This window comes from Hetaerina americana, unplaced genomic scaffold, assembly GCF_022747635.1.
Source record: "Hetaerina americana unplaced genomic scaffold, ioHetAmer1.1.p SCAF_16, whole genome shotgun sequence".
Taxonomy (NCBI): domain Eukaryota; kingdom Metazoa; phylum Arthropoda; class Insecta; order Odonata; family Calopterygidae; genus Hetaerina; species Hetaerina americana.
In genome coordinates, this window is record NW_027286719.1 from 4,861,221 (window position 1) to 4,933,309 (window position 72,089).

Below are 72,089 nucleotides of genomic sequence, written 5' to 3' on the forward strand. Positions count from 1 at the left end.
ATATGTACATGTCATTTATCCTCATAGGGTGTGAGGGGAGATACAGAAGAGGAAGGGAGTGTTTGGGCAAGGTCAATGGCATTCAGTCTCTGTCGCTAACCACCAATTAACGCGCTATGAATACCTCATTCATATTTCATTCTATTTTCCCAGCATATGAATTATAGAAGTCCTATGAATTTACTGTCAAACAAAGTGTTGTTTGACAAGTGAATATCGGATGCCTTTCTTCGTAATTAGATCCCGCCAAAGTGCACGGGGAACGTAGAAATCGACGTCGGACATCATCATCATGAAGAACGCTATCACCAATAACCAACTGGATACAAACTAAATTTTGCTTTTTAGTGAAAGCATGCGTATATTAAAAACAGTTTTTCATTCAATGCATGACACTGCCAAAAACCTTATGCCCTAACCTTATGGTTTATTTTATCCTGCACTCCTGGCATATTCGTGATATCGAAAATGATATATTCCCCTTTTAGTTTCCTTGAAATTAATGGATAAAATCATCCAATTTTGACGTGGATTAGATAGTAAAGAGACATTTAATTACCCCGACCTGGAAATTTAAGCCATTAAATTTAAATGTACACATATTATATGTTTAGTAAAATTTACTACCTAAAGATTATTTGCCATATATTGTCACCGGATGAAGCAGTTTGCAAAAAAGTGGTGGCGAAAAACTTTAATATTAGGATAAAGTAATTTTTTATTATCACATATTCATGGATATGGCCAATTTCTTCTTAATTGGCACGGCTACGTTGAAAGTTCGCGGGTGGTAAGAGGTGCGAAACGACCATCGTTTTCGAGGCACCCTCAAATTCAAATACCTACCTACTTGTGGATGTAGATTCGGATCATATCATACCGATGATAAAGCAAAAATTCAAGAGAGAAAAACACCCAGGAAGGAAGTTAAGCTGTCGAAATATAGAAAGGTAATGAATCCAAACTTTGCAACAAAAAATGAATGCCAGAATTCATCTGATTGAATTCTGAGTGAAAGCAATGTTATCGGGACTATGGATGAAAAATAAGAGTATATTCAGCATATTTCTGTTTGATTCGTGGAGTTGGAAGAATTCACTTGACTGAATAAAGTAGGCCAAATCAATGACTTTATTGCAGAAGATAGGAGTGGACTTGAATGGGCTGCTTCTTTGAAACCTGTATTCGCCTTGGAGTTCAAACTCTGGGATATTGAACGTAAAACCAGGATCGGAAGTGAAAGCTAAGGAAGATTCCGATATTCAATCGTAGAGGAAGGAGTATAAGATTAGGGTGGAGGATTTTTGAGATGTGGCTGTTGAGAAGGATAGGCAAAATATTAAGGACAAAAAAGAAAATGAAGTCCTTTTGGGTATCAGAAAAATATAGCCTGAAGTAAAAAGTATAGAAAGTAAAAACTAAATGTAGAGACGACCGATTAAAATTTCATTCATCCCACGAACGATTAGGTATCAGATGAACCGTCATCGTGTTAACTAAGAGAACAATTTTTTATTGCAAACTAGTCAAGAGTGAGTTGCTATTTTTTTCTTGCTTTTTTGTTTCCATTGCTAACAGAACGTAGCACATGTTGTACGCAGAACTGACCTAAATTAAGATACCGTGGTGCAAATAGGCGGCTGGGAAACGTGTGCTCGGCATTGGAATTATTTATCTTCTCCCGTAGTGACTAACACTTTTAAGTCTATTTGGTTTTAATCTTCACGCTTGGAGTGGAGTATCCCTCTGCCACTCGACACATGGGAAACTAGCAGGGGCACACGTGTGTATAGGTACGAATAAATTCTAGTCATGCTAATGGAGGTGGGAATGTTGGTGGGAATAATCTTAGTTTACAAGGAATGTACGAGATAATTAGAGGCAAAATAATGTTGAAGAATAAGAGAATGGCGAGAACATTAGGTGCACGGTTTGCAGGAAGAAACAGAGAGACGACACTTTGAACTGTTTGGATGGAGACAGGAAGCATGTGGGACTGAAAGGACTTTTATTGTAAGGTGGGATATTATTCTGTTTTGGATAGTCTTAGGCGGGGTTTAGAATTGTGGAAATTCTTAATTCCAGGCTTCACCAAAACTCTAGAGTTAACCGGTCAGCTGGGAATCTGCAGCCAGTCTATGGCTAAACTTAGAATGCATTATAATTAATCAATTTGCCAATACCTTTGTATAATTTACTTTTGCACTCTCATTCATATCCTTAATGCTTTTATAATCATTTTTAACGAAGCTATTAATCAATCATTAATTAATAAATTCGGCTTGTTTCCCCCAAGTGCTTCATGCAATGATGCATATCGAGCGTCAATAGTTCAATGATAAAAAATCATGAAAATCCATTCATGTAAATAAAAACGACCTTACTTAAGAATCTAATTTTATATTAGTTCGTAGATGTAATTTTTTTACGGATTTGGGTGGGTCCGAATAATTTGCCCTGAATTGCACTACCGATGTACAACGAATCATTTTAAAATATTTATTTTATCCCATAGAGTGTTAAAAAGAGCCCATATAATATATAAGGCATTCATGAAATAATTTATAGTGGTGCTACCTTTCTAAGAGTTTCAACTTTTTATTCATTCTGGAGGGCCAAACTCTTTCGATAGACAGCAAAGTTAGTAAATGCATGCATGGGTTTATGGATTACCTAATTGGTGCTAATATTTTTTCCTGCCCGGACATTAAAGCGCTATTTCTATTTGACTGATTAAGTTTTATTATCAAATTTTATATTGAGCTCATTACATTTAATTATGGACATTAAGTCTGTTTACGTTAAACTATATCAAAGGCGTTGAGAGTTTTCAGTGAGACAAAATGTTACGCATAACACTTTCACATCTTTTATTTTTATGCATATTCCTTTGACTTCCCGGGGAGAGTCTCATTTATTATTTCTCGTACTACGGGGGTATATTTGCCTAAAACTCAAATGCATAGCAAGGGGCTCATTTATGTTATAATAATTGTCACCGTCTAACAAAAAGTGGACACCCATTTCATGCGGAAAATTGTGGCAAATTATTCGCCCGATTCGTCAAATCTGAGAAAGTGGTCTCAAGTTAAAATATTCTAATGAAAAATAAATTAGTATATCACTTTTAATAGGAGAGTAGCACAGCACTGAACATTAATTAATTTCAGCGTAAAATGTATCATTAATAACTGCTATGGAATCGTTCCAACAGTTCTGAGAAATGGGCCATTTATTATTTTTTCACGTGAATTCAGAAGCAATGTTGGAACCGGAAGAAATACTCTTTGCTGAATAATGAGGGAATAATAGGTTTTTGATAATCGCTTAAGTTCATTGTCACATAATGATTGAACTGAAAAAAGTGCAAATCGGTCATGAACTGCAGGTGGGGCTCATTACTATCAAGAGCTTTACCATCACTTGTCTTTATTATGGGGCAGGGTCTCGTGGTATTGTCGTAGACTCCACTGAACGTCCATAGACGCGTAATATCATTTTTGATTCTCATGAGCGGCTCCGTATTCTTCTTGGCAGGGCAGATCACTTGGCTGCTGAGTTGAGGATACCGTTTTCATGCCTCTAATGGCGGAAAACAAAACTCAGAGCCAATTTGAGCAATACTTCGTGGTGTAAAAAGTTTGGGAAACGAAAGGTGGGGCAATCAAAAGAACCTGGCTCCTCTAGCCTGCTCGTTTGAATTTCTAGTTTCGTAGGGTAGGCATGAGGTTCTCTCAGCTCTCGTCAGCTATCCCAACCAATGCTTTGACGCCATGGTTTTTGATCGTTGTTTTTGGGCTCCAACTCATAAGAAATTGAATTTTGTTCGGCAAATGAGTGTTTACAAAGAAGCAGGTGTTGAAGGCAGGCGCCTTAGGTAAAGATGCAAAGAAAAGACTTGTGAAAAATGTAATCGGTTTTAACTTTAATTTTAAATAATTAGATACAATTTTACTGAAAATATGGTTTTCACTTTATTTTAGAGAGAATTAGCATTTGAGCGAAAAATTAACTCAAATAGAATTCAATCCTAAGTAAAAAATGCTTACGTGGTTATTGGTTATTTTACTGAAATCCTTCGCCTTGAAGCAGATTCAAGACATTCTAAAAGTGACCATGGAGGGTCTAACTTACAAAGTATGTGGGTAATATTCAGGTACATAATATACATACCTGTATGTATTTTATTCCAGGTGGTAGAGCGATGAGATACTTACTTTGAGGGTTCGGGTTTGATTCCCGGCGATGCCTTTACGAACCTTCAGTTTCACCAAAGCTTTGTGATCTTTTGGGTACCAGATCTTTCTCGAAAACCATTCGCGCCACAGGGAAAGGATCTGGCTTCCCTACCATGATGTGTGAATTTCACCCTCCTTTGGGCGTGTTGAAACCTGTTCTTGGCTATGGAACCAATCTTTTGTTGGCCGATTCATCTACATCTACATCTACTTAATACCCCGCAAGCCGCCGCAAGGGCGTGTGGCGGGGGGTGCTAGGACACCACCCATAATTTAGAAAAGAAAAAGAAAAAAAAAACCTCATGCAAATAACGACAAAATCATATATATAAAAAAAAAACATGGCATACATTCATGCATGAACACTTACACCCCACACACATGCAAACACTCAAACTAATTTGGATTGGATAATCCAAAGAGTTTCATGATCTTGCTCTGGTTTCCAGGTAAATATACGAAGTAAATGTGTGCTCTGTACGGATGTTCAATTATTGGCTAGGAGAATGTAATTACTCTTTGGTAAAAGATATTTTAATTGGAAAATATTTCATCTAACTTAGGTTAGAAATCACTTTTTTTTAATTCATTAATTTCCTATGGTGAGAGTACTATAACGGTCCTAAATTATAAATAGTTGATTGACCCCTTGTGTATCCAATTTTAAATTAATCCTACAGGTCAAAATGAAATGAAATTCTCGACATATATGTCAAAGCTGCAAACTCTTTCAAAACTTTCTTATATGCCAACATTTTTAAATTTCCAAATTTAGAGTTATCTTACTGATCAAAATGCCGCGGAGGCATGTTGATGTGGTTGCTCGGTCACGGCCAATGTTAATTAGAGGAAATCTTGATTTTTGGACTCGGGAACAATTTACTATCGGGGAGTCTTGAATTTCCGTGCGTAATGTTCTCTGGTGTATTTGATATACGAAATGAGCGATGGGAAAATGGGAATTGGGACGCCTTACGGTAGTCTGTTTACGAAATAATTTCCCTCAAATATTCGCAGTCAAAATCTAATCTTAAAATATCCTAGCCTGACAATGTATCTCTCATTGCTATGCAAGATGTTGCGTGAAGTAGGATAAGTGTATATTATTTTCTAGACTATTTTATCGTTACTTAGCTAAATTACAAATGTCATTCAACGAGTCCTCTGAGAATCTAAGGGGTGGTGCTTTTAGTACCGGAAAATATTGTTTTTTATCCAGCCTCTCCATGCACTGCTGTGGAATTTTCAGCAAGATCCATCACGAGGTTTTATTTTCATAGTCGATCGAAACAAAAAACTTGTGTTTATTCAGAAAAAATGGGATAAATTGTTGCATTGAAATGCACATTAGCGTATGACTCCGTTAAAAGTTACTGTTGCGGCATCTCCCGCAGTTTCTTTGGAATAAATTGAGTTTTGCGCGGTGATTAAACACTTAATTCAAAATTCAAATTAATTTTCTAACTTTAAATTATAAAATTCAAACTTAATTAATTCAAAAGGCTTATCACCGAAAGAGATCAAACCCGAGTTAAATGAAATTCATTGGCAAACGAGTTCAAAAGTGGCCGTATATCCACAAATGATGAACATCCTTCGGAATGTCCAGTGACTTCCTCCGAAATGATTGACAAAATCCGAGGTGCAATTTTGAGTGATAGACAAATCAAAGTTGGCGACATAATGGAGGCAACAGGTGTATCACGTAGTCGGTACAGTGTTTTCAATTTTGCACAACAAATTGGGCGTGAAAAAGATCTTGGCAAGATGGGTGCTGGTTTGCTCTCAGTGGAGAATTAGCGCAATTTTGTGGTCGAACTGGAGGCAGGTTTTACGCTTTTCCGTCGCAATTCTGATAGGTTTATAGGTTAATACGTAACTATGAACGATTCATGGATACACTAATATACTTCGGAGACATTCGAAACAGTGGGCTTCCTAAGAAGATCCGGCTTCGACGAATGTGAAGACGGTGAATTCGGCTGACAAGGAGATAGCCACGATTTTTAGAGATGCACGTGGTATCAACTTGCAAAGGAGACAAAATATAAATAGCATTATGAGTCGTAATGAAGGGGAGAGAAAAAAGTCCTCTTTCATCTAGACAATGCACGGGTTTACACGTGCGCAGTTTCCATGACGACAATTACGGAATTGAATTTGAAAGAATTACAACATCTACGTATTTACCAGATTTGGACACCAGTCACTTTACTCAAATTGAAAAAATGGCACGGTGGAATCTCTTCACGTCGAGTGCATCGCCAACACAGATGCCTATTTTGAGGACCTTCCAAAAGCCAACTTTTTGGAGAAACGCTGGGAAAGTGTATCGAACTGAAAGGAGATAATGTTGAAACAAAAATTAATCCAACCGAAATAGTTTATTTTTTCCTACGGACTTATTGGACGACCCGAGAATTTTTGTGCTCAGATGTAATCGTATTTCATACTTAATGTTAATTTAACATTCGAATGGTAAGTAAAAACTAGTGCCGAGTCCTTGTAGATGATTGTTAGAGTACGGTTTTTAAAAACATTACAAATCAAATACCAAATGATGTAAATTCGTGATTTTAAATCAAAAATACCATTAGTTAAATTGTCACACTGTATTTAATCCTCAAAGGCCATTGTTTCGAAACCTTTTGCCATTATCAAATCGATGATGATGACACAATTTGTCGAAACCATCGTTGGTGAACTCAAATATGGTCTGAACATTTACTTTGTGGAGTCTGTTCTATGGTCAAATATTTGTTTATCTTAATGCGGCCTTCGTACCTCACCATGCCTTTTAGTGATACTGAAAATTTCCTAACAAGTGAATCAGAGTGATAATATTTCAATATACTAGCACAACCGAAGTGAGATACGTATGCGTTCGACAGAGATTACCTTACTTTCCGCAGATTCCCATTGAACTGCCGGCCATTAAAGAAATAAGATGGCACTTTTCAAATAGGCACAATATTTGAAATCTAGGCATAATGATGTGTGGTTAAGAAATTCACAGAGGAGCCATCTCAAAGAATAAAGGAGATAGCTTCAGGCGTCACTTTGTGGAAACGATACATATTGCAAAGGAAACACTTGGTTTTTCCACATAAAATATTTATTCACGACCTAGGTTTCGACGCTCAGCGTCATCTTCAGGTGAAATACAGGCCAAAATCTTTCTTTATATAACAGAAGGAATGGGGAGGTGGGGGGGGGGTGTGTATGGATGTAAGAAAGGAAGAGGAGATGGTGGGGGAGGGAAAGGAGCGGGATTGGGGTATTACTGAGAAGGAGGAGTCAAGGTTAGTCTCCGGGGGGGGGGGAGGGGGGGGGAGGTTAAGGAAGCATGGTAGGGAAAGGGTTGCCTGGCGGGGGTCCGCCTTGGGGTTAGTGGAGATAGGACAAAGAGTTTGGGAGTTTAAGGTTGAGGAGGGGTGACCGGGAGTTACATAGCACGTCGTTCACTATATTACAGGAAGAATTTGCTCTTTCCAATATCTCCATATTTTCCAAAATGTCCAACCGGGGGCCTTTTCTTTCGAAATGGAGAAACTCCACGCTGAAATCACTCTTATGGCTCTGGTCAATCAAATGCTTGGCAAATTGAGATTTTCCATTACCGTTCTTCAGGCAGGCCTGGTGCTCCTTCACACGTTCTCGGAACTTCCTTCCCGTCTGGCCTACGTAGACGGCGGAGCATTCACAGGTTAGCTTGTACACTCCGCTCCTTTCCGATTTTGGGATTTCGTCTTTGTTATTTGCGAGGATGTTTCGCAAGTTGCGTCTATTGTAAAAGGCTGGCTTTATCCGTTTTTTTGGTAACACTTTAGCGACCGAGAGAGACAACTGTCCTAGGAAGGGAAGCCTGCGCCACTTGGCTTCTGAAAAAACATTATGATTGAAACCATATATTAACAGCGTGCTTAGTTTTTTTCTTTTACACTGGTATAAACGGTCAATTAATTGGGGCGTGTAACCATTGCTGTGCGCTATCTGTTTAATAATAGACAGTTCTTTCGCAATATTGCGCGAAGACATGGGCACGTTAATTACTCTATTAATCATTGCATGAAAAGAAGACAGTTTTTGAGAAAAGTGGTGCCTGGATGTGGCATGGATTACTTGATCTGTGTAAGATTTTTTTCTGTAGATTGCAAATTCCAATTTCTGATTGACTCTAGTTACTACTAAGTCTAGAAAATTAAGAGAGCCATTGCTCTCCTTTTCTAAAGTGAATTTAATGGATTTGTTGATTGAGTTAATGAACATTAAAAAATTGTCAAGTTGTCTCTCCGATCCTGACCATATACAAAAAACGTCGTCGACATAACGGAACCAGCGATAGACGTTATTCACTAAGGAGTTGTGGTGAGCAAAAATGTCTCTTTCCACCTGACACATAAAGATATCGGCTAATAATGGAGATAGGGGTGACCCCATCGCCAGCCCTTTCTTACATCCATACACACCCCCCCCCCCACCTCCCCATTCCTTCTGTTATATAAAGAAAGATTTTGGCCTGTATTTCACCTGAAGATGACGCTGAGCGTCGAAACCTAGGTCGTGAATAAATATTTTATGTGGAAAAACCAAGTGTTTCCTTTGCAATATGTATCGTTTCCACAAAGTGACGCCTGAAGCTATCTCCTTTATCAAGTGCGCTTGTAACGCGAAAAAGGCATTTCTCTACAGGAAATTATCGATCAAATACAGAATAGCATCGTTGAATATATTCTTCAATAGCCAGTGTATCGTCCTCGGTGTCCTCCCGAAGTACATCAGCCTGAAAGGGAAGGAGAGTTGGTCTTCCGCTGGAAGCTACGCGGTGGGAGTTGGAAGACGGGCCTGGCTTAAAAGGGAACTCCACGAGTGGTATGTAAAAAGGGACGCCATATCACATTATCTACTCCTGCTATACCTTGAATTAACCCATGAGCTGGAATGGACCGAATGGCTCTGCTTTGACGACATGGTCAGGCAAAAAGCCAGTGAAATCGCCCATAAAAAAAGAGGTAATATCTCTCAGAAACTCAAATCCTTGGTGCAAAATAAGAAGTCGGCCTTTAACAGTAAATATAGTACCTTACCAATTCTTGGTAATCACCAATTCGGGGAGAGATTAGTGAACTTATCAGAGCACCAATTTAAACCAGACGAAACAGCCATGTTGGAGAAAGGGTTGAAATACGTCCCCAACCTCCCTATTACGGTCAACGAGGTGAAGAGCCTTGCAGTGGACTGTGAAGTAGCTCTCAGTAAAGAAAACCTGGGTGAGAAACAACTGGTGGCGCGTGAAATAGAAAAATGTTTGCAAAAATCCCGGTCTAGGAAAGGAAAAAATTTCCCTTCCGATTTATCGGCACTAAAATCAATCAGACGTAGTTTAGCTACGAATAATCTGATTGTCCAAAAAGCGGATAAGGGCAACGCAGTAGTGGTGATGGAGCAGAATAGCTACAACAGGAAGTGCGAAGAGTTCATCAAGGAAAATAATATCATAGAATTACCTAAGGATCACACTACCCAATTCCAAAGGTATTGTAGGGACACCATCAAATCCTGCCAGCTTTTGTTTAAACCGAGTGATGTATATAAATTAGTGCAAATGAATCCCTCTGTTCCCCGGTTCTTCGGACTACCTAAAGTGCATAAACCTGATGTGCCCATAAGGCCAGTAGTTTCAAACGTTACAGCCCCGAACCATCTCCTAGCTAGGAAACTCAATGACATCTTTAGGCAGCACTCCAAATTCTCCCCCAAACATGGGGTAGTCAACTCCTCAGATTTAGCCAACCGTTTATCCTCAGTGGTCCTCCCTCCTAAATGCATCCTGGTTTCCTTTGACGTGGTGAATCTGTTTCCCAGTGTTCCTGTGAAAGAAGCCGTTCAGCTCGCCGAAGACCTCCTCATACAGAAGGCGGTTCCGTTCCCCATTATAAGTGAAGTGTGCTCAGGTCTAAAAACATGCGTTGCGCAAAATTATTTTAAATTCAATGGGAGAATATATGAACAACCAAAAGGGCTGGCGATGGGGTCACCCCTATCTCCATTATTAGCCGATATCTTTATGTGTCAGGTGGAAAGAGACATTTTTGCTCACCACAACTCCTTAGTGAATAACGTCTATCGCTGGTTCCGTTATGTCGACGACGTTTTTTGTATATGGTCAGGATCGGAGAGACAACTTGACAATTTTTTAATGTTCATTAACTCAATCAACAAATCCATTAAATTCACTTTAGAAAAGGAGAGCAATGGCTCTCTTAATTTTCTAGACTTAGTAGTAACTAGAGTCAATCAGAAATTGGAATTTGCAATCTACAGAAAAAAATCTTACACAGATCAAGTAATCCATGCCACATCCAGGCACCACTTTTCTCAAAAACTGTCTTCTTTTCATGCAATGATTAATAGAGTAATTAACGTGCCCATGTCTTCGCGCAATATTGCGAAAGAACTGTCTATTATTAAACAGATAGCGCACAGCAATGGTTACACGCCCCAATTAATTGACCGTTTATACCAGTGTAAAAGAAAAAAACTAAGCACGCTGTTAATATATGGTTTCAATCATAATGTTTTTTCAGAAGCCAAGTGGCGCAGGCTTCCCTTCCTAGGACAGTTGTCTCTCTCGGTCGCTAAAGTGTTACCAAAAAAACGGATAAAGCCAGCCTTTTACAATAGACGCAACTTGCGAAACATCCTCGCAAATAACAAAGACGAAATCCCAAAATCGGAAAGGAGCGGAGTGTACAAGCTAACCTGTGAATGCTCCGCCGTCTACGTAGGCCAGACGGGAAGGAAGTTCCGAGAACGTGTGAAGGAGCACCAGGCCTGCCTGAAGAACGGTAATGGAAAATCTCAATTTGCCAAGCATTTGATTGACCAGAGCCATAAGAGTGATTTCAGCGTGGAGTTTCTCCATTTCGAAAGAAAAGGCCCCCGGTTGGACATTTTGGAAAATATGGAGATATTGGAAAGAGCAAATTCTTCCTGTAATATAGTGAACGACGTGCTATGTAACTCCCGGTCACCCCTCCTCAACCTTAAACTCCCAAACTCTTTGTCCTATCTCCACTAACCCCAAGGCGGACCCCCGCCAGGCAACCCTTTCCCTACCATGCTTCCTTAACCTCCCCCCCCCTCCCCCCCCCCCGGAGACTAACCTTGACTCCTCCTTCTCAGTAATACCCCAATCCCGCTCCTTTCCCTCCCCCACCATCTCCTCTTCCTTTCTTACATCCATACACACCCCCCCCCACCTCCCCATTCCTTCTGTTATATAAAGAAAGATTTTGGCCTGTATTTCACCTGAAGATGACGCTGAGCGTCGAAACCTAGGTCGTGAATAAATATTTTATGTGGAAAAACCAAGTGTTTCCTTTGCAACATCTCAAAGAATGCCCGAGCAACCTCTCCACTGTTATCTCTCGTAAACTGGTATTCATATGTTTTCACATGAAGTCACCAAACTTATTTTGAGGATAGAGAAATGATACACCGTAATAAACATACAGGTGATTTGTGACAACCTAATGAGGCTATGGTGAGCTTTTTTATTATTTTTCAATGATTTCTATGACAAGGTGACAATATTTTAGCCCTAAGTATTGTCTCCATGCGCTGGTGTAGAATGAGAGATCCGTTCATACAGAGACCCTCTCGCCATTTACTTCGTTGAGTCTTCAATTGATTGTGCAGACCACTCCATTGTTTTCAAAGAACTGCCAATCAGCATGCATTCTATTCTATTCCAAATATGTATAGGTAATCTTATTCCTACCCACCACTACATCTCTATGCATCAGGCTTCGAATCATCCTAGCGGTTCATGATTACGTAGAGGGGCTCAGGTAGAGTGGCTACACCCCATTATTATAATGATCAAAAGGGGTTAATGCCATTACACATATCTTCCAAAAAATCAACTATATTATTGACTGATCTAAATATGAAAACTCAGGTCAAGGTGTGTGCTTACGAGAATGTAGCAACCAGAATTTTTAACCTTAAGAGTTTGATGAAAAAATTGCATCATAATAAAGAAATGATTCTCCATCTTGGTCAAACGAATAATCAACCTTTAAATCCCTTGCTTCTGAGCACTAACCAATAGGACCATTGAAGTATCAGTGATGATTGCATGGCCCACATATATTGCAATTAGGATATTTTAACTCATTTAAGGTGGTTATTTATATTTCGGGGTCGCAATATCTAATAAGTTTCACATCGCTAATAAAATAGCAGAGTTACTAGGTAATCATTAAAAAATTTGAAGTGCGCATTAAATCATGTATTTGATATCGCCGAAAACAGCAATCAGGACTGTTCAATTCAAAATTCCACGAATCCTGAATGCATAGAGATCTCTCAACGGATATTTCCCAAAACATTGGCCTCAATATCAATCAGCTGGGACATAAATAAGAGCTCTCCTACAAACTGGTGGGAGGATTACACCTCGGCGGTGACGAAATACTGATCCTCGCAATGGTCCGCCATTAAGTTGGGGTCAAATTCCTCCACACAGCTGGCGGTGGCGTTGCACGACGCGGCGAGCTCCTCGAAAAGACTTCCGTTGCAAGCATCTTTCTCGATAGCCGTGGGAACGGCAAAAACCAATAGTCCCTATATTTTATCACTTTTTTCAAACTGTATTCGCAGTTCAATTCATTTATTTAATTCCAGAGGAAATGGACAAATCCTTAGAACAACGTTTAAGAGTTGTATGCATTATAGAAATATTCCGGACATCCTAAAAGATTCGAAGGATGTAAGGTCTTCATCTCTGATGCAGCCATCAGTACCATTCGAACCATAAAAATCTTGAGTGGGAAGTCGTTTAATAGACAGAGGTTTAAATTTTCATTTTTATTTAATTCACTCTATATGTGAGCAAGAAACTTTTAATAAATCTTTGTTACAAAACAAATTACGCAATTATAAGTGTCATATAAAGTAATTAAAAAATAAAGTCAGTGCATATTCCAAATGTGGTAACATTTTAATTACCTCTTATCACATACGTTCAAAATGAGAACGTTACATTTTTAAAGGTTACATATTAAATTCCAGGGTCCACTCTACACACAGTTTTGCCATTTAGGCAATCATTATTCCTGAGTTTTCATCAAATTTGAAATGGAAGTACTACACAAATTTAAAAGAGCTTGATATTTAGTTACACGATAGATCAGGGATCGACTAGTTGCAGGATCCATAATTGGCATGACATCTACTGGAAATTCAGAGAACAAAAACTATTAAACGAACATGAAATCATGGGGAGAAAAGAAATTATGCGAAGTATTCAACTTCACTAACATAAGCGTAAAAAATCACTGTGGGTTGTATCCACAGGGAACAAATCATGGCACCTGAATGATATAAAAAGCGGTGTTGATAACATTAAAAATACATCATTATTTGAATCCCGTCCCTCTACCAGGTGAAGTTTCGTCAAAGCCTGCTCAGAAGTGCTCAACCCGTACGCAAATACACCAAAATACTATGGCACAAGTACGGGGCATTTAAGTTATTACTATCATTTAAGTAAAGCATGTTTAATTATCACAGAAAAAGCAAGTTTAACTTTGAGCATTCAAATTGGCAAAATCTAGCAGTATGTCATTATTTTGTAAAAAAAATCCTTAATCAAACCACGTACAAAATTTCCTTTTAACTGTGGTCTATTGCTCCTCGCGGTAGAGGGATGGTGGAAATTATAAGAAAACACGTTAAAACTATTCAGCAAGAGCGTTTCACGACGCAAAACTCTCACTGCTGAAACCCGTAAAAACACATAATACAATTATTACAAAATAACTAGTTGAATAAAAATATACAAATACATCAGTGCTATATCTTTGGCATGAGATCACTTTTCTTACTGCAGTAATATAAAATCTGCGAAAAGCTTTCATGATGGCAAACTGACAGCCGTGATTTTGCAAAGAACAAGCCACATGTTTACAGAAATTAAAAGCTTGTGCGTGTCTTCGCTGTAGGAAATTTGCTTGACCTTCTTTATCAAAGCAAAAAAATCAAATTATTTAACACAGACAATTGTATTGGTTCATCGCGGTTACCACGAGGTCCAATGAAGAATACTATTTTAGACATCATCCCCAGGGGATGGTGACAACACGAGTGGGAAGAGGACGCGCACAGCTACAAACAAATTCGCTTCCTCGTGGAGCCACGCCGTGGTAGGTGGCAGCAGCTGGTAGGAGCGCCTTTAATGTTCCGAGCATGAAGCCAGGTGATTAGGAACAAGCGCACTCCAGCACCTCCATGTCCTCCCAGTGTGAGACCTTGAGGCGAGTTGGATCGTCCTCGTCCAAGTGGAGAATCTCGAGCGACTTCAGCTTGTTGGGTGCGCAGCAAGGCTTGGGGGCGAGTTTCCGATTCTGCTTCCAAATGAGTGACTGGATGAGGGCGTGGTGGTGGGCCGGGTTGAACCTGGGTGGGCACCTGCCTTTGCAGAAGCCCGCGTCAAACTTTTTAGGTTGCAAGATGAACTCGAAACCCTTGAGCTCGTGAAACACCACCTCCATCTGGTGGCGGCAGCACTTCTCCCCGCCGCGGCGACAGTCCGTGCGCCCGTGCTTCCTAGGGGTCATCAGGTCATAGGAGCGCTTGGAGCGGGCGTGGTTCTGCCCTCGCACGTTCACCACGACGTCCAGCAGAGGCTTGGACGCATCCGGGCCGTCCTCGGGGGCCTCGCCTTGGAAGCGGCAGCCCTGACACTCTGCGAGGAGGCCTCTGTTCGAGTCGGGGTCCCGCAACCAAGCCCGTATTGCGCTGGTCACGTCCAGTTCCACCCAGCGGTTGACGGACGTTCTCCGCCCTGCGAGGGTCACCATGCGCTCCGAGATGAGCTTGGCGATTCGTCCGGGATGGGCAGGTGGCTTGAACAAGCGAACCCAGAGCCCCTCTGGTGGGATTCTGCGGGCCGGCTTGATGGTGATGAGCATCCGTATTGTGGCTCGGCGCAGCGTGGCGTCCCTGTGGCGCCATTTTGTCTTCGGGATTTCAATGGGAACGCTGATGGCAGTCATGGGACGGGTTGCGTTGGGACCTAGGCTCCGGCGACTCCTCACCATCATCTCGCCTGCAATTGAAGAAGGAATTGATCACTTGGTGTACTTAACTCGTCTATTGAACTCAATGTGCCTTTGTGTTATTTTTTAGCCTTTGTCTATCTCCAAGAGGAAATATTTAAACATCATTTATGAAGCTAACCAACACATATCCATACCCCTTATATAGGTGAATAATAATTTCATAGGAAGATCTGGTGCTTTCCCGGCGTATTTTCTGCATGACGTTTTCTCGGGTCTTCCACCGGGTCAGGGGTCCATATTGATATGGAACCCCTGACCCGGTGGAAGACCCGAGAAAACTTCATGAAAAAAAATAATTTCACAATTACAAACTACTTTCAAAATATCTCTGTATCATAAATGCTAATCATGAAAATTGTTATTTACGTAATTTTATTTCTGTATGATAAGCTATTTTTTCCCGAAGTAAATTTATCTCTGTGTTCCAAAGTGCAGCAGCAATATTTCCCTATGGTAATCAAAACCGATTGAATGAATCAATTCAGGAAAAATTAGCCTAGAACCTAAATAGCACAATTACAAATCTAGATTGAAAACTCCGCATGATTGAAATGACATTAAAAGAGCTAGCTAAAATAGCTTACCCGAAGAATTAATATCTAAAATTAATTCCCACAATTCAGCATTCAGTAAAATAGTCTTACAGCAGGAATACTATATGTTTGCATTAAAAAAACGTATAATTAAAGAAAGAAGTCAAAAGAAACACGATTTGAAGTGTCTCGCTTTAAAAGCTTTAGCATTTTAAATTTCTAAGGTTGCGTGTTAATTATTTCTTCACTTAGATTAATATTATCACACGGTTTCCGATAATTAGAGGAAGATACTGGTGAATGATTTGCAACTCAATTATGACTATGAGCAAAGATTAACATAATAAATGATAAATTGAGGGAAGAGAGACCAAATATTCACATAAATGCATGAGTCAGGATGGAGATAATTTAAGGAACTCTTTCTAATGTTTCATTCGGGGATTTGAATTTCGCTACTCACTGGAAAGTTAATGAGATATTTGTTTTAGGTGGGAATAAAGATATCAGAGTTATATAACTATGATAGATTGCAACGGTAAATAAAATAAAGTAACTTAAGTACCACGACATATATAATTCATTGTTCCTCCGAACGATTCCGAAATGAAGAATTCTCTCCAATAAATGATGTATTATAGGTAAAGAGTACATTTTTAATCTTGGGTCATAGTAATCTTCTAGTTTTTTCCGCAGCTAATATATATATATATATATATATATAATGTATAACACTTAGCACTAGTGGACACAGACAAAAACACAGAAACACACAAAAAAGAGACTCACTATTTTTCGAATTTTCGGTGTCCCTCTCTTCCTTGATAAAGGTGGCAACGACCACCGAAAATTCGAAAAATAGCGAGTCTCTTTTTTGTGTCTTTCTGTGTTTTTGTCTGTGTCCACTAGTGCTAAGTGTTATACATTATTATTCACGTCCGTGAGACTTTCAAAAAAAGTGTTTATATATATATATATATATATATATATATATATATATATATATATATATATATATATATATATATATATATATATATATATATCTATATATATATAAAATATGCATATACATATATATATATATATACAATTATATATATATTATATTTATAGATAGTAACAAAAATCTAATAAATTTACCAATCTTATTCATTACAAAAACCCTATCTCTCTCTGAATTCGACCCTTCCTTCAATGGCTTCTGCTCCACCTTCCACTCTTATTTAAAAGTGTTTACGGTTCAGTACTTGTGCTGTTAGCATAAGCTCTAACGAACAGGAAGAGGCCAATGCAAGGCTGCTGCTTTCAGGCAGATCACTTACACGAGTGTAGTTTGAAAAGTCCATGCACAATAAGAGAGAAGGCACAACCTTTGTCTATCGAACGTTCATTTATTTATGAACCATTATTTAATGAAAGACAAATCGCTCCTGGAGACTAATGAGTACCTTGATAATTCATGCGCTGAATATTTGTTTTTGACTAGAATGATTTATGGGTAATTTCTAAAATTTTTGAGAGAGACAACATAAGCAGAAGTGACGCTGAACATTCAGGACGCCCTGCAGATGTCACTACTACGGAAATCATTCATAAAATCCATGCTATGGAGATGGATGATGGAAGAGAGAAGATTTGCGAAGTCATTTCTTCTCTACTCATCTCGAATGAACGGGTGCGTAATATTTCTCAACAATTTGTGGACATGAGAAAGCAATCTTCAAGATAGGCGCCGCGATTTCTCACAGTCGACCAAAAACGAAAAAGTGACATTTTTCAACTTCAGTTTTTCAGTTTTTTCCGTGAAATGAATTGAATAGGACTTTAGGCATCGTTTCATCACTGTGAAATAAAATGAATATTTTGATATTCCTGAGACTAAGGTACAATAGGTAGCCTAAGACTCCCAGCGCTCAAGCAATAGATTGCTGGCGGGCAGTCCGCATCCAAGAGGGAGTAGGCCATTCCTTCAACTGGGAAGGCAATGGCTCCTGATTTTTGGGATGCGTAAGGAAATTCTAAATTTCAAGATTAAAAAAGGGTTAATTTATGGCAGTACAGACTTTAGTGCATGCATTGTTATCAGACCTCAGTTCTTTTGAATACAATCTTCAAGAACCAAGTTCACGATTGGAAGAATGTCCTTTCCCATCACGACAGCGGACTCATGCAGTCATGGCCACAATATCGATAGAGTTCTGATTTCAACTCTTTTCCCATCCTCCCTATGCTCCAGATTTTAAGTTCCCTTAAACCACACTGCCTGTTCTCCATTGCGAAGAAATAGTTGACGAGCAATGGAGTAGTTATTGGGGGATGCGACCGACTGAAGAGATCATTGGCGCCTCGTAGGTGGTTAATTCGGCAGGGGTAGGATACTCAGGGAATGGAGGAAGGGTGGAGAGAAACCCGAGGTGGGCGTCAGCCTGCTCTAAACAGAAAGACGCCCCAGGGCTCCACAGTTTAACGTCTCATCCGACGGACGGCGAGCTCACTTAAAGTGCTCTCCGCAAAGCACCTCAAGTAGGGATCGGGATGCCAAATGGCTGACGGGGAGAGTTTATTCCGATGACGAACAATCGCATTACTAGGAAGAATATAACAAACTGGAGCAGCGTTGGATAAACTCATGAGCCAGAGCAGGGAGTATGTAGAAGAATTAAAGCCTTTTGTTCCGAGAAACTCTATACTCATAAGTTTCATTTTTGCACGGAATTTCGAGACCACCCTTGTATTTTCCTTTAATATTAGCAACATTTTTTTCCAGGATAGCCATGCAAAATGGCAGCTGATCACTAATATTTCAACGTTAAATTTAAAAAAATAGTCGTATAAACAATGAGTAATATATACACGCAAATCTACAAAGCCAAGATCCTCATAAAAAAAACCCAGGGGCAGTATTTTTTGGCAGGATTATGCTCTGTTCGAAATTGGAAATATTTGAACACCAATTTCCTTATTAAACTAAACAATAGCTCTGCTAATTCACTTGCATTTGTTTCCGTGCCCTTACTGAATAAACACTTCTCGATGCATTTGAAAAAATGTCGACGGAGTGCCCGTATGTTCTCATGGTTGTGGAAACGCCAGTGGGCAGGTAACGCAGTCAGGTGACGCCATAAAACAAATTCAAACCTGTAACGGAGTTTGAAGAAAAAATCAGGTAACTTAATCAATGTACGCATAATTAGTTGAATTAGCTCATTAAGTTGAAAAAATGTGGTCTTGGTGGCGAGTGATAACGGTGCCGAAGTTCCCCTCTTTGCCTAAATATTCCATTTATTGTGATACACACGTATTATTACGTATTGCCGTATGGAAACACCGATTAATCACGAGACACGATTTCAATCCGCACTTCGATTCCGTGCATAAATGAAATCCCACAAGTACGAGGGGGAATTCATAATTATACGAGTACGTTATTAGCATTCTCATGGTTAAATATGCCTGGAAGAAAGTTAGCAGAGATGTCACGTCACAACTGACTTTCCACGGCAATGAATTCCAGCACCGACTATGGAGAACCTAGGAGTTGTTTGTGGGCCCGCATAGTACATGGCGGCTTCTCCGTTTTATGACAATGCTCCTTTCCTCTCGCCGCATAAACTTCGATTCCCACGACCACTCCCCTCTCGCCATCCCTCCCCCCCCACTCTCCTCACCCCCCGCGCAGCCGGTGGGCGCGGCGCGCGAAGTCGGCGGCTTCGTCCTGTGAAGCCGCCGACAAATGAGGCCAATGTGAGCTCCAACCAGCCGGCCGCGAGGATGCATTTTATGGCCTCGAGGCGGTGGTGGTCCATTGATCACGCCCCCCCCCCCAAAGGGGTCAAATACAAAGCCTCCCTCTGGGGCACGTGTCGCTGTGTCGCTTGAGTCGACGGACGAGCATGGCTAAGGATGCGTGATAAACTGAACTGGTCGGCACAACCCCCCAGTCAAGCCTAACCCGCCTTCAATGCCGGTCCACGCACCAACCACCGCGTCTTCGGCTGTTCGAAACCCGCCTCGGGCAATCCTTGGTTCATTATGAATACCACCAGAAGGGATCATCCGACTTGGCATTGACCAACAATAAAGTTACTTAAAGTTGCCACACTCGCGAAACTTTTACCGAATACCAGAGGACTTGCTGAATATACTACCCAGTCCAATAAATACGCGAACTGAGGCCATAAAAACTTGATTTGGCAAAAATTAGTCTGCACCAATGTTGTCCCCTTCGAAGTACTCTCGGAGGATCGAGATGGTGAGGCGGCTTTCGTACTGGCTTCCCACCCAGAGGGTTCGAGTTCAAATCCCAGCGGTGTTGAATATTTTTCAGAGGTATCTCGTCTCGTCTCCCTACTTTAGGTACTTTGCACGCCTCCGTTGAGTGAGTACACCGTTCGTCGGAAGGGACGTTACACTGCGGACCCCTTGGCGCTTTTCGTAAAGAGTAGGCTAATGCCGACGCCGGGTTTCTCTCCACCCTTCATCCTTTCCTGTCCATCCCCTAAGGTGAAAATGACCTTAGCTGTCGGTCGCCTCCCCTCAAAACTACTACTCGGAGCACTCTCCATTCGTAGCTATGCACTTACTCCACCTTCTATTCCACCGTTTAGAGCACCCTTGGAAGTCCTCGGCATTTAGGCTTTTTCGTTTTCTCGTCGTTTCTTGCTTTATTGCGTCCACATCTTCTCCTCGTCATACTTTTGCATTTTATAACATAAATCGTACATCGCACGTCAATCGAATTTTTGTCTTACGCCAGCAGCCTCAGGCCACGCAAATGTTTTTCAGCAATAGGTACGGGCTTAGTGGGTGCTCGATAGACCCTCGGACTGCATTTTACTCTAGTCGTAATTATTAGCTAACGTGGCAAAAATATCCCCTGACTCTACACTACGTACTACAATAATTCTTCCTTTTATCCTGAGTTATTCCTACCCCTATTACTTCCACACAGAACGACTATTCCTTTCCTCCCTCCCCCTTGCCTTTTCCTACATTCTAGGCCAACGTCTACAGTAGCCCTTGGCCTCTCATTATCTCCAGCATCCACTTGTGCTGCCTACTTAGAACTTCACCTAGCAACCTACTCTCTTCCCCTGCCACATCAACAACTTCATCATTTGTTTTACCGTTCGTCCCTTTTATTTCCTCCGTACTCCTTCGCACCCTTATCTCAAGGGCCTCCGACCTACACTCATCCTCCTGACTCAGCGACCAAGTTTCTGAAGCATATAAAACTACGCTCTTTACAAAATTTTCCACAATATTTCCTTTAAATCTGTCCTTAAGACCCTTGACATCGATTCCCACCCCTTTTGTAAACTAACTCACTTTTTCCTTTTAATGTTCCCACCAATCAGGTCACCATTATCCAAGCAATTTCCAAAGACGCGAAGTTTTATCCGTCAAATATTGTCCCCCGATTTTAATGTTTATCTTAGCCTTACAATTAATTGAGCATCTCGCCATCCTCATTTTCTTATAATTCTCACCCAAAACCTATCAAAATAATTTTTAATGCACGCAGTAATGAATTTTACCATTTGGCTGACTCACTCAAGAACGCTTGAGCATCCACAAATCTAAATGATTGGAAGAGTTTCCCACCCAATTCCAATGGAGACCTTCACATGGCTCCCTTACTACCCCCACTCCTTGAATATCGACCAGAACAGTCGGTAATGGCCACCCGCTCATACTCCGGCGCATGCAACTGCCATACTCTCCATCCAATGCCCACACCAGTGCAAACTGAGGCTTGATCGCAACGTTCCGTAGGGGTCGTCTACATTTCCACTCCGCTCTTTCTTTTGAAATATTTCCATTGCTCTTGTGCTTAGTTGACTCAGTCGACACTTTGTCAAACTCCAAGAAACAAATACATCCAATTTTATAGCATACCTTCTTTTCTACCAGTGACTTATTTTTTTCTATGGGATTACGCCTACCCGTTCCCATTCATTTCAAAACTGATATTCTCCCAAGGATTCCTTTTCTCTTTCCTTTTCCATTCTTTTGTTGATGATCCTCAGTAATACCTTTGCCGGGAGTGAAATCAAACCCGTGATCAGTTGTCCTCACATGTCGCTGCTTTTCCCTCTTTGACGCTTGGTACAAATACTCGTAATGCTCTAAAAATTGTCTAGGCCGATACTTTTCCTCATTAAAGCCACGGTTGAGCCCATAAAAACTCTTCCTTCTCGGTTTCCTTTAATTCTTGAGCTGAGGTCTGCAGGGGTTTAATCCACGACCACGGCTTTCTTCGGCTGCATTTCTTCTGCTGATTTCTTCACAGCGTGGTCAAGTATTCCGGGTCCGAAGCCATGATGATGATCAACGTCATATTCCCTCAATGCACCCAAATACGTGTCTTATGAGAGTAGGACACGTATTTTGGGTGTAATTTTTATACAAAATTCGCCTATTCTTGTCAAATTTTTAGATTAACATTTCAACAGTCCTATCTCTGATAGAGTTATTGGAATTTCCTTTCTGGAATCCAACTTCTTGCAGCTCACCTTCTGGCATCCTTCACCTCGCCCTCTCTCTGTATACTCTCCATGTCCTTCTAACTGCTCTCGTTACCATAATCTCTCCGCCCTATTATTTTATTATTTATTATTTTAAAGTTACGTTGCAAGTAGGAGATTTTCCTGGTGGCAACGGTCAAGTTTGGTCAATGATCACTCTTACAATAAACATTACATACACACACGCACTAGAAAAACAGGGAGGAGACAAAATATTCTTACATACAATGACACTTTCACATCACATACAAAATGCCGTCCACATCACATACAGACAATATTTTAATAACTACAATGAAGTTTGTTACCCAGTGGCTTCTTTACATTTATACTTAAAACTTCTAAAATTGGATGGAAAGGGCTCAAACAAACCTCCAGGCAGCTGGTTCCAATCAATTATAGTTCTATTTAAAAAAGAGTATTTTTTCTTATTTGTTTTTTGAGTCCTTGATTTTATTTTGTGGCTATGGTCGTTTTTTCCCTTAAAGTTAGGCTTTTCTATCCCTTGCCATAAATCTCCCCACGCTTCATCCTTTTTAACATTTCTATACATCGCGCCTAACCTACTCCTTTTTCTTCTATTTTTCAAACTCTCCCATTTCAGTACATCTAACATTTCCGTGACCCTATTTGTTCTTTTGTACCTTCCGAGTGCATATCTTGCTGCCTTTCTTTGAACTTTTTCTATCTTTTAAATATGTCCCACCTCATATGGATCCCATACTAGAAGAGTATTCTAGGATAGGGATAACCAGTACCTTATATGCTTTTTCTTTTGTGGCTACGCTACTTCCTTTAAAATTTCTCATCACCCAATGCAATACTTTAAATCCTTCCGTGTCAAATTATCTACTTGGACTCCCCACCCAAGATCCCTAGTTAAATCAATGCCTAAATATTTGCATTGACTGGTACATTAGTTTCTCCCCTCAGAGTATTGTCTTGTTATTTGCGCTCTCTCCTCATTAACTCGATGTTCACGCTCTTCCGTTTACTGCTCTCATCCATCTCCGTAGCCGTTTCTTTTTTAAACAATGACTTCCTAAACATTTTTATTTACCTCTTCCGTTGTTTCGCGCGTCGCTTTCTTTATTTCTTGTTTGACATATTCCCATTGTTCTTCCACTGCACCCGTCTCCTAATTATCCCTCAGTATTTTATCTGCCTCTTGGTACTCCTTCCATTTCACCGCACTTATATCTCGCACACCAAGTTTCTTACATTCCTTCCCTTTCTCGTCTCTTAAATTTATAAACACACAACATTAGCATCAAATTGAGATCTAGATCCGCATTTTCGCCCGGTAAAACATGACTTGATCACCCTATTCCGACACCTTTCCGAGTACCTAATCTTATAATTAAACTCTTCACCTTGAAGACGAATAATTTTTACATTGTTTAATTTCTTTTCATTTCTGTCCTCGTATATCCTTGTATCATGACAATTTCATGCATACCTACGTCAATGTGGTGTTAAAGCCAGGCGTTTGTTATAATGAAGCTATTTCTTCCGCAAAATTCTATGGTTTTCTCCCCGTGGTCATTCGCCTAAACCGTGTATCCCCTATCTCACTCCCGTCTCTGCTTTCGCCAACCACCGCATTCTAATCCCTCATCACTATCTGGTACTTTTTCCGGCAGATACGCACGCATTTCATCTCACTGGATGCATCCTATCGTTTGCACCATCTTTTTCCTCCCTATGACTGCTTTCCGTCATGAACACCTGCATTTCCGCTATTTTCAACGGTTCTGCTCTCATTTCCCCTATTAAAATTTTGTCGCTCACCTGTTCCACGGGAATTAATTTTCTTTCCAGGGTCCACTTTATAGCAATGGCTACCCCACGTTGACTTTCCGCCTCTCCGCTATACATATGCATTGCTATCGCCAAAATAATCCCTACCGTTTTTTCATCGCACCTCGCATAGACCTGACTGAAATATATTCTCTCTCCATCTTTCCCTCGAAGTTTTCCAACTTCTCTGTCCTCGGCTTCGTCCTAACATTCCAAGTTCCTATTTTCAAGGTGATGGAGCGCTTCTGTCCCTTCTTTTCTGATGCCATTCGCTCGATTGGTCAAGGATTTCGTGTGAGGAACACCGAGGCTGCCTTGCCTCCTCCACTTCCCGGGCACTTGAGGTGGTCTCTCGTTGGCTGCCTAAATTGTGTTTTTAAAGTGACACCATAACTGAAATGGCGTCTCCATTGGAGGCAGACGCCAATGCAGCCATCTCACTGAGGAACAGATGCCGCGCGGACAACTTTCCTGTCTCGTACCCTTCGACCTATCTGCCGTTGGTGACCCCGCCAGGGAGAATCATCATTGTTCCCACCAGCAAGATTCTATGGGTTAAAGAAACACGCCAACGCATTCCCCACATCAAATGTGTAGTCAATGGGTAGGGTCAATACTGATGAAACGTTAAATTCCTCGAAAAAATTAGTCATGAAGAGATTAGGAGAAAGTTGAAAGATAAAAGATTTCATCAACATAATCCATTCCAATTGCGATGTGAGATTTGCTTTAACTCCGGTCGCCACACTGTATTGTGTTCACACTGTGTTCAATGCGTAAAACAAATCACCATAAACAGGTTAGAATTATCATTCAGGGCATCTCGCCAAACTTAGCTTATGGTCGCATGCAAATTTTGCTGCATTTATTTATTTACCATTATTTTATGTTCGGTTCGTTTTTTGTTCATAAGATAATGAAATCCTCCATTAATCATTATCATCAGTCCACATTATCCAGCCTCAGCGCTTCCTTAATTCCAATTCTCACTCCCACTCAACCGCTAATGTCATCACGTGTCGGCATAATTGCTGGAAAATATGGCTGTCATTCATGCTCGCTCATTTCCCAATCTATGTGCTTAAAATTAAAAATAACTTAAATTAACAGGAATTTAACTTCGTATCAAATACTTGAACGATTAAACAAGCCTCCCGAAGCCATTGGCTCTCGCGTACTCGAGGCTTCCAACCACCATCCGTTGAACGTGCAAAGCTATCTACCTTAAACATTTTTCGGCGACAGATACAATGCGGATGTGAAATAATTTAGAGAAAAAGTGAATTGAGAAGTGAAGTGAGAAAACGAATCAATGTCGCCGGCACGATCAACTACGTTCACCCGAGAGCATTTCATGCCCGTCTCTCTCTCTCTCTCTATGACCACAGCCATTTTAGCCTCATTCACCATCGACACGGCATACTCAACATTAAGATAGAATTATAAGGACATCGTACAATGCCGGCAGAACACATCATTTGAATTAATAGAGTGGAATAGGCAATAGCACTGACATACGTATTTAGATACACTTTTCCGTCCTGTAAATTCTCCTTCAGACACAAAAGCACGGTCATGTATTCGAGACATCGTAATCGGAAAACCACATAGGCATTTCCTACGTGAAAATCTCACGTCCACCCGAAAACACCGAAATTCCGACTTCACGTCACACCTCGTGGCTTGCAAGGTATGACGTTGCCGCTTATTCATAGAGAGAGAAAACTTCCCGGGAAGTGATTAGTACTCTCCTGGATTCTTCTTAAATTATAGTGGATACACGGAAAGCGTTAGGAATTCTTGAAAATATTGTCAGCATTGAAGCACAACGGAGTATTCTGGGATAAGTCAGGCATCCTTTTGAGCATCGGCATGTGAGAGGCAGATGAATGTTCCAATGTCCTGATGGAATGAAAATACATGCCGGAAGAATGGACATTAAAACCTGGATCTGGTGATACTAGGTCAGATGCATCTGGAGACGGAGCCCTTGAGATTGCTGAGAAGTTCGTGGGCAATCACCGGGCCAAAGTTCAACTCTAATGAAGACACGAGGTGCAGGCGCGCGGTGGAAATGCACGGCGTGCCACCGCGTGGCATCGAATCCCGTTGGATTGATTGCACGTGCCGAGGGTGAATTTTCATTGCTCACAAATGAAATGCACCAATAAGTTTGTTAAGAAAGACTTATGGGACCAAGGGTAAACAGACATTACGTGAGTGGAATACGGGAGGGTACTCGTTCTTTTACAACAACTAGAAATTAGAGTTTTCCGACCATAAAATTGCATTTGGGCGATACACACATTTTTATCAAGGCTCTCGAGTTTTTTCACTCCACATCCCAATTAAATTTGAGAATAAATCCAATTTTTGAACGAACCATTTCATCAGCTATGGAAAAACTAAATAAAAAGGTAATTCGTAAGCGTTTAAATGCAGATATAAATAAATTTGTCCAACAGTTACATAAAAGTTTAAAGGAAAGATCTGAATGAATCAATGTAAAAGAACCTTATTTGTTTTGTCAATCCAGGTTCTGAACCGGAAATTTCTTCGATGTAAGCACGACCCAAGATGAAATTATGAAGAATATTCTAAATTCCAAGTACGTAAAATTTTAAGAATACGAAGAAAATAAAGCCCGCGTCTACATCGCAGGATTTTTCATATAATAAAACCTGCCACAAGAGCATTTGAAATTAGCAGTGGGAAGCGGATCGGCTCGTAGAACTCATTGAAGTGACCGGAACAGCCCCCTTTCATTCCCCAGAGTCGCTCATTAACACCCATCACGGCGGCGAACACCCGAGGCCGTCCGACCGCCGTCCCGACCCGCCCGCCGAAGGAATCCGCAGACATCGGCGATCGAATTCCTCGCGAGCGAGACCGGAAGGACCACCCCCTCCCTCACTCTCTCTCTCCCCCTTTGCCTCCTCCCACTCCCCCCCCCCCTAGGACTGGAGAGGCGTGCATGCCCTGCCAACGCCGCCTCGCCTCCCCCTTGCCCCTCGATCGCGCCAAACGGACCGGTCGGGATGCTTTCATTTCCGGGAGAGCCGGAGAGAGGAGACGGACGACTCCGTCGAATCCCCCCCTCCCCCCGGCTTCGGTCTCGCCTTCCCGGAATCCTCGCTACTCCCCGTTCACGCAAACCGCGAAATCCACGGCCTTGATTGCCATCGGACGACATTCGCCGATCGGTCACGGGGAAATGAGCATTAACATCAGAACGCCTGCACCTTACGCCGTAAGCCTCGAAGGATGAAATAGTGGGGCGTCATTAACCGTCGGAATAATTGGCCCTTAGAATAGGATTGCCATCCCCCGATTTCATTGTATTTCTTCATGCTGTGGTCACGGCATTAGGGAAGGTTTCAGCAAAGCACGCAGGAAAAAGCTTCTTCATCCAAAGTTGTATCCGTCACCCGCATACACCCACAGATTTAATATACCACACGTTATTTACAAGTTATTCCAACGGTATGTTCCATTTTCTGAAATCTGATGGATGATTCCATTTCGTGGAAGATTTCATTGCATTTTGGATTACATTTCAAATTTTACCCTGGATCGCAGACGCTAGCCAACCGTGAGAGTACACTTAAAAGATTACGGACCGCTCCCATTGTTCCTGAGCGTGAACGAACACCAGTTCGATTGGGTCGAGTGCCGCAGCGCCAGAGTGGCCGATGTGACACTTGATATTCGAATCTGAGAATTCCGGCTCGTCCTGGCTCCACTTGAAGCATACAAAGTTGCTTTAATGCCATTACAAAACACCCAAAACAACAAATTATTTTTCAATGTCGTGATAAGACGCAACATTTATATTTTGAAATGACTGTGATGACTTATTTTTAAGCAGCTTCGATGATGTCACTGCGCGTAAGGCTAGAGATTGGCGCGAATGACTCACGTGCATCCGCGACATCCCACGGAATTGTGGAAAAAAAAGCACTCGGAACTTTCATCAGCGGGCGAAGCACACGAAATATTACACCGATTGCAGCCGTTAAAACATTATTTCCTGAGATTAAAATTGGATCCATAATATTATATTAATACATGTTAGATACACTGGCCGTTCAATAACTACTTAGAAAACCAAAGAGATGGCACTCGCAGTATCGAAAAAGTTTTGCTTTCAGTAAGCCTCTCCGTACACTGCTGTTAATGTTTCAGTTATATCTATGACGTGGTATATTTTCATAGTCCCTTGAAACAACAAAATTTTGTTTATTTAGGAAAATGGAAAAATGAGTTCCGTTTGGTAATTAAACCCTTTTATTTAAATGGCTAAACACCGAAAGAGATCAAAGCTGAGTTAGATGAAGTTCACGGCACATCTGCTCCTGTATTTGCGACTGTTTACAATTTGCTAAATATGTTTGAACGTGGCAGCGAAATCCGTAAATATTGAACATGGTTTGGGACGTCCAGTGGAAGTAACTTCCTCAGAAATGATTGACAAAATCCAAGTTATGGTTTTGACTCATTGACGATCAAAGTCCGCGAAGTAGTTGATGCCCCAGGCATATCACAAGACACCCAGAGTGTTTTTAATTTGGCACGAAAGAGTGGATGTGAAAAATTTGCTGCAAAATTTTTGCCGCGTTTTCTCTCAGGGGAGGAGACGCGCAAACGTGTGGTCGATTAGAATGTGGTTTGACACTTTTCCGTCAAAATACTGACGTGTTTCTTCCTCAATGCATAACTGTAGACGAAGCTCACGAATAAGTAGACGAATTCACTAATACACTCCAGCGACAAAGGAACAGTCAAAACAGTGGGTTGCCACAGGCGAATCGGCTGCGAAGGAGTCGAAGACGGTGAAATCGGCCGACAAGGTGATAGGCATGGTTTTGCGGGGTGAATGCAGTATATCACCACTTGCAAGAAGGACAAACGATGGGAAGTATTATCGCACCGGTTGAGCGAGGAAATCATGAAAAAACGTCCTCATTTGGCAAAGAAAAAATTAGGATAGTTATGGAATTAAGGTTCGAATTATCTCTTAGAATATCCACCGTATTCATAAGTTTTTTCTCCCGGTGAAGGTTTTTATTTCCAAACTTGAAAAGAAATTCGAAAAACGATTCACGCGGAACGAGAAGGTCATCGCCCACACAGATGCCTATTTGAGATCCAAAATCTCCCTTTTTGGACCGCTTAAAAAGTGGGGGAAACGCTGTGGAAAGTGTATCGAGTTGAAAGGAGATTATATTGAAATATAAAAAAATGTCTGCCCAAAATAAATTGTTTTTCTATTTATTCTAAAAACGCATTGAACGTCCCACGTGCTATGCGGCATTCCGGGTACAAGAGATAGGTTGAAAATTAGAATGGTACAGTTTACAATTGTAAATATGAATGTAACAATTGATAACTATCCCAGTTTCTTCACAAATATCAAAATTTATTTCCAATTATTAATATACGTAGTCGTAGTTGTGCTACGTGATACTCGTAGTTGTGCTACGTTTTTCTAAGAACACCGTCTCCTTGTAGAGATTTATCAGTAACTGAAACAATTTGCAGGACTACACCATATATTTTCCTCTAAATCAGGTAAATAAATTACTATCTTAGCCATGTGTTCTCCAGCGCTTCAAATGTTCTTCAGCCGCTAAGCCATGATGCGTAGTTGGAAAACTACCCAGTTGTTCTACATCAGCAACTCATTCACTCACACGATAAGGCGTCATTACAAGATGAGCAATGATTGTTACACGCATGTGTCACAACACTCACATTGTTTAAATAATTAACTAAACCGCATTATTGTTTTTCTTTATTAATGCCGCATTATAGTATAAAAATAAATATTTATCACGCATAATAAACAAAAAACCGACGAGGAGCGACTACTAGAGAAAAAAATAATAACCAGGCACAGACGTGAATGTTGCAATTTTAAGAATAATTTCTCTGTTGCCAAATTAGGATAAATTTTCATTTCATCACACGTGTTTGATACAATCACATGAACCCAAAACGGTCCAAAGCACCGTAATACTGGGAGACGTTCCCAACAGAAGGAATTGATTACTGCCCCCTGCGACTACGCATAATGATTTTCATCCGACAGATTCGCATGGTTACAAGCATCGAGTGAAAGAATGTCTCCGGGTCCAGCAAGTTTTTTACAATGATGGAGGCCACATAGCTCACGCTAAACCGTTGTGGTCGGTTATTATAATGTACAGCACTCTAGCTGAGAACTATCCGCGGTCGGGCGACAGGATACAATGTTTAACAACCGCGGAAACGGAACACGGACGGATAGCTTTAGCATTTAGATCAAGAGCTTGCCAACTGTACATACTTATATTGGCCTCCACTGAGTTGTCATTTCTAACTAAGAACCGTGCTTCGTTTCATTTCAGTTTTTTTAAAATAAGATATCAGCCTTTCCTGTCAAAGAAAGTGAACATTTTCGGAACCAGTTACCACGAAAATAAAGGCTTTTAAAAATGATGGTTTCAATCTACCTGTAGCCCTTAATATATGATGCAACTGCAGTCACCCTTTGTTGGAAAATTTACCTACAAGCAAATTTGTTAAATTGTAGGTCGTAATATAACAATAGAAATAATTAAAGCTTAGATAAATTAAAAAAATTCAGGGCCAATCAAAAGATAATCGAAAAGAGAAGGATTCCCCAAAATTTTACCTCGCTTGACGAAGGTCAGCCGATTTTGGTCAAATAACAATCCACCAACCACCAGAAATCCACCCGACCACCTCGAAAAGGGCAATGCAAGACGACAGCGACCGCCTTCCCATTTCACCCCGCACCATGGTCCTCCCGTGGACGGTGACCAAACGCGCGTGCTAGCGGCCGGCCCACAGCCGAACGCATAACGCCTCCGTTAGCAGACGCATTCGCTGCCCGGTTGGCGGCGCGGGAAGGTTCGCAATGGTCCGCTCCCGCACCAACGGAGACGAAGGGAATCGTTTGACGCCAAGCACCCGAGGGGGACGGCGCTACCGGTGCAGTAGGTGGGCCAACCGCCCCCCCCTCCCCCCCGCTGGCTTCACGTTCATCTCCGACGGGCGTCGCCGGGGGAAGGCTTGAGGGGCGGCGCTGCAGAGGGGGGGTGAATAACAAGCACCCCATCGGCCAGCGTGGCCTGCTGAGAGCGGCGGCGTGGTCTCGAGGGGGACCACGTGCGCCGAGCTCTCCCACCCACGCGGCCCGGGTTTTTGGGGGGTTGGGGCCTGGGAGGGGAAGGAGGGGCGTGGGGGTGGCGGCTATATATAGGTGAGGGAGGGGTGGGCTCGTCGCCCCCCCTCCCCCCGGATCAATTTGCTGTGATGTCGTTGTTTGCGCCCCAGTGTGGCAAACGGCCGCGTGTCGTAACGCGCGTTCCAAACCCACCCGTTAATATTCCACTCCGCCCACTCGCCTCCTCCCATTCCATTCACGCGGGATCGCGCGTCAGAGAGCACGCGTGCCATCATCGCCCCCCTCCCTCCACCAACCCACCCCTCGACGCCTCTTTGGAATGCCGCGCCGCGTCCAAGAGAGAAGCGCAAATGCAACCGTCCCTAATACAATAATAATCTGACTAACGGCTACATACATATACATACACACACACTCTCAAATATATATGTATGTATGTACACATATTATTATTATTAAGTAATCTACCGGTTAAGGTAGGTTCTTGGATTGACGTAATTACTAATGAAATAATTTGTGGCCCCTAGCAAAACACAACATCCTACTCTACATCAGGTCCCTCTTCAGCTCCGAGTACTTTCTTCCTCCCTTCATCCCGTCCAACATCCCTATCCTGTTCCTTCTCTTTCCTCATTTGCCTAACATTCTCCCCTCTACCATAGTCTTCAACATCCCACTGCCGGTCAATAGTACCCCCTTCATCCACTTTTCCTGCCTCCATTGGATTTCTCCCAACAAACCCCTCTCTTCGCCCACCATACCAAGTAATTCGTCATTTGTTTTCTTCTCTGTCCATTTCACCTACCCCATTCTTCTCCACACCCACATTTCAAAAGCCTCCAGTCTACGTCTATCCTCCTGCTTCAACGACCACGTTTCCGCGCCGTACATAACTAAGCTCCATATCAAAGTTTTTACGAGTCTTTTCTTAACATCACTACTCAACGTCCGTCATCAACTCCCTCCTCCTAGTGAAAGCCTCTTTGCCTAGCACGATTCTTCTCCTTACGCCCATACTAATTTGACCGTTTTGGTCCAAAACACTTCCGAGAGACGTAAACTGTTCTACCTGCTCTAGATTTTGCCCTCCTATTTTAATGTTTAGCTTAGCCTTTTTCTTTCTTGAAAATCGCATAACCTTAGTTTTATTAATATTGAATTTCATCCCATACCTGTCGCACTGAATTTCGAATTCGCTCAGCAATGCCTGCAACCCTTTGGCTGACTGACAAACTAAAGCTTGGCCATCAGGAAACCTAACTGATTTTACGCATTCCCCGCCCACTTTCATTCGTACCTCCAATTCTTTCCATGCCTCTTTAATCATTTCCTCTGCATACAGGTTGAACAGCAACGGTGATAATGGGCAACCCTGCCTTACACCTCTTCCTAACACTGCCCAACCGGACTCCCCGTTCCCCACTCGTACCTGTGCAGTCTGAGACATGTACAGGTTGCGGATTAGCCTCCTTTCCCTCCAATCTATTCCTCTTTTCTGCAATATACTCAGTTTTTCCAAATTCACTCTATCAAACGCTTTTTCTAAATCTACGAAACAGGCAAATACCTCCTGGTTGTATTCTATATTCCTCTCGATTAATAATCTCATTACTGCAATGGCATCACGCGTACCTCCCCCCTTCCTGAAATATATGTATGTAAATATATATATATATATATATATATATATATATATATATATATATATATATATATATATATATATACATATATATACATATATATATATACACATATACATATATATACATATATATATATACACATATATATATATACATATATATATATACTTATATATATATATATATATATATATATATTGCATGCAGTAATATTGAGTAGGATATTAAGAAAAGACTCGTAAAAACTTTGTAATGGAGCGTAGTTATGTACGGCGCGGAAACGTGGTCATTGAAGCAGGAGGATAAACGTAGATTGGAGGCTTTTGAAATGTGGGTACGGAGAAGAATGGAGGAGGTGAAATGGACAGAGAAGAAAACAAATGAGGAAGTACTTGGTATGGTGGGCGAAGAGAGGGGTTTGTTGGGAGCAATCCTATGGAGGCAGGAAAAGTGGCAGAAGGGGGTATTGACCGGCAGCGGGATGTTGAAGACTGTGATAGAGGGGAGAATGTTAGGCAAACGAAGAAAGAGAAGGAACAGGATAGGGATGTTGGACAGGATGAAGGGAGGAAAAAAGTACTCAGAGCTGAAGAGGGACCTGATGTAGAGTAGGATGTTGTGTTTTGCTAGGGGCCACAAATTATTTCATTAGTAATTATGTCCATCCAAAAACCTACCTTAACCGGTAGATTACCTAATAATAATAATAAATATATATAATAGAGAGTACGTAAAAGGACACACATATTTTACGCCTTCTTCAGGCCAGACTCCTTTAATGTGTAACATATGTATTTTCTAAATGCCTGTGGTTGTTTGTAAATATGTGTAATGAATATGTATTGACATTTTTTTATTTATTTATTTATTATCGCATGTACTCACACAGACCTTTTTCATCGCGAACAATCCAGGGAGAGTCCGAGTATCCAAAATGGAATCCCTTTTTCCGTGAATTGATCGTATGGTTGTGCTGAGGTCATCTGGGTGACCGAGAGACTAAAGATCTCTCGGAAATCGTCCTCCCGTCAAAGTCACGAAGACAGGTTGACTCGTAGCGTTGCCTTTCAATTCAGCGACTTCCAAGACGCTGCTAACAATTTAAACGTTTCGTCGATTGGAGTGGTGGCGTTCGGGAGGCTTCTGGGATGGGGGGCTCCTGGCTACGGAAAAGAGTGACTCTGTCTTGACGAGCCTGATGACAATTACCGCGAACACATGAGTGATAGAATGAATGACTTCGGGCGAAGATGAGGGACGGAGTAGAGGGGAGGAGCGTTCTGACCTCATGCAAAAGTGGGAGTGGACTGACATAACCGAAACGAAACTAGATGAGAAACACGAATGGCCATTACATGTGCTTGGGTTGTTCTCCCTAAATAAACTTTGGTAGTTGAAAATGAGTTCACAGTAAGTAATTCCTGGTTAACTCTTTTTTTAAAGTAGCGTTCGCACTAGAGTTGTGTAAATTAACTATCCATGTTTTTTAATTAACACCATTACGAATTCAGCAAATATTTTGGCAAATGACTTTACCTTATATTTTAATTTCCTTAAACGGATATGAGCAGCTGCATAAGTATCATAGCATATGGTCATTGCATCACATTTGAACCTATACACATAGAATGGAGGTAATGCTTCGATAATGACCATATTCATTGTATCGAGTAATATATTAGAACTAAGTTTTAATCCGCTCTCAGTCGCATGGGTAAGATGTCAAACACGCGCGTAGTCTATACATTTGTATATGGTCCTGTATTTTTCATCAACTTCATGCGTCCAACCAAATAATTTTTTCAAGTGACAATAAAAGCCAATAAATTGACAGTAAGATTGGTAAGGTATAGAATGACATAAAAAAGGTATGCATATATGTTTAATTCGTTATTCCTTTGAAAGTAAAATGTATTTAACAAATAAAAAGTTTACATTTTGACAGTATGATTGGTAATGGATATATTTGACCTAGAAAGGCATAAATATATATTTTAAATCTCTTTAATCTTTGGAAGTTGATTGTAGTTATAATTCGCATAATGATGTGAGATTACTGACCCTGCTTGTCACATCGTCAAAATTCATCTATGCCACTGCTGGAAAATGGGAATGCCAGAAGAAATAGATAGCACGTGACAATGTTTCGCCAGTACGAAGGGAAAAACTAGAAAAGAGAAAATGCCTTTTTTTTAATTTCGTGATAAAATGAAATTGGGTTCAAGCTACGACTGAGCAACGGGAAATGTCACGTTGTACTGCATTGGATTTCCAGATTTGCTTCCATTTAGAATCTGACCTTTCATCCCTTTTTCGGCTTTCGATAGCTTTATTTCATGGTCTAAATTTCGTCTCGGCTTCGTGAATTCATGAGATGAAAGTTTTTGAAATATTATTCAAAACTTTAACTTTTTTGGCAAATTCAATTCAAATTCTTGAATTGACAAAGTATGTGTATCGTTGGATTAATGTGTGTGCCATTTTGACGCTGTTCAAGATTTTTTAACAATTCCAGTTTTACCCTAAAGGCATTTTCCTTACCTTTTACACAATGCGTACCTAACTGCTCTCGTCGATGCGAGCGCTTCACGTAACCGTAGAAAGTCAGACAGCACGAAAGTGAACGTAGTGTCCTTCTTTCCTTATATACACCAATATGTATTTTTATTATTTATTTCGTTTAGTTTTGTAGGAACTGGGTCATGAAACGAGAAACGAAGTAAAACTTTATCAACAACTTAAAAAGTTGAAAAAGTTACAAAAACTGAAGTAGAAATATAAGGCGTTCTATATATAAAACCATATATACCATATAACCAAACCAGGGTTATACAGGGTTCGTCCGGAAAATAAGTGTATTGATTTTTTCCCGCCGCTCCAGGCGCGCCCAGCACCGCTCTGACGGGCTGCGATTGGAGGGGGGTATGTTGGCAAGCGACGCTGAAAAAGGCAGTCGGCTCTGAGCTGTGGTGTAGTGAGGAGCTCTGTTAACGCGAACCTCCACGCTCGACCCACGTCACGGAACGCGATGCCGAAGTTTTTGGAGCAGCGTTATTCCATCAAATTTGCGGTAAAGCTTGGGAAATCGTCTACCGAAACTGTCGGTATGATTAACCAGGCTTACGGGGAGTCAGCCATGTCCTAAATGATTACTTAGGGGATGATCAGTTTGGGTTTAGGAAGGGGAGAGGCAGGCGTGATGCCATTGCAGTAATGAGATTATTAATCGAGAGGAATATAGAACACAACCAGGAGGTATCTGCCTGTTTCGTAGATTTCGAAAAAGCGTTTGATACAGTGAATTGGGAAAAACTAATGAGTATTCTGCAGAAAATAGGAATAGATTGGAGGGAAAGGAGGCTAATCCGCAACCTGTACATGTCTCAGACTGCACAGGTACGAGTGGGGAACGGGGAGTCCGGTTGGGCAGTGTTAGGAAGAGGTGTAAGGCAGGGTTGCCCATTATCACCGTTGCTTTTCAACCTGTATGTAGAGGAAATGATTAAAGAGGCATGGAAAGAACTGGGGGTAGGAATGAAGGTGGGCGGGGAATGCGTAAAATCAGTTAGGTTTGCTGATGACCAAGCTTTAGTTTGTCAGTCAGCCAAGGGGCTGCAAGCATTGCTTAGTGAATTGGAAATTTAGTGCAACAGGTATGGGATGAGAATCAATATTAATAAAAAAATAGATGAAGAGGGACCTGATATAGAGTAGGATGCTGGATTTTGTGTTTTGTTAGGAGTCACAGAATGTTTTATTTAGTAGCTGTGTTCATCCAAATACCTACCTCAACCGGTAGATTACCTAATTTTATATAAAAAAACCATTAACACAGTAATCAACCCGAAGGTCGGTTTGGTAGGTGATGGTAGAGTTCACCCAGTACTAAGCCCGACAGCGTGTGAAATTCACACATCAGGGTAGGGGGGCCAGTTCCTTTCCCTGTGCCGGTTATGGTTTCCCAGGAACACCTGGTACCCGAAAAATCACATAGCTTGTGTGGAGCTGCAGGTGCCCGAAGACTTGACCGGGAATCAAACCCGGGTCCTCCGGTAGGTAGTCCAACGCTCTACCCACTGGGCTACCGCGACCCACCTAATTTTATATATGTTTTAATATAAATAAATAAATATATGTATATTTAAATATATATATATATATATATATATATATATATATATATATATATATATATATATATATATATATATATATATATATATATGCATATATGTATACCTTTATAAGCAAAATACAAACACGCGTGGCCGAAATACGCGTATTCGTAAATACACCTTTCTTATTCCTTTCCTTTTTACCTTTTACCCCGTCCTTGACTTGTGGCGTTAGCCAACTAATCTCATTCGCACTTTGTTTAGAAAGGATGACTATTTACGGCTGTTGGAGTTTCTCCTTTTTATTCTTGGGAGCTTAAAGATGTCCGTTATTACCAGATCGAAGCTCTCTAGGTAAAACTCCATCCGGTCTACGAGATGACTCGAGATTGTCACACGGGCATCCTTCTCATCGTCTGTCTGCAACTTGAGAACCATCTTAGCACACGCATTTCTCATGTCTAAATCGTCTTATAATTGGGATGCATCTCTCACTTTTTGCACATTTCCGTCGCATTCCGGGAATTTATTCTTATCCCGGTTTTCTCAGCTTGACACAAAATTTTACTGCGTATCGTTGCCCAATGGAATGTGACATCGCGAATTCGTGAAGCGACCCTCGCACAGAGATCCAGTCTAGCACCAATCTGCACTTCGTAACGGCCCGCAGACTGCTGACGCCGCGGCGTTCCTTTCCCAAGACCTCCCATCACCTTTCCCGCCACGAATTTCCCCAATCCTGCCGTTCGCGTCGACGGGAAAAATTATTCTAATTATTTTTGGGGCAGGAATTGCAACAAAAGGACCGAAGAAGATCCATTCCTTAGATGGATTACTGCCAGGCCCTTAACAACCAGTGGACTGACATATGTCGGGGGAGTGTGGTCAGTTGAGGGAATTAATTGTGGTCCGAAACCTGCGGAAGCTTTTTATTTCCACATTATTTAGATAATAGTTTGTTTTCAAGTTTCCCCGAACGTCAAGTCGTAACTTCTAATGATGAATAAGATCCTACTTGGATAAAACAATGCATGGTAATTGATAAATATTCCACAGAACAGGTATCAAAACACAGGCCTCGCTTTCTGTGGGGCGAGTGTACATCCTGCTGCCTTATCATTCATTTACCTGAGGCGGCCTGGTCCGGCGGGTACTCCCCCGATTTGAGGTGAAATGTTTTCACTGGCAACTGAATAGGAATTTCGTCAAGGTTATGCAATCAAAGGCAGTGTCCTATCTTCTCTTTTTACGTTAATTTACAAACCTCTCCATTATTTACAACTCTTTGGAGGAAAATTGAATCACGAAAAGGTACATACCCAATTAGTTTCAAATTCTGTCCATCGATCGATGCGATACAATTTTACAACATAGGATGTGTACCCTTGTTCATTGCCATAAATTGATTCACGTTAAGTGAAACAAAATTTTTGCAAATTTGAATTTGGATAATACCGCTATTGCGCTTATTATGCTAATGCAACTCACATCTTCACCGCCGAAAATGTACATCTTTTTCGTAAGCAAGTTTCAAGAATCGAAACGACAATCATTTAAAGAATTATTCTATGCTCATTTTTCCGAACTATTTCCATATTTTTCAGAAAGATCTTGAACTAAAATAATAACACGATGGAGGACATACAAGCATGTAGTCTCAGAATTGGGTGTCCTTAGTACACGAAAAGTTTAACCCGTAGCAGTACGACACATTGGGCGTCACCCCAAAGATTACAGAGCAAATGTCATGAATATCGTCATAGGTACGTCAGGAAGGAATCATGTGAGCAGACGTGACTGAGAAGTTACTTTAATTGAGCTACGTTAACTGCCACACAATGATGTGACGTTAGAAATAATAAATCAAAGTATTCAGTGACTGCACATGAGTCGACATCGTGCTTAAGGATTTGTTGCATGAATACAATTTTTCACATTTTATTTCTAGTTTGGCAGGCAAAATTTTACCGTACTGAATTGAGTAGCTTCAGGCGTGATGTGGTGGAAGTTGAACATGATGAATAACTGATCGTAGCACTTTTCCACTTGATAATTATTAAGTGGAAAAGTGCTACTATCAGCTATTCATTAACTATGCTAGTGTAAATAAAATCAATAACCTTGGAATGGCTAGCATAGTAATTAACACTGGGAATATCTCTTAACCAATACACTCCACGCCTTCAAACTTCAACACGTCTAAATACTAAAAACAATCGCCCTCAACAACGTGCATTTTCTGTCGATTCACAACAAGATATTGACCCAGTGGATTCAGAAGAGCGGCAATGAAAGGGCACTCAGTCATGTGCGACATTGGAGCAGCTTAGTCGGCGGAGAGCATAGCAGAAGGCCGAAATGATAAGTCAAGAAGAGTCCTCGGCGACAGTGTTCGCCCCCGCACTCCCCTCCCGCCTAATCGCACACACGCTCTCGCGAGCCTCCGCCGATTTTCCAGATAATCAGGGTGTCGGGGCGCATCCATTACCGCGCGCACCAGAGCACGCACCGGGCCGCGATGGGGCGACGGCCCATATCTCACGGCCGACTCTTTCGAGGGGGAGGTGCCGAAACACGAGGCGGGCGAGAGGCGCCGAGATATCCGCTGGCATGCATGCAAATTCCCATCGCCCGGCAACGACCGTATAGTTCTCCATCTCGACCGCCTCTCCACCTTTCCCTCTCCCCCCGCATCCCCACCCCTCCTATCATCTCGCTCCGATCAAAATAGTGAGGGGCCATTCCGAAGCCAAAAATACTCGCGGCCTTAAATACCTTGATTTTTTCCCACCCGGAGTGGGGGTCGTGAGGGGAGAGTGGGGACTATTTATGCGGCGTGTCATCACGTCTGATTCGCAATGCTTGGCATTTGTGTCCGCAATTCATGGACGCCTCTGTTCACGCGCTGAATTCCAAAGTCCCACAATTTACGCCTTCCAAATATATGGCGACCTCCGCGCGACTGAAATAAAACGGAAAGATTCTCCCCTCCCCCCCCCCGCCAACCTCCCCACCCCCGCGCCGCCCGAAAATATCAAAAATCATCAAAACGTATTTTCGGAAGCAAGCCATTATTTTCCTGAGACCGGTAATTATGTGGATGACATCGCTCCTTAAATGCCTGTAAACATGAGAGTTCATGTTAGTTACTTCACCGTTAGCGTCGACTAATTGCCAAAATATTTCCCGACTGGTGATATAATGCTCTGAGGCTAATGAACCACCCTTGAAAAATGATTTTGGAGGAAAAACGCAATCTGATTAATGATATTTTAACAGCTCTGGTCAAATAGACGGGATAAATGCTCTCCTACATTATATGACTGCTCGAATACGAGTTTCACTGGGCGGAGAATGACGCGTTTTCAAGCATAGGTACCTGAAGTCCTTAAAATATGGATTTTAACGAATTTGAATGCATGGCTTAATCCTTTGGAAAGACACTCATTGAGGCTATATGACTGAGATAGAAACCTATTGCTTGTATTAAATATTAAATACATAAAAGTTAAAATATGTCATAACAAATGCTACATGTAATAAATTAATGCCATCCTTCGAAGTAATATCAAATCTTATTTTTATCGAAAAGATTTTTACCCCAGGCACAAGTGATTCAATTTCTCTTCAGTCACATTTGAAAGGGAAAAAACCTTTCACAAAGGACAGTGTATGCTACTGTAACCCATCTGAATTCACTGAGGTTAAAAATAATATTTGTATACGCAGCCTAACTATATTCCTGTTTAATTTAGAACGGAACAATACAATCTAAGTTTTCCCATGTTAGGTGAACGAATCACGTCTCTCAAAATATACCTTGAGTGCCGCGACGGATGACTGATGCGCGCATTCCGAGTATGGGGAGGCGTTCCTAAACTTAAAAATTTCCCCAACTCTCTCGTAAAAGGCCTGTTCGCTCGTCAGATGCTGCTGATGCTCTAAGAGACATACGCTCACCTGCTTTAATTTCTCATTCTAATTTCAAAATTATCGCTGAAAATGTCATCGTTCGTGGAATCGGTTGAACTGTCGTGATTACACTTTGGATAATAGAACATGATTATTAAATAACTGGTAATGGGTATGGGCCACACCGTTTTGCATCCAAGTTTTCTTTATGATTTCCGCAGTTTCAGCATTTATTATTCCTAAGAGAATAGAGTGTTTCATGGGTTGAAAAAGGAAGGACATGCTGGAGAATGAATGGGTCATTGAAGAATGAGCATTAAAAGCACACGGCAACACTGGTTAATAATGAGTTCGAGTGGATGAATGATTTGAGGGGAAGGGAAAAACCGTAAGTCATTGGAGAACTGAAATTGAAAAGACTAATAGAAAAAGGAAATGTCTCGGGAAAGCGGGGGATATGTGAGAGAATATATGAATCTGACCGAGGCGAAAGATATAAATACACAATGGAATGCACGCGTAATAAGTCAGAAAAAGGGAGAAAGTCCCCTGAAATAATTAAATAACAGTTCTTTTTGACATTACCTCCCGTAAGGGGAGGTAAGGTCAACAAGTTTATACATCGTTACATTTTATATTTTTGAAAAATGCATCAACCATTTAGTGAATCGCACACTTATATAACGTCTCCGGGGTATTCTTAACATTGAATTTCCCCACTTTGAAAGCGTGGCTTTGTATTCAGGGTCATTATTTTCCAATAAATATGCAAACGTAATTATTCGGCATCGTCCTCAGTTTACCCTAGAAACGCATCACGAATCAACCAAAAAGAATATTTTTCGTTTTAACAGTTCAAATATCCACGAGGACAATGCGTACAGAAATCACAATTTATACTCCATTCGGAAGCTATACAGGTGATGCTTTTGAAGCTAACAACTTTGAAAATTAACATTGTTATGTTAATATTTCTTCATGAATTTCTCGATTATCACCCGCGTTATCTTCATTTTTCTATACTTGTAACTATAAAAGAGATAATTTAAAACCCACAACATCATTTTTTACGGTTTTGTCGATATAAAGGTCCACTAAACATTTTAAATTCCTTGTATATTTCATCTGAATGCGTGAGCACGCTTTGCTAATAAATTGTAACCAACCTCACTTTTGTCTAAATTAAAATGCGGGCCCTAACCACAGCAACTACCACCACTGATTTCTGTTGCTCCTCCATTCATTTCCACACGCCCTAAGTCATAAATTCAAAGCCAACATCCTAAACTGCTGCAGCTGCTCCACGATCGTTAGTTTAAGACTACCTTCCGCCTCTTCCAAGAAGAAAGATTGAATGTATTCAATTAGTCGGTTACAACGAGTATTGCTGATTATGCTCGGGACGCTCAGTTAATAATGTCACTGGTGCGTGCGTGAATCCCACCGCAAACTTGTCATTATACTCTCGCAGGCGTGGGCGGTGACGATCCGAATATGCCACAGAATGACCTCTTTTTAAATTATACCTATTACCACTCGATCAAACCGATTCGCGTTTCTTCTCCTCAATGATTTTGCTCCGTCGTCTTACTTCTAATACATATAAATTATCAAGTTTACTACAGAAATATTTCAGCGCAGAACATTATACTGATTCCTCAAAGAAAAACGGGTACCCTCTTCATTATAGCCCGACGAATAATAAGAAAGCAATTTGAGTTATCTTTACCAATAATATTTAAAAAACTTCATCCTCACTCTTGTCATATTTTCCCCTAAATGAATCCTCAAGTACAGATTCCCTTCAGTTTCTTGAATATCTCGAAATGAAATAAACCAAAAATATGTCTTCGCGGACTTATTAATTTAGTTGGTTGAATATCCGTCACCAAAGATTTTGCTATCATTTTGCCATTTTTTTAGACAGCCGAAATACATACTCAGTGATAACACAACGGAAAACGAATTCCTACTCCTCCCATTTACAAAAACACGAAAGGCGTAAACCAGGAGAAGCCAATAACAACTTCCTCTAGTTAATTTCAAATCAAGATCATTTGATATCGATTCAGAATTATAGATATGTAACTCGTAAGTCTCCATCACCTTTCACTGAGCTGAGGTTTGCCGTACGCATCCACTCTTCCAATTGTGCCCGGCACGATCCACGGTGCGCCTTCAAACCCCTCATCCCTCCAGCCGGTCGGTGTCAGCCGGGCCGTGCCATCGGCGCCGGGAGAACGCGCACTCCCTCCCACCACCCGGACAAAGGCAAGCGCCGGCGACACACTTCTCCTCCACCCGCGGACGACAGGTGCGACGGCCGCCGAGGGCCGGGCACCCCCCGTCCCACCCCCGCCCGCCTCCTCTTCCTCTCCGCCCCCGACTCGGCGAGGATCCGGCACGGACGCATGCCGTCCGCGGGACGGCCCGCTCCGCCAGCGGGATTAAAAATAGCCGAGCGATCGAGGAGGGGGCGGTGGGAAGATAGGGGTCGGGGGCACGCCACCCCTTCCTCTCATGTGCCGCCCCCGCGTCCGACCCCCCCCCTTTCCCTCCCGTGATCCATCGGGCCGATGCAAGTTTCCCGAAAAAGGAGGCGCGGGGGCGAGGTTGGCCGGGGGCGAGGTTGGCCGGGGGCGAGGCGTTTCGGGAAACTCGCCTCTCCCCTTCGTTTCATTTGTCAGGCTCCGCCCGTAAGAGTCACTCCGCCTCCGAGTTAGCCGTAATGACTTCATCAGCGCCCCTCCACGACTCCGCCGCTCCTGTGACCGCGCTCCTCCGACGAACACAACCCTACGACTTCGCCGAAAACCACTCACACGACACTCCAAGTTTGCACCACAGAAATCATGGCGTTTCGGGATTCTCTCTTCGCTGCAATTAAAGCAATCTTTGGTTTACGCTCTTATATTGTACCGCGCCGGCGATGGCCCCATTATAAAAATCAACTCCGACAGTAATGCATCAAATATGCCAAAGGTTCTAATGGCGTATCTTGAGGCGTCATAATAAACATCGGAAGAAAGAAACTGGATTGGAAATGTATTTCAACTGTCCCCGAAGCCAATTTTCCGTTATTTTCCCGAAAGATTTTCCAAAAGGATATTGCGTGCAATAATTGCAGAGACTAATAAGAATGTATGCGACATTTAAAAAAATGCTAAATGGAAAATAAAATGGAAGAGTGAGCGGCGAGAGTAATTAGTCCGAAAGTCGATTTTCATGCGGTGGCTACCTTCTTATGAATGATGATTCCCTGATATTTCTGTCCTGACCAAATCGAAGTTACACCATACCAAAACTGAATTCACCAACTCACAGATACTGTGCAAAAACTTTGAAAGGAGACAAATATTTCTGCACGATCAAATAAGCAAAGTAATTGGTCAAACATCAACTTTATGCGATCAATTTTATTCACTTTGCTATGTGAATAACCGTGACTTCTCTCAGCAGGTAAATTCATCGTTATTTAACACCGTTTGAGATTAAAAAATGTAGGCAACAATTAAATTATTATAAAACTTTAAATTAATTATTATGTTAACAAAATTTTTATCAATAAATTATTTGATATTCGGTAGAGATTTTATGTCGACTCTCATATTTCCAGTCTGTTTCCGTAATTATTTTTTTTCCATTCTCAGTGCAGTCCTGTCTTTCCACACCTATTTCAACCAGCCTCCTTACCCCTTGTTTTACTGCTAATATTGAACCCTATGCGGAATAAGTGCTCGATTCGGAAATATGCTATGTAAATGAGCCTTGGGAGACGTGGTGGTCCAGCGGGTTGAGAACCGAAGGATCCGGGTTCGATTCCCAGGGGACTCTCTGGGTACCCTCAACTTCACTCAAGCTGGGTGATTTTTCGGGTAACAGAACTTCCTGGGAAACTAAAGGGCGGAATAGGGAACTGCCCCCCACCCTTCCCTGATATCTTAATTTCACACGCCGCCGGGCTTAGTACTGGGTGAACTCTACCATCACCTACCAAACAGACCTTTTACTCATGATTATTGTGTTTATGGTTTTAAATTACTTACAAATATTTTTTAACTTTTAACACTCAGAATGGGTATTTTTATGCTCTTCAAGATGGATCACCAGCATTAATTAACTAACTGTACAGTACAACTCAAAGTAGTATCATTAGCGGAAGTACTAAAAGCATTCAAGTTTGATGAATACCGACATCGACTGAAGATGCATGCTATTAATGCCGTATACAACAAACGAAAAATGGTTTATTGGGAATCATAATGAAATGCTATCGTTAAACACTATCGATAACCTAAAGAAATGCCACCTTGGTTACGTTGACTGGTGCTGCATTGAAAACGCCGTATCCTTCATCGGATGAGTGACTCATTTAACGCCGGTCATTGAGAGCCCTGTCATGTAATAAACACCAAACACTTGGATTGCCTTTAGTCGTTGATATTTCAATCTCCGCTTCTTTACGATGGCGTCTCCCTTTTCACAATTACGATCGTTTTGTCAGCCACGTCTTCACCGGTGGTCAATCAGGAATCCCCGAAGAAGCCATGCAAAGCAATATAAGGATGCCCGAACGGGTGCTCCCATATAAGATGACAGGGTATAAACACGGCGAATACAAATGGCTGTGCTCAAGGAAGTTGTAGCCATTTCTGGCAGTGCTTCAAGAAGTCATTATTAGGCTGGAGGAAACGAGTTTTTCACAATGGGGCCTCGGTGGAGGTGTGCTTTCTTCCTTCGACGCTAACAACGAACCATTATCGATGCGTCGACAAATGGCAATAATAAATAAATATAAGGAGTACATATTGAATGAAGGATGCAATTTTCTAAGCGCTAAGTACACTCAACGATGAGCACTCATCACCATTACTTTCAGCTTCATCGGCGTCATATTTGCCCACCGTGGAGTAGTCCCGACCACTTTGACGCACATGTGTTTCAACGTTTTTATCCTAAAGCTTTGCGCTCTGCAAAGTGTAATAACGGATTGCGATCTTTATAAATGAATTGGAAACCGGTGGGATATGAGCTACGGAAAAAATTGCTAAGATTCAATTTACAGTTACTCGTGCTGCGAATATCCAAAGCAAATTCGACCCAGCTTTACGTTTTACGCGATCAGCGTTAGATTCTCATTACTGTAATTTCATATTTTGCCTCGATTCTCCCTCAGGAAACTAGGCAGGGTAATAAATTTTCCATGAAAGAAGAAAAAGGTTATGTGAGAGCGCTACTGCTTACCTTTTGGGGTAAGTAAATCGTACATTGAACCATTTAAGCTTAATTGGACCTCCTAGCGTATTCAATGAATACAGTCTTTATTATTATTAGGCAATATAGAAATTAGAATAAACTGATTACAAATTCTTACACATCTGAATGATTGATCCTCAGCGGGACTAATTAATAAAAGAAGGCACATAACCATCCCAGCGTAGGTTTCTACGGCTCGGAATCTTGGTCGTTGGTGATGAGCGTCGACCGGTGGATTTTGAAATATGGATGTGGAGAAGAATGAAAACCAATATACAATGAAGAGAAATGAGAACAAGCAAGGAAGTTTTGGGCATCGAGGGGGAAGAGAGGCAGCTATTAATATGAATTCAAGTAAGAGAAGGCGATAGAGAACGCGGGAGCTCCTGAGAGGCAGTGGGATGCTGGACAAGGTGAGAGAAGGGAAAATATTGGAAGAGAGAGGTTGAGGGAGAAAGAGAATGGGCATTTTGGAAGGGATTCAGGGGGTTATTATGTACGTAACTCGTAAAACTAAGGATGAATTAAATGTAAAATGAAGGATGAAGCTAAAAGATATTTGCTGGCATGCAAGCTAGGAATCAGGAGTTCAGTCTGGTGCATCGCCAAGGTTCATCAAAAACTCATCCGAAGCCGCTAAAATACTGTTTAGATTTCTTGTCCTGAAATAAACCTTGCTACTCGATTTTTTAAAACGAAATCACCATCACGTGAATTCAATCAGCTCTGCGGATTTCGATCTACCCTGCACCCTCCGAAGGAACGACGGGCTGCTAAAAATATGTTACCAATCAAAATTAAATTAATGAAGTTTTGGGTCCTGAAGTACATGGCACGGTGCAAATGCCGTATCAACCGGAATGGCTTCCTCCCCAACACCTCTCTTCCCCCCCTTCCAACCAGAATAACTCAAATATGCTCCAACAAACAAATTGCATAATCCAATTTGCCGTTTCGCAATGATCCTTAAAGGAGGCACTTTGTTTTGGTATTAATCGGCAACACACATCTACGTATATCTGGAACGTTACTAATTTCCATGCGGCCATCCCCAACGCCAGCCAATATGAGTCGCTTCTGGGAGCCAAGCAAAAAGACGTAGCCCGATATTACAATGATGTCGCCTCCACATCCTTGATTTCGAATCTCCACTCCCCCAAACCACCTCTCCTCTCACTTGCAATCACGCTCACTGCCAAATTTAGTGTGGTGTCCTCAGGCGCGGGGCGACCGAGGGAAGCGACCCAGCGCCGCGCCGAGACGGAAGCACATGGGAGTTGTTCGCCGAATTAGCAGCACGAGACGAATCGCCCCATGACATCACTCCCTCAGGCCAGAGCGATGATCGAGTAACCAACGACCCTTGGGGTCACGTAGCAGTCAAGGAGGCATCCGTGGACCATCATCGCGGACCCGACGGATTGGTTTGCTGCAACTGATGCATTGAGACCCATTCCATTGCTCGCCGAAGCTCTGGCCAACAGTGACGGCTGCCAACAACACCACATCGGCGTCATCCACTTGCGGCCTTTTATCTTCACTTCTCTCTTATTATGTAATTGAATCCGTCATAATGACGCTGCCTCAAACAGTCCACGTCATCTTTGCGAAGGCCTCTAACTTTTCACTTTACTCCACGAATAGTGTAGTGCATTACAGACTCGCTAAGTACAATTTGATTTGGTCAGTCCTACATCACCTGGCGCTTCCCCTAATTTAATTTGATCGACTGCCAAGATCTCTCCACTCGCTGCACACTGTAGACAGAAAGCATTGACATTTATGCTGAGGAATTAGGAGAGTGAGGAATTATCTTCTCGCAGCCTATGCATTTAGGCATGGACATTTCTTTGCGCGAGAAATTCTGATTTAGAATTGAGTTCATCAAACAACCACTGGCTTACGCTCTGGTTCCCAAAAGGCATTCGCACATTTTTACCTTACTCTATTTATGCTTCTACCTTCACTATCTTCACTGAATCCCATAAATTACCTTTTATTTTATCACTGCAACATTTCCATAACTTTTTCATTTTCTAAATGACTTCCTAACAGCTTTGAACAGACAGTAAAATTATCGTATATTTTCTGCGAAAGGAATATCGGTTTATCGTTTTCTCCCGTTTTCCATCTTCTTGCCACGGGCATCAGTTCAATTCTCTAAACACCATTCTGAAGTAAAATTTCAAAATCGTATGCCCGTTGTTTCTTTTGTGCAAGTTATTCGGGCACTTTTCAGGGTTGGCATGCGAGAAGCGGGCCGTGGTTCAATCGGCACATGTCATCATCAAATCAGAAAATGTAAAAAATATCAAGATTAAAAAACATAAGTTTCAGGTTTAACTTTGTGGAATTCCTTCATTATGAAGTTAATTAGAAACGTAACACTTCCACAACAAAGTTTAAACAATAAATGCTTTATAGTGGAAGTGTTAAGTTTATTTTTACCCTCATAATCAAGATTAAAGTTATTACTTGCGAATTTATTAACTGCAATACGTCAAAAGTCCCTGACCAAATCATACTACTCGGAAGTTTATAACGACAACAATTATATGGCTACCAAATGATGAAATATGCAAGTAATGTACAATTCATAAGGAAGTTTATTTCTATAACGAAGGGTGAATATAAAATGGCAAGCGCTTAATTCTGTGAAGATAACGTACGGCCTATAATTCCCCACAAATATTCCACTAATGAAAGATCTTGTTGGAGAGGGACTCCAAATTCATACCATCCTCAATGCCTCACGAGAAACGAGCATGGAAAAAGATCCAGCTTAAAAAGACACGTCACTGCATTAGGTCCATCCTCCTCCCGACCACGGCGCGTACGATTCTGCGTGCAAGGCTCGGCGACACACGAGTGACCTATGATGTACACAAACTCGTCAGAGCCGAGCGAGGAGAAATTATCTCGCCCAACGTTCCCTACGATAAACACAGCGTGGCCATCTGGCGCGTTGTTACCGACGCCGGGCGAAGCGCGGGTAAATGGAATGACCGAACCCATTCAGGGGATCGGACCCTACGTGACCGGCAAGGAGTGGGAAGCGTGGGGTGGAGGGGAGACACCCAGACGCCGAGAAACAATTAATCTGTTTTCTGGCGACACAATCGTCTCGAACGTTCTCCGCCTGACGAGGCCGATTACCTCCGCAGACGCGTTTCAGCGGAAGGATGCAGATCGGGCGGTGGGAACGGGGCGACGGTACGAGTCCAGGGGAAAGAGAACGCCGCCGTCCGGTGATGTAATCCACTCCTCGTTGCCCGACGCTTCGAAGAAGCGACACGCCACCAGATGGAGCACTTCGCCCCCCCCCCCACCAAACCCCAATGACTCTCCCGAATGGATTTTTAGAGCTTCGCTGGTGATAAATCTCGGAAGATGACCGACCACAGAAGACCCCTTGTGTGACACAGCGATGTGGTGAATTGGGCCTCGCCGCTCGGTTCCGACAACACGAACGAGGCAGGCGTGGGATGAAGATGCTTGGGCATATTTCTGCCGAACGGACCTGTGGCGAAGGCAGGGAATTGGCGGCGCGATGGGAGCAGTTTAGCGGTTTCGTCATGGTGAACCAAACACGAAATTCAAAAAGACATAACTTACGAGAACGTGACGGAATGCATTTTCTCCGAGGGGAAGGAGGGCGCGGGGAGGTGGCGTGAAGCGCGTCGTCGCCGAAGACGGTTGGGCCCTATCGCCGTGCGGGGAGGACCTTTGGTCGTGGGTGGCGGTCGTGACCTTTCGTCTAGGCCTTGCTCCCCCCCGTCCCCCCCCTCCCCGGCCACCGCCTCGGGCACCAACGAAGGCGGACCCCCGCCATGCTCTTCAACCCCTCGAGTTCACTGGACCTAAGTGGGGAGGTAACCGTCGGGAAAGGGGTGACTGAGCTACGGTGGGAAATTATACTAGGCTTAAGTTACGTCCAGGAATACCTCATGTAATAATAAACCAGAGCATATTCATACCTTTCTTTACGAATTTTCTACCAATGCTCTACCGACCCTCTTCACACCATCAAATGATTGTGGAAATCAAGACCATGGAATAAATTCTCAGGGATTTCTTTGGGTTTTCCATTCTCCGAAATGAGAGAAAGGAAAAGTGGTCCGCTGGGATAGGATTTCTATTTTCCCGGGTGGAATGTTTGACCCCCGGGCCCTCCTTCAAACGACCCTCAACTATTAGATCTTCATACCCAGCGAGGCGCACCTCTTGTCACCACCCTCCGTCGACCATCGCCCCTCTCCCACCGCGAGACAGGACACTATTGCACCGCTTGAACACTGAAATAAAGAAATCTCATTTTGAATGAGAAAAATTCATGAGTGCACACCGGCGCAGCTTGAATGGCGAAAATAATGGAACTGAAGTTCGCATATGACTGTTTTATTCCCAAACTTGAAAAAATGCGAGGGAACATATCTTTATCGTAGCATGTGATCTACCGATTACAGTTACGATTCAAAGGATCCCAGACATTTTTTCATCGATTTTACAAATATTCGCCGGCATATGCACAGCATAACACGCCGTTCTCCACTTTTCTGCTCTCGTCATTTTATGTTCACTCTTTCCCCTCAAAACACGTTATGTTTTACAAATTCTTCCCCGCTTACAAAAGGTTCACCATTTTTCATCAGCTTTCAACTTGCCAGCACTCAAAAATACTACTCCGTCATATTTTTCTACCATCTTCAAATTTGCTTCCATCAGCCTTCCCTCTTTGACCCCCCCACTCACCTTTCCGCGCAACGGCTTGCTTTCCAAGCACACCACCCAAACGCCTCCGAACGAAAGAATTGCAATTCTTTGAAGTCTCAGCTGAAAGCATCATTACTAATGATACTAATCTCCACACTAAATTATTTGTCTATTATTTCAGTCTCGAATACATCTCGCTCACACATTCAACCCTTTTCCCATATATAAGAGTATTTTCCCTAGCATAATTTTCCTTCTATAAGTACAATCCTTCTTTCGATGCACTCATTTAATTTATTTTTACCCGATGTTAATAAATGTAAAAACCATTTTACTAATGAACTCAATGCTTTCAGGCTCTACTTCGTGAAAATTCATAAACACTGAATAAGTCAACTTTGTATTTTTTCACACTAAACTTTATTCCACAACTACCGGTTTCGTCGCATGGGCGCCACCAGCAGACAATCTCAGGTCATACCCGATGATGTCGCTCGCAAATGAGTCAATGGCGCCAGTCATAGAATAGAGTATAATCTGAAAAATACAGCTTACTTATTCAGGGGTCATCACACTGATGCTCTTTCGGCGATAATTTATGCATTCAAAACTTCAATGTTTTACGTGGTCCTGCGCTTTGAGGATCTATTCATTTTCGTTTCGATGCAATTTTTCTTCACGAATTGCACATTAATCAAGTTAATCAACAACTCTGGCCGTTATTCTTCAACTCATTGAAAGTAAGTTTAACGAACCAAGTGATCTTCCAGACGACTCTAAAACCCATTCAAAGGGCGCTCAATGACGGTCTACATTCCTTGACGCATTAATAAAAGACTCATGGAAACAAAAGACAATCCATTGTTTATTTCTTTAATTTATTTTCTACCAAAGGAGTGCGTTTAATCCCTAGGTTATGAATAAAAACATATCTCTAATCTTGACTCCTACAAAACTTTTATCAACTGTAACTATTTAATTCTGATGTGAACTTCACGTGGATACATGAATATCTGACACGTGCTGCCTAATATACGCCAAGTCCTATTTCGCTCAATTAATATTTTAATTTCAACCTTATCGTCACTCTTTCCTTTTCTCTTCCCAAGCACCAACTCGTCCTCACTAATTAAGTCGTTTGGATTTTTCCACATACTTATGTAGATGGTACTTTGCGCAATTTATGGACCTAAATCTGGAGAAAGAGCTTCCGCGGGATATAGAAATTCAGTTAATTTGACTTAAAGAAGTCTTAAAGGCTAACTCCATCATGAATATCTCAGTCATGGAAGACAAATAAAAAATTAGAAACCCTTCCCTCTCTTTTCCCCTGGATTCCAAGGGGGGGCTTTCATTTCCGTCCATCTTGCCGCTTTCTTTCCTCGCGGTGATAATTTTCACCGCTGTCTTTGGACTTCATCCACGTCCCATCACGTCTTACACTACCCATTCAAAACGGATAAATTACTTCAGCAAAGTTCTTCGTATTTATGCCCTTTACATATACATAATGATTTCTCATTCCATTCATAATTTCCATGGCCATCTCTTACCTTTGTCGTCATTATTATTTTTTTTACTAACTGACCACCCCTTCCATTCTTGTACAATGCTTCGCCCAGTAGTTTTAAATATATATATTTTCCCAACCCAATCGCTTTTTCACCATGCTTTTGTATTCATCAAAGATTTATGAGAGGAAAAAGAAAGCGACCAGAGCTCTAGGGTGTATACTGAATAAAAGAAACATTACACAACAGTAACAAATTAAAGGCAAACTCCTATAGCCGTAATACGTTAGCCTCACTCGTCACAAAAAAAGAAACTAAATTCGTTGTGATGGTTTGTGGGGACAGAAATTCCACGAGATTCCAACCACAACCTCTCAACCAAAATACTCTTGTGTAGTAGTTTGCGGGAATGTTGCTTCCTCGCCAGTGACCAACAGCACACACGAACTCTCAAAACCAAATGGGAGTCCTCACAGTGTTAAAGAGACTCCGTTAAGGATACCTGGGATTATGAACAAGTACAAACTATCCGGGACTTTTTACGGGAATAAATGTGGTGGTTTAAATCCGGCGCATCACTCACCCACGGAGAGAAAAAATGGGAGTGGAGAGGGGACATGGTAAAAAGGCATAGGAGAATGACTGGAGAAGGTAGGAGGGCGGTGGAATCTCCAACAGAAGAGTAAAAATGCGGCGCCAAGGAAAAAAGAGACCAATGCTCGGCAAGAATCGAGACAAACAATGAAAAGAGTGAAACGGAAAAGAGAACGCTGAATTTTTTATAATCTTGGAAGTACGGGCATGCTTTATAAATCTACGACTGTTCGTTGTAGTTTCATAAACAATCAATGGTCAACGATGAAACGGTCGTCTAGCAAATATTCCATCAGTGGTCCTCCTTTCAAATTTTCTCACGCTTCCCATTACCTTTTTTTCATAATTCCATGTTAAGCTCGAGAAATTGGAAGCTTGGAGCGAGTTGGAAGAGAAGGGTTGCGTTTTAACATCGGCTTTCAGCATGGACAATATTTATAATCGCAATAAAATATAGGAGATCGTCCATCATTAACTGCAATCCCATATTTTTTCCACTCAGTGTCCGTAAAAGAAACATTCACAAAAACATCGCATGACAGAGCCGAAATTTGTGGTTTCATGTTTCATTAATCCACACTTTGACTTAGAGACCTATTGATATTAAACGTGGATTTTACAAATATTAATTTTGTTGAAGAATGTTTATGATTATAAACACGCGTTGGCTGGACTATGTTGTCGATTCAAAAACATGATACGGAAATATGAATTCTATACGCGGATACTCAATTTTTTTGAACTAATTTCATAATACTAAGGAATTTAAATATATTCCTCAGTGAAAAAATATTAATACAGGAATGAAGAGTATGAGAAAGAAAATTATCAAAGCCTGATCGTTATGCCCTTACTGGATTTGGTCTCAATAATAATATTATATATATATATTTATATATATATATATATATATATATATATATATATATATAAATATATATATATATATATGATTTCGTCGACGTAACACGGAAGTGCCGAATAATAAATTGGACAGCAACAAACAATATAGAGACACATAAAAAGAACACACACGTTATTTCTTGATCATTTCGACGGAATTTTGCTCCGTCTTCTTCGGAAGATAGAGAAGTAATCAACTTAAATTCTCGAAATGATCAAGAAATAACGAACACAATGACTTATAGACGTATTGCTACTGAACGTCGATTTTAATATTATTAATATTGTTGACGAATGCTTATGATTCTAAAAACGCGTGGGCTGGGCTACTTCGTCGATTCAAAAACGTGATACGGGAATATTAATTCTATACGCGGATACTCAATTTTTTAGAACCAATTCAATGATTTGGTCTCATAAATATCCTATACATATATATATATATATATATATATATATATATATATGTATATACAGTATATATGTGTATATATATACACATACATATATATATGTATGTATATATATATATATATATATGTGTGTGTATACATATATATATATATATATATATGCATATATATATCTTAAAATGTGTTTTAGAGTAGTGCACATAACCTTGGATTTATTTGTCCACCTCCCTCCATTGAAAGAATTCCGCACCCTCCCAGCCGTGACGCGGTGCACCATTAATGATGGGAAGAAATGCCCGCATCGGTATAAAAATATGAATTTACAAGTGCTTTCGATCGGTGCTCATCATCCTCAAGTGCCGAAAAAATGGAAATTACCATCGGAAATATCGTTGAGACGATAAATCCGAAGAATTTGTTACGAACATAATTCAATTTCTGCGCATGCCGCTTTGCCATTTGTGGCCGGCGAAAAGCGGTAAATGATGCCCTTTTTCTCATTTTCCATTCCCTTCTTTTGTTTGGAGGTGGGGGGGGGAGATTTGACTGAAGCTGGAATTACGTGGACTTCGCTGCTTCCCAATGAGCGAACGAGTTCAGTTCTGACTGGAGGCGTCTGGTGCACGTGTTCGTGGGGGGGCGGCCGAGAATCACGTGAGCTCCCAGGAGTTTCGTGAATGAGGGTTGGTGTCCAGTACCCTCAGCCTACAAGTTTTGCAGATACAAATGTAGACGTGAGAGCAGGATTAATAACCGGCGCGTGGGGCACCGTGGACCGAGGAAATGACAGTAATGAGCAGAAATGAAAAGTTGCCCTCGTGAAGTAATCTCCCCTGAGTTGGATAGGTTGAGTAGGCAGGAAGGTGCAAGCAGGGGGACATATTTTAGTCGAGAAAGGAATAAACAGAGTAATATGGGCTCGGTGTGATGTCATTCCTACAGAAACCATCCCTCATTACCCTATTTTGTAAAAGAATTAATGTTTTGAGGCGATATGGCTGAGGAAAATCGAAAGCAAAAACGTTCTGTTACACATCATGCTTATTGGTACGTGCGTGATTACGTGCAATGCGTGATTTCAGGTAATACTTGATATTGCCGTATCAAGGTGAAACGCGTTTGATACACGAATACAATACTGTGGAAAAGTACAAGTTTTTTCCCGGTCCTATGATGCATAGAACTTTCACGGATCCATAAAGTTTAAAATAATTATAATTTACTTAATTTAATGCGTATTTTAGCTTTTCTAGTTCTCATTTGGAAGTAATCCGACATATTACGACGGAAAAGGTACCTGAATTCCGACTTCACGCATTTCCCACATTAGAAATGCGGGCATGTAGTTAGGAAGAGCTGTGCGAATACTAGGAAACGTTTTAATACCAAAACCGAAATGCAAAATTAAGTTCCTGCGTCACTACCTCCAACACGAAGAAAACTTTTGTTTTCATTAAAACTGTCGAACAAAATGTATGCAAAACGAAATAATGATTTATTTCTATGAACAGAATGGTAAGTAAGGCTATTTTGCGTGAGACTGGACACAAGAATTCAGTAGGGTGTGGTGCCAAGGTCCTGGCCAAAACCAACCAATGTCCTTTAGAATATTTCTAGTAGTAGTAGCTTTAGGAGAAGCGACCGACAGCTGAGGTCATTTGCGCCATTGAGGATGGATGGGAAAGGAGGAAGCGTGGAGAGAAACCCGGCGTCAGCCATTGCCTGCTCTGAACGAAAGGCGCCAAGGAGTCCACAGTTTAATGTCCCACTTTAATACACAAACGGGAATGTTGCCAGTTTGTGAAGGATGAGAAAATTAACATTGTTGATACAGGTGAGAAAAATCATTAAAATTTACCCGATTATACATAGCCTTACTTTTCAATCGTAGCCTTATTTAATTTCTACGAAAGGGCCTTTTAAACCCTTATGTATCTTTATTTTGGTTCACGGTTTAAAGAACGCAAGAGGAAATACACAAATATGGCTTTAAAAATAATATAATCTATATGCGATATATGTAGGCCCTAGAATAAAATTTTGAGGGTTGGTAGGACGCGAGGGCGGTAGAGCCGCGCTTTTCCGAGACTTGTTGAAAATAAGACGTACATTCATAGGTAAAATATAATTGAGACGCAAAGGATGTATACAGGTAGTATTCGAAGAGTATGGGAATATGTGAGTGAATTCAAGACGTTTAGAATTTCCTCTTTGTAAATATTACATTACTGTCAATGCGATATTACGAAAATTTAAATGATGTCAAGGTACATTATTAACGAGGCACTATGTAGATACCATATGCAACTGAACAAATGAGTCTATCATGAATACAAAATAAATGTACCAACAGTTTAAAAAACTTTAATACACTCATGCCTTTAAAATTCAATTCAATGGATGTAAACGAAATTCCGCGGTTAACATTTCTTAGTTTCACGCAAACCATGCTTTCAAAGGAGCTATTCATGATTATTATTTCTGCTGATTTCCCACTTGTTTCACTGCTAATCGGTGATCACGTCCGGTCATCTTTGCTCGGCGCTCAATTTCCCGGAGACCCGGGGCTCGTAGGGAGCGACCATTAAACTTTTATTTATGGATCCGATTCATACCAATCCGAGAATAACCTCCCTGCGTCACTAAAATCCATTGAATACCATGAATGATTTCACCAAAATATGCCCTCCCTTTTATCGTGGCAAAATTATTTTAGTATTTTGGGTTAGAACACAAATCTATTTTTAAGGACGAAATAGCTATTCCGACGAGTATCTCACGCTAAACGATTTAACCGGGATCATTTAGAGCAAGGCAGTTTCATTTCAAATACTTTGGCCCCGGGCAGCAGTTGGCGGGAACATCAAATTTCAACAGATTGAGAATAAACTATTTAGAACTCCTGGTATCAATTGGATATTCAGTTAAACGGTTGTCTGGTTAAACGAGCAGTGCAAATGAATCTAATACTACCCTAGATACTCTGTAGCTCTATTTAAATCTTTCCGTTGAACAAGAAAATGCACCGAATCGGCTAGAGTTAGAGGATTTTGAAAAATGAACAGATACATTTAAAACTTTACCTTCCCTTTCCTCGTCAGAGTAGACCAATCAAAAAATGCCTATTCTATGCCGTTCTAGAAAACACTCCCCTTTAATGATTTCTTCCATAGAACTCCTTGCACATACACGTTGCGGGCATGATTTTCTGTTTCTAAAACTTACATCATTACTTATCTTTTACGTGTATTAATGCCGCCACATCCACCAATGACCTCCACTGTAATTCATTTTCTACATCATTAATGGTTTACATATATATATACATATTTAAATAAATATTATGCACATATATAATATATATATATATATATATATATATATATATATATATATACATATATATATATATATATACATATATATATATATATACATATACATATATATAATATGGAAAGTTTGCAGAGGAAGGGTGAAATTGGTGCGCTGCACAGCAAAGTTAAATCTTTATCGGGAAGTAAGAAAGGGAGATCTATGTTAACAGTTAGAGATAAGGCGGGAAAGATAATAGTTGACACAGGAAAGATCCAAGAGAGATGGAAGGAGTATATAGAAGAACTGTATAGTAAAGAACTTAGACCAACAACGTTAGACATAGAAAAGGAACATGACGTAGAGGAAGATAGCTTAGGTCCAGGCATACTCGACGATGAGATAGAAAGGTCATTAATGGAGATGAAACTAAATAAGGCCATGGGGGTGAATAACACTCCCACAGAACTACTGAACTGTTTAGGCAAATGTGGGAGGAAGACTATATGGACTGATTCGCAGTATCAGTGAGAAGGGAATCTGGCCGGAAGCTTTCGTGAGATCAGTTTTAGTTCCTATTCCGGAAAAAGGTAAAGGCTACATAATGTGAGGACTACGGAAAAATAAGCTTGATATCCCACGCAGCTTAAGTTGTTCTCAGTATCATAAACAAAAGGATAGAGAGTAGGGCAAATGATTACTTAGGGGATGATCAGTTTGGGTTTATGAAACGGAAAGGTATGCGTGATGCCATTGCAGTAATGATATTATCAATCGAGGAGAATATAGAATACAACCAGGAGGTATTTGCCTGTTTCGTATATTTCGAAAAAGCGTTTGATACAGTGAATTGGGAAAAACTAATGAGTACATTGAAGAAAATAGGCATAGATTGGAGGGGCAGGAGGCTAATCCGCAACCTGTACATGTCTCTGACTGCACAGGTACGAGTGGGGAACGGGGAGTCCGGTGGGGCAGTGTTAGGAAGAGGTGTAAGGCAGGGTTGCCCATTATCACCGTTGCTTTTCAACCTGTATATAGAGGAAATGATTAAAGAGGAATGGGAAGAACTGGAGGTAGGAATGAAAGTGGGCGGAGAATTCGTAAAATCAGGTAGGTTCGCTGATAGCCAAGCTTTATTTTGTCTGTCAGCCAACGGGTTGCAAGCACTCCTGGGCGAATTGGAAATTCTCTGCGACAGGTACGGGATGAGAATCAATATTAATAAAATAAAGGTTATGCGATCTTATAGAAAGAAAAAGGCTAAGCTAAACATTAAAATAGGTGGGCAATAACTAGAGCAGGTGGAACAGTTTACGTATCTCGGTAGTGTTTAGGACCAACACGGTCAAAGTAGTAGGGACGTAAGGAGAAAAATTGCACTAGGAAAAGAGGCTTTCACAAGGAGGAGGGAGTTGATGACAGGGGCATTGAGTTAGGATTTTAAGAAAAGACTCGTAAAAATTTTGATATGTAGCGTAGCTATGCACGGTGCGGAAACGTGGTTATTGAAGCAGGAGGATAGATGCAGATTGGAGGCTTTTGAAATTTGGGTGTGGAGAAGAATGGAGAAGGTGAAATGGACAGAGAAGAAAACAAATGAGGAAGTACTTGGTGTGGTGGGCGAAGAGAGGGGTTTGTTGGGAGAAATCCTATGGAGGCAGGAAAAGTGGGTGAAGGGGGATGGATGGATGACCGGCAGTGGGATGTTCAAGACTGTGATAGAGGGGATAGGGATGTTGGAAGGGATAAAGGGAGGTACTCAGGGCTGAAGAGGGACCTGATGTAGAGTAGGATGCTGTGTTTTGCTAGGAGTCACAAAATATTTATTTAGGAGCTGCGTCCATCCAAAAAACCTACCTTAACTGGTAGATTGGTAGATTACCTAATAATATGTATGTATATATATATATATATATATATATATATATATATATATATGTATATATATATATATATATATATATGGGTCACGGCAGTCGAGTGGGTAGAGCGTTGGATTGCTGACCAGAGGGTCCCGGGTTCGATTCCCGGGCAAGGCACACAGGGCACCTGCAGCTCCACCCAAGCTGAAGTGATTTTTCGGGTACCAGGTCTTCCTGGGAAACCATAACCGGCACAGGGAAAGGAACTGGCCCCCCTACCCTGATGTGTGAATTTTCACACGCCGTATAGTGCTTAGTACTGGGTGATCTCTGCCATCATCTACTAAACCAACCTTCGGGTTGATTACTGTGTTTATGGTTTATATATATATGTACATATAAATCCATATCATTATACTGTGCATCTGGGATCAGAAGTCCTATGAAATGCAACAATTTCAGAGTGTAAGAATTATTTCCCTTGGCCGCGATCTCGGTCAAAGCGAATGATTTTTACACTTTGAAACCATTACATTGTAATAAACATTAAGTGATGACTTTATGATGGGTTACTGTCACTGTATCTGCCTCACTTATTTAAGAATTTTTAGATAATATTGGATTATTTGTTAGATGGGGATATTGTAGTCAAGGTAAAACGTGGTACTCCTGTGATATTACTATTATAAAGATAGAAGTGCAACAAGGGTTCATTTTGGGACAAGTATTGTGCCCGATTTATGCTATTGACTTACATAAGTATTTTAACTATCGTAAATTGTTTCAGTGAACAGATGACAATGTCTTGATATGGAGCCATGTTAATGCCTATGTAGCCATGGGAAATCAGCAGAAATGTTTTAATGAAGCTTTGAAATAGCCCATGATAATTAATTGATTTTAAAGGAGATCAGATTTAAAACGCACCAAATTGTTTAGCTTCCAATATTAAATCTGAAAGCATGAAGTCACCTCGTCACGAGAGTCTCCAGGCAAGTTTCCCAACATGTGAGTGCTGCATTTTAGGAAAGGTATCAGAATGCAAATATGGGAGCTTGTTTATTGCTTGAAATTCTAATTTCAATATGTTTTATCTAAATTAAATAATAAACTCATTTGTGTAAGGTACCATATCATTTTTACAACAGTTAGAATATAATAACTGCAGATATAATAATAATGATTAAACATGGGCTATTTGAGTCTTTTGAGATATGGCTCACTATGTATGGTCCGTGTGAGGTAACAAATTTACAAAGGATTGTAATGACACAAAAACTAATTTAAAATTTTAAATCTACTCATAATAATGAAACTTAAGTGTCTATGGTGGTGGATGTATAGGTCAAAGAGTTTATGTTCTATCAATAGGAAAACTTTTCCAGTATGCTATAAAAAACGACAACTATGTCAGCGATAAATACAGATATTATGTACATAAGCAAAACTCTAACCAAAGAGTGGTGTGGGCCAGATGTGAAAAGCTTATATTATACTCAATTGGGTTGCTAGCAATTAAGTGCTCGTGTTGCAAAATTATGTAACTAGTTGAGATATGATTTAAAATCCCTAGAGTTTACGGAGGAAGTTAAAATAAATATTTAAGATTGGTTAATCTTGTAACTTAATATACTTGAAACGCTCAATTTTGACTTTTGCAGGCACCTACTGATAAGGCAAGAATGGGTTAGTAGAACCTAAAATGGCAGAGAGATAGTTGGCACTACTGCGACTGCGGGTGATACGCTGTGACATTAATATATATTAAATAATTTATGTTATTTATGTAAGGACTTACTTGGAGATTAAGACTCTTCTCCCGCCTAACCTCTAAACATTACAATTAAGACAATTGCCAAAACTCAAGCCCTAGGTGAAGTAAAACCCACCAAGGCGGGACGCGACCTCTGGGTTAGCAGGCGAGGACGTTACCCCACTGTCACCCAGGCCTGACTGCAGCGGCGTTCACTTAAAACTGTTACAGCGATCAATCGGAGTGTTATGGTTAATATGTAAAACACATTTGGAATAGAAATGTCTCGTCAATGTCTGTTGGCTTTGGGGGTGGGACGTCGGCTGCGACCAGAAGTTGCAAAATTCAAACCTGGCAGATAAAACTCTAGCCATTTCAAGCCTGCATGACCATAACACAAACTGTGTCATTACCGTGTCCCCAGACTGGAAAAACTGTAAGCAACACCAGGGAATGGTGAAACACATTCTGGGAACGAAAAATTAATGACTCTTAGGTTACTACAAGAAAACCGTAAGCTTTGCTCGAGGGAAAGGAGCGAACCGCCTCAACTCTGAATGAGAACAAGAAGACTAATTCGAAGAAAGATGTGTTCCAACCCCTCCCACAAAATTGATTTTCGGCGTGAAGTTCACTTTATATACAATTGCTAATTTCACATTTGCAGAAATACAATTATGTAGGCAAGAAAAGTATTCAGGACTTGTTTTTAGCGCCCTTATCCTCGGGCTCGCTGTTTCCTTTCTCATTTCTTTATCAAACACGAGAGCTCACCTCTACATTTCAGATTCCTTTTGAGACAAATTTTACACCGATGGACCCTCCCAATCAATGCCCAAATAAGAAAATTCCTTGGATGCGAAGATTATATTGTAACCTCGGCCTAATTTTCCAAGTTCTTCCATACCAATTCCCGTTTTAGATTGAAATAGAATGGCCATTTATTTTCATTGTAGAACATCCTTTTCGAGCGCTTCATTTAATAACATATCCAGCAAGTCGTTTTTCCAAACGTCCAACCAACGTGTTCGTTTTTTCTGACAGCAGCCTCCCCTCGGATACTTCAGTCAAACTTTCATCGCGCAGTCTCAATCCCTCAGTGGCACTGTGATAATTTCATTTGATGGCATACACCGCTCCTTCTACCGGAAGGGTATTTCCTATTCATAACGCTCATGAATTCTAGGCTAAAAATGTCGAATCGTGTATGGCTTAGTTGATAAGATAGAATATAGGTTAGGATATATCCGTAAGAAAAGGACGAAAAATTATTTGTCCTCATGAAATTTTTATGCAATATTTTTAGCTTAAGAAACTATTGCCAGAAACTGTTTTTCTCGTAAATAAAATATTATGAGCATAAAAAATTATAGGTATCATTTAAAACCTCCAGTTAAAGATTAGAGAAATGGCTCAAAATATATTCTATAGATCGAGCTGACTTCAAGGGTTTCATGAGCCAATTGTTTATCCATTCATTTTTGAGAATGATTAAGTCGGTTAGCAGAGGCGAGCCATTTCTGGGAGCTATCCCAGGGTTATCTCAGCCCCTTTCTGCGGATCACTTCCACGAAAGGAGGGCTCCTCCAGGAACAAAACGACCGAGCTACTTCGGCCTCGACGATCGCTTTCGTGCCATTTTATTCATTGGAAGGCGTTCCGCGGAATGCCTTCGACCAAGTGACGCACGCCTCGCGTGGGCCGCTATAGACTTCCCGGTGATTGACACTTCTCGTGAAAAGGGAAAGTTGAAACGTATTTTTGGGGAATGGATGCTTGACTCCTGCGTGAGGACCATTTAAGGGTTTGCTGGCGCGATATGGACTCGACAATGAGAGATCCCTGCTCTGCATTCGACCCTCTGCCCTGTGCCTGTGCCCACAGCTGGTCAAAGTCACATCCATGGCTGCTTTGGGATTGGAGTTCTGATTACGACGGTCACATTCAAAGTTGGGACTCGTCTACTGTGCCTTCCTCGGTCGAAATATTTCACTGGCGATGAGCTATAACTTGTATGATGTAAATTGTGTTAGATGACATACTACCTTTTTGAAATAGTCCATTAGATGATACTCTTGTTACAAAAAAAAAATTACTAAGAGCCCTTTAGAAATATTCAAATAGAATACACGTAAACCATGTATTTGGTACAATTTTTTGCAATTAAGCAGATTAAAATTGTTGGTGTGAATAAAAGAGCCCCCATGGAACCGGGATGTTTTATTTTTCTAGAGGCAATTCTGTTGTATCTTCTAATTAAACCCAACAAGTGCTGTCCGTACGTCCGAACGCTCGAAATTTGTTTGCAATGGTTACCTCATAGTCAAAATTTTCAAGAGATGAGATGTATCGGTTAAATCCCACTCGTTTAAGATTGCCTGTGTTTCCATTACTGGTGCTCGAGATTTCACGTTCAACTAAATACATATTCGTTCTTTAAGAAATTCGATGGAGTTAATGAGATATCACAACAATAGATTGATATTAATGAGATATCACAACAATAGATTGATATTAATTAGATATCACAACAATAAATTGATATTAATGATTCCCCTTATCTTAATACCACGATATCATATATGCTACTGTTGCAGCGCACTCTTGTGCTCAGAGATAACTAGTAATAATTTCAGTAAACAATATGAAATGCTATTTATATTAGTATTGAGACACAATGATTATTCATTTAGTGTAAATCATCAATTGTATTGAATGAAGTCCATAAAGTGTCAGGCGACGGACGAAAGGACTGGGCAGAGACCGAAATAGACCGAGATAGACCGAAAACACTGACACCAGACCCATAAATAGCATCGTAAACGACCAGGGGTGCCATTAATTTTTAATGCTTCAATTATTTCCCAAAGAGCACGCCATTTAATTTCAATATTCTCCCTTGAGATCACGGCAGACAAGGCCGATTAGAACGACAGATTGCACGGTCTGTTACATATTCCCCTAGCAATATTCCTCAGCATTTTGGCAAAGAAATCGCTCTAAGCCTAAGCGTGGCATTTTTAAGTGACGTTCAAGAGAACAAAAGGTATATTCATTCGAAAACTCAGGGTGGATACAAGTTGTATTTACGGTGAAGTAACTCATCTACGGGTTAGCAGTGATTCCAAGAATGATCAGTGCGAAAGTGAATGACTGTGCAAAATGATCAGAGGGAAGCTCATGCTGGAAAAAAACTGCCCCATAGCATGAACGCTGTGATATTGAATGCGATTTTATTACTTTTATCAACCTGATGATTTTTCCTAGAAACGCGAATAAATTTTCATTCGTTATTACATTATATACTTCAATCAATCATTTAAATACAATTAAATTCTGATATTTTACTAGCCCTCCGCCAAAGAGATCGTTCGTAAGTACCCTGCTTCCTGTTTAACTGCGCAGACATTAATTGTTTTCGCTTTCAACTGCAAAAATTGTACAACTATTTTTAATAACAATAGAATAAAGACAAATTTAACAACTAGAAAGCATAAGATGGACTTAAATAATAATTTAAGTTCATATAATGTATTCTAGTTGCTAAATTTGTTCTTAGCCAATTTTTCCAGTGCATGTCATATAAAGGTAATATATATTGTGTTGAAAAGTTACGATCCCGTTGTGAGGATCAAAATAAAAAAATCATTATTAGAAGTGCGTACAATATTTTGGTTGACTTAAACGCAATTTACCGCCATTACTTGTGCAGTGCTCCGTTCAAAAGATTGGAAGCATGAGATACGGGGACTGCTGTTCGTTTGGTTGATGATTTCACACATCTACCTCCACACAAATACTCCGCGCTCCACCAAAAAGATGTTTGGCAGGGAGTGCAAGCACCGAACGGGATGGATGAGTCATTAGGGAGAGGAGGGATGGCTAAGGAAAGGGGAAAAAACATTTTTGAAAAAAACCAAAAAATACGTGCAAATCCATATGCATGATAGCAGAAAACCCATTTTCGTACAAGCGCTAATTTCATCTCCTGTAAAAGTTCTTTTGTGTGAGAAACAATAAGATAGTAAAAATTAACCGCGACCACCAATGCGATAGAGCTCCATACTCCCAAGACAGATCATAGAGAAGTGGAAATTAAGGAGGGGAACGTTCCATTAATCTATTGCCATACTGCTTATGGTCCCCACCCCAAACCGGGGGGCGGGGGACGCTTATATCAACGCGCCCTCGCTGAAATTTTAAGGGTTAGAAGCAGGTGTATTGTAACTCGAACGCTGTCAAATATTGGAAAAATATCCTTATTCAAAAACATTCCAAGATTCCTTTGAATTACAAATCAAAACTGATAAATTCTAGAAAATTCACACTCGCAGGCATTAAATAATGGATACGGAACATTGTCACGAAATTAAAATAAACTTAGCTGCAATGCACACGCCCATTTGATGAAAGAAGACTGATACAATTTTCATCCGTTCGACGCATTATCACACATAATTTCATTGCAACTAAATCCCAAGCAGGTATACAGTACGCTATATCGTGTCGGGAATGGAAGGGGCTGGTGGAATCAGGGGGAGAGTTGGTGTATTTCATTATTCATTTATTTATTTTAAAATAGAACTACGTACAGCAGTAACTTGCCGACAGAAAGTGGAGTAGGGGACAGCAAACGAATAAGGACGCATGGATTCAAAATCAACAAATATTAACAATTAACAACAAAAAGAGAACACTTTGCAATATCTAACTACGGAGAGATGAGAAGGAGCTAGGCCAGTGAATGTGTTGGAGGGGAGCAGAAAAGGGTCGCTGGCCTCAGGGAGTTAGTGAGTTCAGCGAAGAGGAGAGGCGGAGGGAAAGGTGAGGCGGAGGGGGTCGGTCTGGCGAGGGCGGAAAACACTGTGGGGTTGGCGGGGAGTGATGAGGAAATAGGATGCCATTCGTGGAATTCCCATGTTTTTGCCCATCTTCACTTGCTCTGGGTCCAGGGAGACATGTGCCATTTCCCACAAGTGATGGAGAACGGGCGTCGAGTCACTCCAAATGCTCAAGGTCAATCACATGCTACGAAATGTTTAAGTTTCCAGGCTGCTCGCGTAAGAAGGCGCGCATGTGTACGTTCTTTCGCTCTCACTTTCAAGTTTCCGCCAGGTTGTCCTCGAACAGATACGGAGTCGTTGCACGTAAGCTTGTCCATTCCCAATTTTTCTAAAGGATCCTGCTTACCCTAGCGAAGAACCTACACCTACGATGTTCTTATCGCAAAGCCCAAATCCACCTGACTCTTTGGGGAAGAGTTTGATAATATTTGTCGAGGCTGTGTAGAAGAAAGTCATTTTTACCAACAGACTTTTGAAGTCGGCGGTGGGTATGGTCTTACAAATCAAATTATACATACATGTGCCTTTCCTAAGGAGTAGCGAAAGATATGTCTTCCATGGCATCAAGTTTTTTACCACTATGTAAATCAGAAAGATGGATATCTAAGAGTCTCCTAATGATCGCGAGGAAAGGGGAAAACGTTTCAGAGAAATGGTACCTGGAAAGCATGGGCATGGCCATGTCCGCGTTAGAGGGTATTCTGCAGAGGAAATATGGAGGAACAATTATTGACGATGGATGCGGGCTCATAACAAAATTAAGGGATAGTTACACTTTTTCCACACTTGAATGAAATTGAATTGTTGAAAGAGTTAGCGGAACATGATGAACCAAATTTATCCAAAGGTCTCTCTACGGCCGTCCTCTCGCAAGATGATCTCGCTCAAATTACGATGGCACGAGGCGTTCACTAGCGGAACTGAGCATCCCTTTGTTATTCATGTCGTCCGAGAACAGTTAAACCAACCGGGGGGCAACGGAGAAGCAACCGCAGTTAATAATGCATCAACGTGAGAAACTAATAGTAATATTAATAACTTAGCTAATAGTAATCTTAAAACTAATAGTAATCTGTAACTGAACTGTGGATGATAACAAAGAGTACTTACATTTCGCGATAGATTAATATTTTTGTCAAAATGCATTGATTGAGCGAACTTGACAGTTCTACCGCCACTTATCGCACTCATTGGCAATGCAAAGGAAGCGATTACTCCCAATACGTCCCCTCGCAGTGAAATGCTTACGGAGGCCTATCTCTAAGGATTGTTAAATAAGAGACTCTTTGACGCAAGTTAGTGACTTCTTTGAAGATCTATTATAACCACGATGTAGTCCAGGGGTTGAGCGTTGAACAACAGGCCGAAGGGCCCGAGCTCGATTCCTAGGCACACTTCTCTGGCCACCTGCAGCTCCACACAAGCTATTTTATTTTTCGGGTACCAGATCTTCCTGGGAAACCATAACCGGCACAGCGAAAGGAACTGCCGCCCCTACCCTGACGTGTGAATTTCACACGCCGTCGCGCTTGGTCCTGGGTGAACTCTACCATCACCCTCCAAAACGGACTTTGAGTTAATTACTGTGTTTATGGTTTATTACTATCGCAGTTCAATCAATGTTTAATATGTATAATGTTCTCTTTGATAAACAATAATGACTCCTAATGCAAGAGTGAATTAGTCGTGTTAGGAATGTACTTCCATTTATTGAAACTTTTAATAAACTTTGTAAACTCCATTTCAAAGGCATAAAAAAGTAAAATATATTTCCAAAGCATTAATGCATTCAAAAGATTTAACAGAACTCTCAAGCGCAAGCAGGACCCTAATTTATTGAGAAAGTTCACTATATTAATCGTGAGTATTTGAATTTCGTGGTCAACCACACAGCTGCAAAAGATAATAGAACTCTTCTCAAGTTCACTCTCATGTATTGAAATGGTTGGAGGTATGAAAATTAGCATGGAATCAAAACAATAATTTGTCGGGTCCTTTATAAAAAATAGTGGACGGGAAGATTATTTGCCAAAATCAGAATAGGTTATGGTAGAATTGCTTCATTCGGTGAAATGTGCTGAGGTGTTAATTAACTGATTAGCCTCTCGTATTGCTATATATTTCCTCACTATGGTTTGCTAGCAAATAATGACGGGCTCTTCGTATAGAGGCTTGTGAACAAGCATGCATTTTTTCCATGTATTAGTTGTGTACGTCATTTATAAGTTGAGAAACAATCTTATCTGTGTCTGCCCAATTTCGAGGACGCCTCCAGAATGTGGGCTTCGGTCATTCTTAATGCCAAGAAGGGTCAACCCGGAGCGGCTTGTTATTTTAATGATGCCAACACATGATTTTTGTGTGGGTTACCAAGACACAGGCATTCATGGGCTGGTTCGTTTCTGTATGTCTGCGATTTAAAAAACATAATTTCCCGATTGGGCCACGGGTGTGTAATTAGAGAAATAATTTCAGAATTGAGATATTTAGGGAATTAATTAGTTAGGCGAGAAATATCCTCGTTATATTTCTACTTCCCACATTTATTCACATTTTCACACAAACAAGAAAAAAGTTTCCTCAGATGAAGAGCAATTTCATTCACTACAATGTGTAACACCTAACTTCCATGCCAACCCCATTACAACCCTTTTAAATTACACGTTCCTTTCCTTTGGTGCTTGTATGTGCACCTGCCACAGAGTTGGTTGCAGGGGATACATTTAAAAGTAGATTCTGTACTGAGAACACGCCCTTTTTAACAGCCATTCTCGACTCGTGTAGCCTATTTTCACTCGTTCAGCCATTTTTTTCCAACTGTCTGGCTGAACGACAAATCTGATAAGGCTTGCTGATGAAGACCATTGGTAAAACACCCTCCAAGAAGATAATTCCTGTAAATTACACCCTGATCGCTATCAGACAACAAGCCGTCTCATCATTTTGTGGAAAATACCAAGGAGCGTTATACCTGTAGTCATCCTATTTCACCTCTCAGGTCACTTCTTACCGCACGCACCAAATGCGGACAATTGAAACATCCCAGGGGCGTTATCGGTAGCGCTTAAACGCAATTTATCGCGCCGCGGTATTTGAACAGCTGACATCACCGCTCCATCCATACAACTACCGACTGCTGTCGGAACTCCATTCGCCTTCAAGTGAGCGAGCGTATTGAATAATATCTTCTGAGTCGGGAGCTAGCTCTGTTCTCGGGGGATCCCTAATGCAGACAATTCAACTAATAGTGGAATATCTTACTACTAAGAGAGAATGGCTTTTTGAATATATTTCGAAAGGCAGGAGTCATACGTCACTCTACATTTTTACTAGAGGGAACATTGTTGGGCAATATCTTCGTTCTCACGTTGGATATTAGCCAGACACTGCCAGTTAATCCACGTTGGGCACACTGCGTCGACCAAAACAGGTTGAATTCGATGAAATTTATCAAGAGACATCCCTTGGATTTTCTTCCAAGTCCAAATACTATCGTTGAATGCCAAACTCTTTCCTAAAAGGAACACGTGACCTCTGAAACGTTGGGTATGAATCAAGCTTACATTTTAAATATTTCACACTTATCTTCGATGTGACTACGACAATTTATACGCAGGGGAGGGTTCAATACAAACCATCAATAATTGAATAAATTCTTTATTTGAGGAAACATAAATAGGAAGGTCATGCGAAATAATGGAAGCTGCTGACATAAAATCCATTGCCTTTCATCGTTTGACTGCTTAAGTATTCTTAGCCCACTCCTGCATTAAGTTTGATAAAAAAACTTCGGTAAGTTTGGTTCCAAATATTTTCAGCAAAACGAAGAATATTGAATACAATGGATGCCCTTCCATTTGCAACGGAAATAACAAAAAGGTGCGAAATATTTGTACGTATGCCTCCTTGGATTCCAAGTTAACCCACGCGTAACACCACACGCACACAGTTGCAAAGTTTCAATTTGAAAGCGACCAAAGGTTGCATGTATTCCAGGCTCTTTGCCTTGTTTTCGACGAGATGTTTTGACACATTACGTGTCGACACAATCTGCAGCTTAAGTTTTTTACATGCCACCATCAGGCAGAGGAATCGTGATGTTGCCTCCGTTAGCGCGCCAATGAGAATCATGACCGATGATTCCAGGAGACGCATTCACCTGCATAGCTAGACTCAATATCTGCCGCCTCCATTGTCCCAATCAAACTGAAAACAATTAGAAACCCACTCATCGGCGCTGGCTACTGATTTTCCGCTCGTCATTTTTAAAGAGTACTCGACGTGAAACCGGCGAGTTTCCCTTGACTTCCGAGCAAGGTCGTCCACACTGCCGCTGAGCAAATAACTACAAAAACACACGAGTCAATGACGAAAGAAGTCCTGGAAGGTAATTAAATTCCCACTCCGGACTCATTACCTAATTAATCCAACATGAATTTCACACTCTTTACGGTGCGGATTCTTCTTTCTTCTCATGGGAGGCTTAACTTATTCCCTTTCTCGGTCGGAACGATCACACGCCCATCACTCATGCACGGGGGAAATATGAATTACATTACGGTCCATGAGAGAGGCAGATGCGAGAATTGATAGATGCGAGCGGGCAGGTTTCGCGGCTTTCGCGGGAAGAGCCCTTCGTCTCGACCCAGGAGGCGAAGGAGCGCTTGAAATTCCCTCCAATCTTCGGATCCACCACTTCTCTTCCTCTCGCCTGATCACTTTCTCTCCTCCTACCTCACTCTCTCGCGGCGAGACTGAAGGCCTCAGCGGACTCGCTTCCACCTCGGAGGAAACCCAGGAATAAAATAAGCAAATAAATAAATCAAGCCATGACTCCCGCTTTCCGTGAAGCCATTCCGGCATGACTCTCGATTGTCGGAGAAACCGGAAGGTGTATCCGCGCCATTACAATTGATAACGAGGCGATCTCAAGGTCACGCGATCATGATCCCAGTAAATCATAGTCTCAGCTCGGCGGGAAATCCTCCCACCTCGCCGACGCTTCTTGGGTCGTAAAGGCAACGGGAATTAAGCTTCGACACACGCCGGGAGGCTTGCCACCCCTGGCGCACTGCCCGGGTCTTTGCCCTCCTTCCCACTGGAGGCGAAAGTCTCTAACCTGCTTTGGGCAACGGAAGAACCACTGACCCTGAATTTCCCACCATTAAATTCACTGTTGACCTTCCAGTCGACTTGACGGAAAGAAAAAACGCGTAAAATAACCTTTTCTTCCATTGACTGTCGGATCCGTTCATCTCGTTGCTTTACTATGGTAAACTGGCAAGGGACGTCAAGTGGGCCATGCGGTGGTTCCATTAGACTTAATATTTATTTATATAACGACTTTATTGAGGCGAGATTTAGACTTTACAGTCCCTTTTTCCACCTAATATTGATGAGGTGCTTAAGAAGAGTGGGTTAAATTTGCAGTGTTTACATAACGTAGCTGTGCCGATGTCCAAGGTGTGCAATTACGTGACACGTAAGTTGCGTGAGTGCATCTGCAATTCGCCTATTTCCAAGTTACAGCATTATAATCAATTTACTTCCCGGCTGCTACACATTGTATTCACAAAGCACATGATTTGTGGAAATCCAATCCCAATTTGTCAGTGAAAAAAGAAGGAAATAAATACAGCAGGCATGCATAAAACTTTCTCCTGGGAGAAAAGGCTGCTCAATGAGACTGAAAGAGGGCACAATCGCCAAACGATCTAAGAAACGTGCTAGCGTTTATCCGCGCGGGTGCAACAGCTACTTGCCCTTCAAATTGGGTGCCCAAGCGTACAATTTATAATTACCGATATCTCAATGGATTCCTTCGGCA

General features: G+C 41.2%; 1 protein-coding gene across 2 annotated transcripts; it reads right to left on the reverse strand.

Annotated features, from left to right (window-relative positions):
* Window positions 1-13,253: 13,253 nt before the first annotated feature.
* On the reverse strand, window positions 13,254-47,787 carry mav (TGF-beta domain-containing family member maverick). Of its 2 annotated transcripts, none has more exons than XM_071584139.1 (2): window positions 47,529-47,787; window positions 13,254-15,354 (listed from the first exon to the last, which is right to left on the reverse strand). In XM_071584139.1, the coding sequence occupies exon 2, from the start codon at window positions 15,347-15,349 to the stop codon at window positions 14,507-14,509; it is 843 nt and encodes a 280-aa protein (XP_071440240.1). In that variant the 5' UTR covers window positions 15,350-15,354; window positions 47,529-47,787; the 3' UTR covers window positions 13,254-14,506. The 2 variants fall into 2 exon arrangements, with proteins under 2 accessions (XP_071440240.1, XP_071440239.1); XM_071584138.1 differs by lacking the exon at window positions 47,529-47,787 and adding an exon at window positions 43,202-43,273.
* Window positions 47,788-72,089: the final 24,302 nt, after the last annotated feature.

Excerpts from the sequence above, each read along its gene's own strand:
- mav (XM_071584138.1), bottom strand. The coding sequence starts at position 43,232 with ATGCGTACGGCAAACCTCAGCTCAGTGAAAG. Across the intron at positions 15,355-43,201 it reads AAACCTCAGCTCAGTGAAAG|GCGAGATGATGGTGAGGAGT; the intron begins GTGATGGAGACT and ends CTTCAATTGCAG.